General features: G+C 38.3%; 3 protein-coding genes, 1 long non-coding RNA gene and 1 pseudogene across 4 annotated transcripts; 2 read left to right on the top strand and 3 right to left on the bottom strand.

Annotated features, from left to right (window-relative positions):
* Positions 1-929: 929 nt before the first annotated feature.
* LOC112182124 (2-alkenal reductase (NADP(+)-dependent)) lies at positions 930-2,640 on the bottom strand. The gene is made up of 4 exons (XM_024320567.2): positions 2,352-2,640; positions 1,884-2,228; positions 1,680-1,762; positions 930-1,543 (listed from the first exon to the last, which is right to left on the bottom strand). The coding sequence occupies exons 1-4, from the start codon at positions 2,601-2,603 to the stop codon at positions 1,165-1,167; spliced, it is 1,059 nt and encodes a 352-aa protein (XP_024176335.1). The 5' UTR covers positions 2,604-2,640; the 3' UTR covers positions 930-1,164.
* A 9,368-nt stretch (positions 2,641-12,008) lies between these two features.
* LOC112182125 lies at positions 12,009-14,305 on the bottom strand (annotated as a pseudogene).
* Positions 14,306-18,622: 4,317 nt separating this feature from the next.
* LOC112180317 (26S proteasome regulatory subunit 6B homolog) lies at positions 18,623-22,644 on the top strand. Its single transcript, XM_024318852.2, has 6 exons — positions 18,623-19,209; positions 20,383-20,613; positions 20,811-20,969; positions 21,182-21,334; positions 21,725-21,808; positions 22,268-22,644. Exons 1-6 carry the CDS (start codon positions 18,712-18,714, stop codon positions 22,400-22,402), a joined length of 1,260 nt encoding a protein of 419 aa, XP_024174620.1. The 5' UTR covers positions 18,623-18,711; the 3' UTR covers positions 22,403-22,644.
* Positions 22,645-32,447: 9,803 nt separating this feature from the next.
* Positions 32,448-40,078, bottom strand: LOC112177319 (beta-amyrin 28-monooxygenase). Its single transcript, XM_024315618.2, has 4 exons — positions 38,987-40,078; positions 37,798-37,985; positions 37,348-37,691; positions 32,448-32,582 (listed from the first exon to the last, which is right to left on the bottom strand). Exons 1-3 carry the CDS (start codon positions 40,014-40,016, stop codon positions 37,392-37,394), a joined length of 1,518 nt encoding a protein of 505 aa, XP_024171386.1. The 5' UTR covers positions 40,017-40,078; the 3' UTR covers positions 32,448-32,582; positions 37,348-37,391.
* A 28,221-nt stretch (positions 40,079-68,299) lies between these two features.
* On the top strand, positions 68,300-69,978 carry LOC112182107. Its single transcript, XR_002929281.2, has 4 exons — positions 68,300-68,593; positions 68,730-68,815; positions 69,616-69,680; positions 69,798-69,978. It is a non-coding gene; the product is annotated as an uncharacterized LOC112182107 (long non-coding RNA).
* Positions 69,979-72,089: the final 2,111 nt, after the last annotated feature.

The following is a 72,089-nucleotide window of genomic DNA, read 5'->3' on the forward strand; positions in this document are numbered from 1 at the left end:
TAAGTGAGCAACATTTGGATAAGTGATTTGTTCTTGATTTAGTTCAGTGGATCCTCCAAATCTTAACAGCTGGTGCAGATCTTCATTCTCCTTCTTTGTCATGTTGAATTTTCTAGTAAACTTTTACATTTTCTAAACTAAAAACTATTTTTTGGGTCGAGTTCTAACCTGATAATTAGGTGTTCTCTTACCTTTATTCCACACACACGTGTGATTAGCAATTTGCTACGTTGATTGTTCTCTTAATAGTTTTAGTTTTCTAAATTATAGGCTATAGTAAAACTGTCATAGTAAAACTTTTTGTATCATACATAAAGATTGTTATGACCTTTCAGATTGCTAAGCTACTGTAACACCAGTTATCGATACTTGATCATTAATCGGGATGATCACCAGATTTCCTTCATTAAAACTGCATTTCTAAAAGAGTCACCACTTCCCCAATTGCAAGTGACAATGGAAATGCTGAGGCTAATGAGGAGTGATGTATCAATTCCCAGTTTTCTCTTGCAAACTGAGAAAGAAATGAAGCTAATGCCTAGCTATATGCATGGGATCAGATCAGAAGAGAGGAGTACAGATGGAGCCAGTTTTCATCCGTAATGCTAGAAGCTACTACCACGCGTTTCCACTTTAATTAAATACTCTCGATCAAAAGCCAAATGGACAACACCGTAGAACATGGATCAGAATCACCAAAATCATTGCATTTTCCTTTCTTATTTTAACAACAGACATCACCATTACATTTTGCTATTTATACTCTTTGGTGAAACAGATCGAACACATATTGACATGGCCTTGATAGATTCTTTTCATAGATTAGAAATCTAGTTCAGCATATTGAAAGTAATGTAAATGTTTCTGTGTTTGACATGAAGATAGTAATAGCTAATTTAGACCATAGAAACACCAGCTAGGCAGCTATATGCATCAACTTCTCTAGAATTAATAATCAGCTTCCAGGCCTTATTAATGTATTAATGAAGGGAGTATATGGTGGACAAGTATACTTTTACATCCATGTATGATAATGATAAAGCTAGCTAGCTCTTGCACCCCTTTTACAATAGATAATTTTACCATATAGTATGTGATAACTATTGATGATACACCATATTAAGCTGGTTCATGCAGGCAAAGTAAGGAAATAATGGAGTTTGATCATTCTCGGGAAACAACAACAACCTGCTTTCCAACATTGCGACCTGTAAAGAGTCCAATCAGGGCCGATGGAGCACTTTCAATGCCTTCAACTACATCTTCCACATATGTAATCTTCCGTTTTTTTATGTCAAGCAGAACCGTTTCAAGAAACTTCTCGTAAAGATGATAGTAATTCGCAACAATAAAACCTTGCATCCGTACCTCTCTAGAAAGAAGGAACATTAGATTGTGTACACCTTCAGGCTTCTCAAGGTTATATTGGGATATCATCCCACAAACTGCAATTCGCCCGCAGAACTTCATGTTTGGTAGCACTGCATCCAGCATCTTTCCCCCAACATTTTCAAAGTAAATATCAATACCTTCAGGAAAGTACCTGGCATTTGTTTTGATGAAACATCAAATTATAAGGACCAGTTCGAAACATCAAATTATAAGGACCAGTTCTAAATGAACACCAGGGGTAAGGGGAGTTCAGATAAGCACTATTTGCCAATACAAATGACACTGACCGTTTTAGAGCTGCATCCAAGTTAGGTTCTTCTTTATAATTGAAAGCCTCATCAAACCCAAACTTGTTCTTCAGCAAATCAACCTTAACTCACAGAATGAAATATACAACATTTAGAACATTAAAAGAAGTTGATTGCAATGATGAAAACCGTAAAACGACAGTGGATTGATTGATCATTGAACAGCAAAGAGTCATGAAAGACCTTTTCTTTACTTCCAGCACTTCCAACGACATAGCAACCCACGAGTTTGGCAAATTGGCCAACAAGTTGACCTACTGCTCCAGATGCTGCTGAGATGTAGACTGTCTCCCCTTTCTTAGGTGAGCAAACTTCATAAAAACCTACATAAGCAGTCAGTCCAGGCATACCAAGAATTCCAGTATAGTAAGAGAGAGGCACGTCAGTGTTGTGAATCTTGAACAGAGATTCTGTTGCATTTATGAGACTATATTCTTCCCAATCAGTGATTCCCCAAACCAAGTCGCCTCGCTTAAAGTTTGCATCCCCAGATTCCAAGACTTTAGCCACTCCAAATCCAGTCATAGGCTGCAAATATATATCACATGTAAGTAATCAATCCTACATTTAAATTTAAATATGCACTATGTTCTTTGTACATCAATATCAAATACGTGGAACAGAATAGAAGCTAGAGAGTCAGTGACTGACCGAACCAGGAGTGAAGGTTTTGGTATAAGGATCAGTATCAGAGCTAGGCTTGGTAATCTGGATTTTAGTATAAGGATCGCAGGACAAGTAGAGGTTCTTGACCAGAACACCAGTGGAACCTTGTGGGAGCTTCAGTGTGGCTGTACTAGTGGTCAATTGCATGTTAGATTCTTTGGGGAAGCCGGTGACATAGTCTTTGAATAACACCTGCTTGTTCCTCACTACTTGCTCTCTCTCTACACCGCTCGCCATTGCTATTTTCTTCTCTCTGTTTCTCAAAACCTAGTTCAATTCGTCAATTTATATACAGTAATAAGAGACACAGCTGGGATCGAATTATGGTCAACAATTAGAATGGTCAAAGCACACACTCTAATAGTCATAGAGATGAGGTAGTCGCCTATGTCATCAGCAATTACCATATTAGACTGGTCAAAGCACACACTCTAATAGAGATGAGGTAGTCGCCTATGTCATCAGCAATTACCATATTAGAATGGTCAAAGCACACACTCTAATAGAGATGAGGTAGTCGCCTATATCATCCATCCATTGCTGATGGCTAGGAAGGAGGCGCGGGAAGGGGTGAACAATGTTAACAATGCTCTTGGGAATTTTTGGAAGCCTCTCTGGAAACTTAAAGTGCCTCCGAAGATGAAACATTTTCTGTGGAGATGTGCAATGGGATTTATACCGACTATGGAAGCGTTGCATTGGAAGAGAATTACTCAGCGGCGATTTGTTTCCGGTGTCACCAAGAAATAGAAACGCCTGTACACGCAACATGGAGGTGCGGAGAGTGTGTTGCGGTGTTCGAAAGGGCGGCTTTCATCTCCAAACTGTCAACCAGTCAGTTTCCCTCTTTTATGGTGTTTTTTTATTATGCCATGAAAATCTTAAGAGGAAGAGGAGTTACAATTGCTTGTCTTCCTACTGTGGTGGAATTGGCATGAAAGAAACTCATTATATCACAATGGAACTGTGTTGTCTTCTGAGATGGTATTTGAGAATGGGGTGCGGCAGGTGTCTGAGTGGCGGGCTACTGTCGTGAGTAGGAGTGGAATTGAGGAGGGGTTTGCAAATGGTAGGTTGCATGGACGTGATGGGTTGTGTGTGCATGGGAATAATATGGATGGTTTGCATGGGAATGGGCCAATTATGCAGGATAAACATGCAAAATAGAGAGGTTGTAATTGGTTGGCAGCCTCCTGAAAGAGGAAAGCTGAAATTGAATTGTGATGGGGCAGCATCAATTAATTGTTAGTGTGAGTCTTTTTTCCTTATTAGGAATAGATTATAAGGGAATATATCGTTGTAACTACTTACCTTATATGTATTGTGTAGTACAGTTGTAGTACGATTGTAACCTGTTTATATACACCACAGAATGGGTGTAATAATATATCAGAAATTTATTCTCTCAACCTTGTTCTATTTGACTTGGTATCAGAGCAAAGATCCGAGAGGACTTTGTCTCTTTGTCTTAAATTTCAGACTATCATCATCGTTTGTCTGCACCCTAGGCGTCCGTCGAAGAACGACCAGTGTCTTCTTTTTTGACTTCGGCGACACCCTCTCATCTCTAGTTCGGGCCCCATCGTCTGCACCAGACCGTCTACACCAGACAAGACCCTGCTGGTTTCCAGATCGTTTTCGAACCAGACCTGTCGATTTTTCCAGATTCGGCGTCGCTGCATCACATCAGGTTCTTCAGTTCCGGCGTCGCTGCCCAGTTCACGGCAGCACTCAGACTGATCCAGCCGGTTCGGCCCTCCTCGATTCAGACGACTCCGATCCTCGATCGATTCCAGCCCAAACTGACGATCGATCCTCACCTTCAAATCGATTCCTCACTTCCAGATCGATCGCTCTTGATCTCTCCCCGCATCTATCTCGACCTTCAGTGAGTCAACTCGCCTCCTTCAGTGAGTCAACCCGCCTACATCAGTGAGTCCACTCGTTTGAACTCGGTCAACCGACTCGGTCCACACATCCAGCTTAGTCAACCAGGTTCCAAAAAAAAAAAATGTTGTTTCTATTGTTATTCTTATTTCCGCTGCGCACTTTGGGATTTGTGTATTTTTCTATTTTATTACTACAATGGGTGGTGATGACAGTGAAGGTCAGAGTTCTAAGACCAATGAGGTCCAGAGGGTCAAAGTCTCTGTCAAGAGCTCAGAAGGTGGTTCTTTTGGGGGTACCAAACTCAATGGTACCAATTTCCGAACATGGAAGAAGATTATGTCTGTTTATCTCCGTGGGATACACAAAATGGGGCATGTGACTGGAACAATCAAGGCTCCTAGTGAAGATGATGTGGAGGCCTATGCTAAGTGGGAAGATGATGATGGGTTTGTAATGTCAATTCTATTTCGAGCCATGATTGATGATGTACTACAGATGGTGGAGGAGTGTGAAACTGCTGAGGCGATATGGAAGACGTTGGGAGATCTCTATATAAATCAGTCTGATTTCATACAGGTTCATGAATTGATGTGCAAAGCTGCTAATATGCAACAGAATGGGCAACCAGTAGCTGTGTATTTCACTAAGCTCAAGAATGTATGGGCTGAAATTGATCAGAAGCGTCCTTGCAAGATCAAGAATCAGGAAGATCTTGTGTGGTACTAGAAGGAGAAGGAGCTAGAAAGGGTTCATGTTTTCTTGAGAGGACTTGATGAGAAGCATAGTAGTGCAAAGGGAGAATTGCTCAGAATGATAGACCCTCCTAGTTTGAACACAGCTTTTACATACATCCGCAAGGATGAGTCTCAACAGGAAAGTGTCAAACATGCACAGGTTGAAGTATCTAGCCTAGCCATTCAGGCCAAGTCGTCGGCACCTCTCCTTCAGGAGCAGAGTTCAGGCCCACTTCCTCAGCAAGGTTTCCCACACGGCTTCCCCAACCGCCCTCGTCCTCAATGTTCTTATTGTAACGACCTTGGGCATATTCGGGAGACTTGTTGGAAGTTGAACCCACACCTAAAACCTAAAAAGCAAGGTTATCGTCCTAAGGCAAAGGCAGCTGCTGTTCAATTGGTCAAAGAACCAGATTTCTATGGAGTGGCTGGCCAAGATCATCATACAGCCGGTGGAACTACTCCTATAGCCTCTATAGCTGGTCGAGGTAAAATTGGTATGGCTTTAAAGGTTTCTAATTTTGTTGGTTCTGATACATGGATTATTGATTCTGGTGCCTCCGATCATATGACTTATGACAAATCATATTTTACTAAATTGTCTTCCCCACCAGTGTCCTATGTGACCAATGCCAACGGTGAGGCTTTTCCTGTGTTAGGGTCAGGGTCAGTGCGTATTACCCCCACTTTAGAACTTCATAATGTATTATATGTGCCTGATTTATCTCATCACTTGATATCTGTCCCACAATTGAACACTGAGTCTAAATGCTCTGTAACCTTTTATCCTATGTATGTGATTTTTCAGGATCTTCTCACCAGGGAGATAGTCGGTCGGGGGTATCTGAGGGGCAGGTTGTTCCATCTGGATCAGACATACGCAGGAGAGAAACCAGGGTACCGTCCCGAGCCGCTTTGACTTCGAATTCTGATAAGCTAAGTGAAATTTGGTTGTGGCATCGCCGTTTAGGGCATCCATCTTTTAGTCTTATGAACAAAACCATGCCTACTCTATTTATTGGTGTGGATGAGTCAGTTTTACATTGTGAAACATGTGTTTTGGCCAAGAGTCATCGTGCTACTTATTCTCCTAGTATTTCTAATAAAAGTGTTATTCCTTTTGAGTTGATTCATTCTGATGTTTGGGGACCTTCTAAAGAGCCTACTGTATTGGGTATGCGATACTTTGTGTTGTTTATTGATGATTGTACGAGATTGTCATGGGTTGCTCTTCTTAAAACCAAGGATGAAGTCTTTCCTGCTTTTCAAACATTTCGTAATCTTGTTCAAACACAATATCATAGCACCATTAAAGTCCTTCGTTCTGACAATGGGGGGGGGGGGGTATGTTAACCATGTGTTCCAAGAATTCTTTAAAAACCATGGGATTGTTCACCAAACCACGTGTCCACAAACACCAGAACAGAATGGAGTGTCCGAACGAAAAAACCGACATTTACTTGATATGGCTCGTGCCCTTCTTTTTAGTGCTCATATGCCTAAGTATCTTTGGGGCGATGCTATACATGCTTCCTCTCATCTTATCAATCATCTTCCATCCAGTGTCCTTCAAGGAAAAATTCCTTTTGAGGTTCTCGCCTCTCATGTCTCCTTACCATCATTTCATAGTCTTCCTGCTCGTGTCTTTGGTTGTGTTGCTTTTATCCATGTCCCCAAAAATCAACGGTCTAAGTTGGATGCCCGGGCTCTTAAGTGTGTGTTTGTTGGCTACGACGGCTATCAGAAGGGGTACAAGTGCTATCATCCACCAACCAGAAGGTATTATGTTACTATGGATGTTACTTTCTTTGAAGACATGAGTTATTTCTCCTCTTCAGATACAGCTCTTCAGGGGGAGACTTCATATTTTGAAGAGCTATATCATGGAGAGGGGGAGGAATCAGGAGAAGGAGAAGCCACACAGCCAGGAGGTATTTTGAGTGATCCGGTTGAGACTATTAGCTCGCCAACCCCAGCAGCAGAAGCATCAGTTTCCATCCCTCATAATGAGGTTGAAGACACAACTGCCCCTCCTGTCATCGCTTCTACCCCTGACCCACAGCTTCCTGGTACTGAAGATCACCCATCTGAGGTATGTCCATCCACTGATACTAGTAGTAGTGAGTCTAATGTTGAGGAATATGTGTTACCACATAGGACCACTAGAGGTCAATCAGCCAAAAGATATGAACCTAGTCTTACTGCCAAATCAAAATACCCAGTAGCCAACTATATGTCCACTAGGAGGTTGTCTAAGTCATATGAATCATTTGTGAACCAAATATCTGCTGTATTAGTACCTAACAAAGTGCAGGATGCGTTGGGGGATCCAAAATGGAGGAAGGCTATGAATGAAGAGATGGAGATGTTGCAGAAGAACAATACTTGGCAACTTGTGCCTCCACCACAAGGCAAGAAGGCTGTAGGCTGTCGTTGGGTGTTTACCGTGAAGCATAATGCAGATGGATCAGTGAATCGATATAAAGCACGGCTTGTAGCAAAGGGATTTACTCAGACATATGGTATAGACTATGATGAAACTTTTGCTCCTGTTGCCAAGATGAATACTATTCGGGTTCTGCTCTCGTTCGCTGCTAGTTTAAATTGGCCACTCCGACAGTTTGATGTCAAGAATGCATTTCTTCATGGAGAGTTAGTCGACGAAGTGTACATGAGCCTTCCACCAGGGTATGTAGTTGCTTCCCCTGGTGAGTTTGTATGCAAATTGAGAAAATCTCTGTATAGTCTCAAACAGTCACCTCGTGCTTGGTTTGGAAGATTTTCACAATTCATGCGGAAGGTTGGTTACAGGCAGAGCAACTCCGACCATACCTTGTTTCTCAAACATCAACAAGGGAAGGTAACAGCTCTAATTATTTATGTGGATGATATGGTAATCACTGGTAATGATACTGTTGAGATGGATAGCTGCAGAGACAGCTAGTCTCTGAGTTTGAGATGAAGGACTTGGGTGAGCTAAAGTACTTCCTAGGAATTGAGGTAGCCAGGGGGAGAGAAGAAATCTATCTGTGCCAGAGGAAGTATGTGCTTGACTTGTTGACAGAGACAGGTTTGTTGGATTGCAGACCTATTGACACTCCTATTGAGCAGAACCATTGTTTAGCTGAGTATCCAGATCAGGTACCTACTGATCGAGCTCGCTATCAGAGGTTAGTTGGGCGCTTGATTTATTTGGCTCATACTAGACCAGATGTTGCATATGCAGTGAGTGTGGTGAGTCAGTTCATGCATAATCCAAGTGAGAGTCACATGGATGCTGTTATGCGAATTCTGAAGTACTTGAAGTCAGCTCCAGGAAGGAGAATATTGTTTTCTAAACACAGCAACATTCTTGAGGTTTGTGGCTTCACTAATGCAGATTTGGCTGGAAATATCACAGACAGAAGGTCGACATCAGGTTACTTCACTTTTGTGGGAGGTAACTTGGTTACATGGAAGAGTAAGAAACAGAAAGTTGTGGCACGTTCTAGTGCTGAAGCTGAGTATAGAGGTATGGCTCACGGAGTGTGTGAATTGTTGTGGCTGAAAAATCTGTTACGTGATCTGGGTTTCAAACTCAAAAATTCCATGCAGTTGTATTGTGATAACAAGGAAGCTATTGACATATCACAGAATCCCGTACAGCATGATCGTACTAAGCATGTGGAAGTTGATCGTCACTTTATAAAGGAGAAGCTAGATGCCAAAATTATTAGCTTTCCTTTTGTTCCAACTAAAGAGCAACTTGCAGATGTACTCACCAAAAGAGTTTACAGGAAGGCGTTTTATGACTCACTAAGCAAGTTGGGCTTGGTTGATATATATGCGCCAACTTGAGGGGGAGTGTTAGTGTGAGTCTTTGTTCCCTATTATGAATAGATTACAAGGGAATATATCGTTGTAACTACTTACCTTGTATGTATTGTGTAGTACAGTTGTAGTACGATTGTAACCTGTTTATATACACCACAGAATGGGTGTAATAATATATCAGAAATTTATTCTCTCAACCTTGTTCTATTTGACTTTAATGCGGGCCATTATGTGGGGTGGGAAGAAACGGGGGATATTGTCTTGGCTGCGGGTCAACGAATTATGCACCCAGTTTCAGCTTTGGTCTCAGAGTTGCTAGCTATAAAAATGGGGTTGGAGATGGTGAAGGAAAGAAGGTTAGATGTCTTGGAGGTGAAAAGTGATTGTCTTAGTGCAGTGCAGCTTATTAATCAAAGAGATAAGTGTTTTGCGGCGGAAGGAATTAGAGTGGAGGAGATACAGATGGTTCTGGATGAACTTCATATCTCTAGGATCCTGCATACACCGTGGAATAAAAATCAAGCTGCTGATGAAATTGCTAAGTTTGTAGCCCGAGGGAGTGGGCGGGAATTATGGTTAGAGGATGTGCCTTCTTGGCTCATGTCCATCACTTCTAGTGAGAGGCAAAGGCGTAGCTACACACGGGCTTCGCTGGGCTACAGCCCACCCCAAATTTGAAAAAAATATTAATTTATAGCTTAATTTTAATTAAAAAAATTATATATTAAAAAGTAGCCCACTTCAAATTTCTAAAGTTAGCCCATATGTTAATTTTTTTGGGTCATATCTATGTTATTTCTTTGCTTGAAGTATTTAGTTGTGTTTATTTTCTATTATGCTTTAAGAGACATATTCGCATAAAAAACTTGCTTTTTTTAGGTAAATTAAGTCAGAATAAGAGTTGGCTGAGAATTATGATACAAATTCAATAATTAAAGATTTTTGGTTCTATTCAAGAGCACAAGCTAAAATTTGAGTAGATATGTTCTTTTGTCTTAGACTTTTGTTATAGAATTTCTATAACGTTTAATGTTGATTTTTTTGGATCAGTTAGCTATTTGATTATTTAATATGTAATTAATATATGATGTGGTTTAATTTAAGGAAAGAATAAAACATGTTACTAGTAAAACTTAGGGGAAAAAATAATTTAAAGCATTAGTAAACTTTTATTAAAATTTTTTTTTTAGCCCACCCTATTTTAAAAAGGAGCATCTATTCATACCTCCATAATCGGCATTTGGACCTCTTCCTTTTTCTAAGTGATGGTTGACTTTTTCAACTCATGTCAAATTACCAATAAGGACATAAAAGAGGAAAAAAAAAATTATCTTCTTACCTCCACGAACAGTATGTAGTCTTCAACTTGGAGAAAACCTTCTCCTCTAACGTAAACCCTAAAATATACATTAAAATCTATGGAAGAAAGTGATGATTCAGTAATTGGGCTAAGCATCTTTTTGGAGTTTTTGCACAAAGTATGGGCTTAGAAGTTTTATGTTCTTCTTTTTTTACTATCTTAATTACAAATCTGCTCTAAGAAGATCCAAGTAAATATCTCAAAGATCAACTGAGAAAATTTAATCCCTGCAAATTTACTGAAATATTTGATGTTGAAAAGTTGAGGTATTATGTGTTGCTTTTCAGCAAGAGGGAGAGGGAAAGGAAAAAAAAATGAACTAAGGTATGCTTGCATAATAGAAAGTGAGTAACGGAGAGTGTCAGATAAGAAAACAAAACAGTAAAGATAGTAAAACCATTGGAAACATGTTTATGTTCTTAGTATAATTGGACTGATGCATTAATACTACATTCATATGTGAATTGTTTATGCTTTCTCGATTGTCATGGTTTCTACTTGAATTTTTTTATTTTTTTTATTTTATATATGAAGAGTGCTCCAACAACCATGGGGAAAAGAGCCTAGATCATAAACTCTAGTCCACAAATACTATCATAAGTTGTGAAAAGCATTTGGAATAAAAACCCTAGACATTTGATTATGAAGAATAGGGGGAGGCGGAGGAAGTGGAGGAAGTAGATGATTGATTGAAAAATTCAAAGATTAGAATGGCCTATGGGTATTGCCTAGAATTTTTCAGTTAATTTACCTTATCCATGAAAATCACTTTATTTCATTAGAAAACCTTTGAAAATTTTCTTTTTATCAAAGTTTATTTAGTTTCAATATAACAAATAGGCTTTTATTGATTTTATTGGACGAGGGGTATTATAGAAAAATTAGGAGGTGTAGATAGCAAATTGGTTATTTATAAAGATAAGTTGGAGGTCTATTAAGTGGAGAGGTCCAAATACCAATTTTAGAGGTATGAATAGAAACTCCCATTTTAAAATCCTAGTTCCGCCATTGGTGAGAGGCCTTTAACCGGTGCGGATAGGAGGGATTTGAGTAGAGGATTTATTCCCATATTGTTGGGAGATATTGAGACTACATTACTACAACGGGTCAATCCCGAGATATATAATCGTTTGGTTTGATTGAATAAAAGTTGTCTTCTCTCAAAAAAAAAAAACTAGGTACCTCCCTCCCTCCCCAGATTTCAACTTTACTTCATTTTGCATTCATGCCTTTCATAGAGATTACGTAGTCGCTTACGACACTAATAACTATTTTTTGGATGAAGTTCTAACCTGATACGAGGTGCTCTCTTTCCTTTATTCCTCTGATATTACACGTGCACGTGATCGGCAATTTGTGACATTTGATTGTTCACTTAATAGTTGTAGTTTATAAATTACAGAGTATATTAAACTGTTAAACATAGAGATTGTTATGACCATTCAGCTTGCTAAGCTACTGTGTTAAGGACACCCATCTGTTACTACACCTTTCCTTATCTTGACCCATGTATGAAGCCAAACCAGTATGCAACGGTTACTTTTGCCAGCCAGCTATAGTACTATTGGGATAAGGACTCACCAGATTTGCACATATGTCTGCAATCTATCGATTTGGATCCTTTTTCATGAACTTGAAATTGTATGCTCCTCTCCTTTTGCTGGGTATGAAATGAAAATCATGTTTTGAGTTCCTTTGTTTGTTTGTTTTACCTTGAAGTCTCTATTATTTATACTGGAACACCAGTTCATCGATAATTGATCATTAATCGGGATGATCATCAAATTTCCCCCATTAAAACTGCATTTCTAAAAGAGTCACCCCTTCCCCAATTGCAAAGGCCAGACACATTGTATCATTCAAAGGGAACATAGCTCTCACAAAACCTGTAGAAGTAACTTCCAAATATACATACGAGGTATACTTTTACATCTATAATTATGATAATGATACAGCTCTCACACTCCTTCACAATATGATAACTGCTAATAGTACAGAAAATTAATCAAGGGTCACGTACAGGTTAGGAATTGGATTTGATCATTCCCAGGAGACAACAACAACTTGCTTTCCTACATTGCGACCTGCAAAGAGTCCAACCAGAGCCGAGGGAGCGCTCTCAAGGCCTTCAACTACATCTTCCACAGTTCCACGTACATAACCTTCCCTTCTTTTACGTAAGGCAGGACCATTTCAAGAAACTTGCCACACAGATGATAGTAATTAAAAGCAACAAAACCTTGCATCCGGACCTCTTTGGAGATCAGAGACATTAAGTTATGTACACCTTCAGGCTTCTCAAGGTTGTACTGTGAGATCATCCCGCAAACTGCAACTCGGCCACGGAATCTCATGTTTAGTAGCACCGCATCAAGCATCTTTCCCCCAACATTCTCAAAGTAAGTATATATATATATATATCGATACCTTCAGGAAAGTACCTGGTTTTTAAAGCAAATGATACATATCAGACTAGGACTAGTTGTAAGAAAACACCGACAATGTGGGAAGTCCAGTATGTATATCTTTAAAGATATTAACCTTTTCAAAGCTGCATCCAAGTTAGATTCTTCTTTATAATTGAAAGCCTCGTCAAACCCAAACTTGTTCTTCAGCAAATCAACCTAATTCAGAGAAATGATATATAGTGTTAAAGCAGGAAAACAAGTTGACTGAAAAGAGTAAAACTGTAATATGAAAACTAATATTGTAGTTGGCATTGATAAACAAAAATCAATGACTGACGGATCACCTTTTCTTTACTTCCAGCACTTCTGGCAACATAGCAACCCATGAGTTTGGCAAACTGGCCAACTAGTTGACCTACTGCTCCAGATGCTGCTGAAACATAGACCGTCTCTCCTTTCTTAGGCAAGCAAAGCTCATAAAGACCAGCATAAGCAGTAATTCCAGGCATACCTACATAACAGAAGGAATACAACAGATGATCCTTAAGCCTCAAGCCTGAAGCAGGCAGATACCATGTTGAATACACTTTTCACTATATTTAGTTGGATGCATTACAGCAACCAGTGCACTCAAGCAGAGAAGAATATATGATATACATCCAGGTGAGTAAATTGCAGCATGACCAATAGGATCAAAATTAATTCTTTGATGCTGAAGCAAGTTACTTTAATTACCTAACTTGAATATAAACAGGAATGAGGTCACTGAAAGATGTGTGAGGATTCACATCTACTTAAGCATCACACTAGTTGTTACTTGTCGGCATCTGGAAATTAAAATGAGCAGAATTCGTTTTAGAGGGAATATCATTGATCAGAAAAAGGAAAGAAGAAGATTTTGACTCATGCATTCTGACCATTATTAAACTTGACTCTCAAAACTAAACATACTACAATTATCCAATACATGCAATCAGTGACACAATCACACAATTATGTAAAAAGATCTATTTTTGAATGATACAACTGAATTGAAAATTTGAAATAGGTACAATAATAATAGGGGAAGGGAGGGCATATACCGAGAATTCCGGTATGATAAGAGAGAGGAATATTGGGGTCGTGGTGAATCTTAAATAGAGAGTGTGTTGCAGTGATGAGACTGTACTCTTCCCGGCCAGTAATCCTCCAAATCAAGTCGCCCTGCTCAAACTTTGCATCCCCAGACTCCAAAACTTTAGCCACTCCAAATTCGGTTACAGGCTGCACATGCATATAAATAAATATAAATAAAATTTGAATATCAAAATGCCGGATACGATCGGTTCTGAAATGAAAATTAAGAGAGAGAGAGGGAGAGCTAGAGAGTACTGTCGACGGAACCGGGGTGGAAAGTTTCGACATAAGAGGCAGTTTCACGTTTGGTCATGCGGTCTCTCATGTAAGGATCGCAGGACAAGTACTAGAGATTTTGACGAGAACCCCGGTGGAACCTTGTGGCAGCTTCAGTGTGGTTGTGGCCGTGCGCAATTCCATGTCGGATTCTTTGGGGAAGCCGGTGACATAGTCTTTGAGTATCACCTGCTTGTTGCTGATCATTTCAGAGGGAATCGCCATTAAGGTAGTTGCTCTTGAGTTCGAGATGGTACAAAGTACAAACTACATAGGTGGTGATCAAATTGCAAGCTTTTGTTGTTGCTGTTTCTTCTGATAAGCTTTGGCTGTGGTGCCGTTGGTACGTGTGCGTAGTCAACTGTATTTATACGGAAAGAAATGGATAAAAGACAGAATGGTTACACACAGGCCGGTCCTGAGATTGTAGAGGCTTGAGGCAAAAAAAAAAAAATGTGGGCTCATCTGAATTTCACATTTTAGCAATTAAACAAATTTTTATTCCTTTTAGTTCTCAATTTGAGTGCTTTTGGGCATATTTTGTTTAGTGCTTTATTATTCTTGTATATGTTTATGTTTAAATATAAAACCTGGTATATATAAGTGGAAACAAAGAAGCACTTTAGTGGGGAGAACGAGAGCAAAACCCTAGTCTTGCGGCGGATTCACGCCGGGTCCAGCGTCGCCACACAGTGGTTGACGAGTTGCGGCGGCTCTGGTTTCAGGACTGTCAGTGGTTGCAAGGTGGGTTTTGCGAAGGGAGGTGCAAGATTCTCCAGAGTATCAGCGCCGGCAAAGCAGCGACATCGGAGCGTCAATCGGTTGGGGTTGACATCGAGCTGTTGCGGAGGTCGATTCCAAGCAGGCGACGGCGTAGCAATTCCGATCGGTGGGGTCTGCGCGTGATTGAACTCTAGCCGCTTTTGGGCTTGGATTGCGTTGTTGATCTGTGTTTGCAAAGACAGCAGAGTTACTTTTTGGTGCTTGATGGGCTACTGGCAAGGCCGGCGGCCGGACAGAATGGTGACGGCGGCGGTGCTAGAGCGACCTTGGGCTTCTGCTCTGTTTTCTCGGATTTGGGCTGGGGTCTTTGGGCCTTGGCTCAGACCCGGGTTGTTGGGCCTTAATTCGTGGGTTTGTAAGGAGGGTGCCTTGCCACCCTCACTTGTCACTTAGTGATAAGGGTGGGCCTGGCCTAAGAGCTAGACCTTCTTGGGCATCTGGGTTAGTATATGGTCCAGAATCAATCGTTTTCGGATCATAACTTCTGCTGAAGTTGGTAATTATCTGGAATAAGATTGGCTTTCGAGTGGCTTATGGATAAGGAGTTTGCTCCTATTTGTTGGCTAGGAAGTGGTTTTCTATTGGTACCACAATTGCGTGATTGGCTAATGGGAGGCTAGGACGTGGTTTTCTATTGGTTCGATTCATAAAAGAGGAATCGTGATGAGTTCACGCTAAACTACGAACTAAGAGCGTTCGTGAGCATAAAAAATTGACCATTCAAATATCATTGTTTCAGTCTAATCCAAACTTCTTGAAAATCTATTTCTTGGTAGCAAAGAGGCTCAGAAATCCTTAATTAGTTGTTGTGGAAGTATTATACTCCGAAACTAATTTATTCTCCTTCTTTTTTGAATGTCAAATGCAAACCTGCAAAAACTCGACTTCACTAAACTAGATTCGAATGACATTGGTTATCACCGATGGGTGAATAACGTCAAGAATCACCTCACTACTAATGGGATTCTATGGAGTAGAGCTCACGGAATAGGAATTAATTGAGAAAAACCTCTCAACCTTCCCCATTTTAGCATTAATGGTTGCAAAGCAATATAGGCTTGAGTGCAATGCTAGATGAATTACCAGGTTTCATCAGCTTATCATTGCTATGTCAGTTGCTGAGAAAACATGACAATATACTCGTGAAAAACTATAATTCAAGGCCCGTTGAAACTAAGAGCATACATGAGGTTAATTATAATAGCGCACCTAAAGGAGGGCGCAAGGAACGAAACCCTAAAGTTAAGGGACCACAAAATGGACATGTGGGTCCTACAACTTCGCTACAAAGGAAGAAAACCCCCAGATTGATGTGCGGACACGTGGCAACATTGGCCAGCGTGGGAGAGGTAGAGCCAGCACCACCGGTCGTGGGGGGTGGACGCCACCAACGTCCCTAGAGAGGACGTCTAAATGCACAAGATGCATCTCAATTAAAGGGTGAGGATGCTATAAATGTAGATCTTCAGAGCATTGGTTTAAGTGCTCTAATGCGAGTGAAAAACAAACTGTACAATACAAGATATATTAAGATATGAGAGAGCATGAGGCTTATCTTACAGCTGAAGAAGAAGATGGAGATGAGAATGAGCTCAATCTCACTATTGCAGACTCTAAATCTAGCGAGGGAAACAATGTTGATGTCGCAAATTTTAATTAATAGTCTTTATTTTACAAGAATAAATGTAATGGCATTTTGCCTTGAACATTATCAATAAATGACAATAGTCATAACTCTTTCACAACTAGGCTTATCCAATTGAATGCGATGTCTAGGAAAGGTTTAAAGAATGATTTACAAGTGAGCATTGCTTCACCAAAATCTCCCCTTACCTTACCTAGTCACTATTAGATTGGAGTTACCTAAAGGATTGAGTAACAACTATTTGTCTAGATTTAGTTATAGTTATTTTGGATTAGATTTTGGTCAGAAATTTTGATGTAATTGTTAGCTATCATTAATAAAGTGTCGATTCTTTTATTTCATGTCTTGGACATATCTTAATTCCAACTTTATTATTTAAAAGATATTAGAGCCAACAGTTTCCATGTGGAAACACCTAGTGAGAATGGACATAAGTTCCTTTGCATTACCTTTAATGACTACGAACGAAAACGAGCATTAGAGAAGCTTATGTGTCACTCAAGTGGGTTATATGTAACCACTATTTGAGTAATTAATACAACAACATCATAAGAGATGACCTTTTAGGGTTCCGACATATATAGGCTTTGGAATGACCTTTTGGTATACCCAGACTCGTGACATGATGATTGGTATATTAAAGACTTCACATGGATATCCTTTCTTCAGAACGAAGAGAAGTACGAATCAAAGATCAGTTCAAAGATGGAAATGGACCATCGCCGAGCCTCACGGCGCCGCCGCCACCCACCACCGACCGACTAACACCGGCGTTGTCATCCCCCCTACTGCGTAGAAATGGCATTGATTCCATACATGGTGATTTGTCTCCTCCTCCACTTTTCAGGTCAATTGTGGCTTTGTGGTTCAACCAAAATCCTCATTAGTTACTTCTAAAGCCCATCTTTAGTTCTGCAAAGCTTGCTCTTTAGCTAAATAAGGATCGAGACCATCCTATGCAAATGACACATGTATTCTCATAGAATCCAAGGGGATTCTGTGGACCTTTTTAACCAAGTTGCAGACTGTTTAGATGTTTTATGGTGTTGTTTGACACGCAGACATGTTAATCACATGTCGCGCTATCGTCCACTCATAATGCTGCTTATGATAAACTCCTAGCTCAGATTATATGGCTACGGGACCACTACCCGAATTATCTCATTCAGTTAATTTGACTTGATAATACTAGAGAGTTTTCATCGAAGACTTTCGATGACTATTGCATATCATTGGGGATTAATGTTGGGCATCATATCCCCATGTACACACCCAAATAGTCTCGCGGATAGCCACCATTAAATGACTATGATGGTGGCCCGGACATTGGTAATGCGCACCAATATTTTCCGCTTGGGGTTATGCAATATCACATGCAGCTATACTAATTCTTCTACGACCCACTACCATTCACCTTTCTTTGCATTACAGCTCGTGACTGGGTGCGAGTCTGATATCTCGTACTTACACATATTTCAGTGTGCGGTTTCTGTGCCAATCACGCCGCCACAACGTATCAAAATGGGTCATTAGCAACGAATGCATCCATATTTGTGTTGGATATAAATCTCTAACTGTAAGTCTGCTATGTAGAACCCTTGACAGACGATCTCTTTACCGCTAGATTTGCGGATTGTCACTTTGATAAGACAATCTTCCTGTCGTTAATGGGAGATTAGAACGTCAATGTTCAACAGGAAAGACATGGATTGTTGTGGTATGTCCCCACTATGTCTCATCTCGATCCCATAAAAGTGACGAGATCACATATACTTTCTGCAAACATGCCTGCAAGGATTGATGTCCCATCAAGAGGACATGGCGCCACCCAGAGGAGCTGAGCACGGAGTTGCCGCCATGGATGGTGATGCCACATGGTGACATAATGGCCTCACAGGCTGTGGGTTCCGCTAGAGAGCGTAGGAGACCCATACGTTCGATGGATTCTCGCTCTAGGTTGGGAGCGAGTTTGACACAACTTGATCCACTAATCATTAATAATCAAAATCCGTCTCATGAGAATATTCTCGATTGTGATATTTTAATATGCGTTTCAACTACCTATGTTAACTAATAATAAGTACATCTTATATAGTCTTTCTAGAAAAAAAAAAAAAAAAAAAAAAACTTTAACTTTCTAATTACTTCTTGTTAATGGTAATTTTTTTTTTTCTGAAAATTTGACTAACTAACTGCTCTATATATATATATATATATATATATATATATATAGATGAGATAGATAGGCCAGGAGCTCCAGTTTTCTCTCCCCTTTTCTTTTCTCGAACAATCGAATCGGAAGCAAAGAGTGCCAGTGTTAATGGCAGCGTCCGCGATGGTGTTGGACCCAAAACCCGCGGCGGAGCCACCCGCTTCGTTCCCATCCACAAGATCCGACCTAAAGCTCAGCGACCAGCACCAATCCTCCGACGAGGACGACCTCTACAGCCGCCTCAAGTCCCTGCAGCGCCAGCTGGAGTTCATCGACATCCAAGAGGAGTACGTCAAAGACGAGCAGAAGAATTTAAAGCGCGAGCTCCTCCGCGCCCAGGAGGAGGTGAAGAGGATCCAATCGGTGCCTCTGGTGATCGGACAGTTCATGGAGATGGTGGATCAGAACAACGGCATCGTCGGGTCCACCACCGGCTCGAATTACTATGTCAGGATTCTCAGCACTATTAATCGAGAGCATCTGAAGCCGTCCGCCTCCGTTGCGTTGCACCGCCACTCCAACGCCCTTGTCGACGTTCTGCCGCCGGAGGCCGACTCCAGTATTTCGCTGCTCAGCCAGAGCGAGAAGCCCGACGTCACCTATAACGTAAGCCACGCTCGGTTTTGTTGCTTTCTTTTTCTTTTCTTTTTTTGGTTGAAAGAATTGATTGAATTTAATTAAGGCTGTGAATGAAATTTAGGGTTTCTGCTGTAAAATTTTGTGCGCTTTGAATTGAAAGGGATACTTGGAATGAATAGAACGTTGCTGGGGGTTTGGGGTTGGGGAAATTAGCGATCATTGAGCTTTTCTGAAGAGTTTTGCTTATTGACACATGAAAGAATAACTCTAAAAGTTGATTGATTTTTGCCCAAAACTGTACCAAAGGTTGCATAGTTCAGTTTAGTGAGTGATGGAAAGGTTCAATTTAGGGTATATAATGTAAATTTGTGCACTTGGAAGGAAAGGGTTAATTGAATTGAATAGAATGTTGTTGGGGCTTTGGATTTGTGGAAGTTAGCTATAACTGAGCTCTTCTTAAAAGCACTTCGAGGAGAGTTTATTGTTCATTGAGTTTTTTTTTCTGAAGTCTACCTGTTTGTCAACCTTCTGTACAGGCTTAATTATGCCTGACTCCACATGTTTAGGTTTAGATATTGGGGTGTTCAAACAAATTTTGATTGTGGGTGTTTTTACCTTTGGTGAGTTTTCTAGTTTTGTGGCTGGAATGGCTATCATATGATGGAACCTATCTGATTGCTATCAAGCCTTTTAACTAGGACTCTTTTCCTTTTCTTTTAGAACTTTTGCACTACTGGAAACATGTTCACTGTTGTTGTCTGGACTGGTCATGGCTACAGCATGGTCTAAGAATTTCATACAGTTCTTGCATTAGGACTCGGCTACGAATCCAACCCAACTGGGATGCCATACAATATGCATATACTTTTTTCAATATATTATTAGATAAGAATTCTACAAAATAAATGAAGATATAAACAGACAACTGCCACATAACTAAAGAGTCTGTTTGGTTGAGTTCAGATAATAAATAGTAGTAACCAAACCAACCCAAGCTCATCACTATATTAGAGGCAATTGTCATTAGTTTCGTTAAAACAATTGCAGTATCAATGTTGGTTGTATGGCAAGATGTTATTTTGTGTGGTTCATCTTTTTGTCCTTTCCCTCCTTTGACCAAATGCCCATACGGAAGACTCTGTTATCATCATGTGATACAATCATACTGATAGTAGTTTATTTGTTTCAACTGTTATTTAGGATATCGGGGGATGCGACATTCAAAAGCAAGAAATCCGTGAAGCAGTGGAACTTCCACTTACACACCATGATTTATACAAACAGATTGGAATAGATCCTCCACGTGGTGTATTGCTGTATGGCCCACCTGGAACTGGTAAAACCATGCTAGCTAAGGCTGTTGCCAATCATACAACTGCTGCCTTCATTAGAGTTGTTGGTTCAGAATTTGTTCAGAAGTATTTGGGTGAGGTAAGAACTTCTAAAAATATTGTCGTAGGCTATCTTTTTTTATGTTTTATTTACAGTCCACATGTCCTTTTCACTATTTTGTTACAACAAATGCTCTTTAGCAAGTGCTGCAAGGAGATTGTAATTTTGCATTCGCCTCAGTTTGACTGATACTAGAAGCAATGCAATTTGTTTTGATGATTTGGTTTCTTTGTCAGGGTCCACGAATGGTCCGTGATGTTTTCCGTCTCGCCAAGGAGAATGCACCTGCCATCATCTTTATTGATGAGGTGGATGCTATTGCTACTGCGAGGTTTGATGCTCAAACTGGAGCTGATAGAGAAGTTCAGCGAATTCTTATGGAGCTCCTCAATCAGGTAGTTCCAGGAAGATTTTATCTTGAAGAACAGAAATATTTCTGCTAAAGAAAGAATAAACATTTTGATTGTCTAAAATATTTGAACTGGGACATGCAAATGCATCGTTTGGAGTATATATATATATATTTTCTAAATGACAAATGAAAATTTGACCCTACACTATTTCTTGCCAGTTTTCTAAATCGATTTGGAATTTATATCTTTTGCAGATGGATGGGTTTGACCAGACTGTGAATGTTAAGGTCATAATGGCGACTAATCGTGCTGACACTTTGGATCCTGCACTTCTGCGTCCTGGAAGGCTTGATCGGAAAATTGAATTCCCTTTGCCTGATAGGCGGCAAAAAAGACTTGTTTTCCAGGTAAGTAATATCCATATATGTATCAGTGTATCTTTCCACGAGTATTTTGTTTTGTGAGGTGGCTCTTCTTTCCCATCAGTATAGGATTCATAACTTTGTCCTTTCTTTCTCATCCATGTTGATAGACATGCTACTCCCCCCAATGCCCCCATTATTTTCAAAACTTGACATCATCCCCTCATATTTAGTTGCAAAGAAATTGCACACCTCAAAGTAGAGCTGCACCCAATGTCCATATGTTTATCCCATGTAGCCACATTCTTGCCCATAGAGTCTCTGGTTATTGTGACTTATGTTTCGTAGATGCACATTTTCCTTTTATCTTTCCTCTTTATCAAAGGTTTGTATCTCGTAGGCAATATGATGCCAAGTTGCTTATTTGTTGTGCAGGTTTGCACTGCTAAAATGAACTTGAGTGATGAGGTAGACTTGGAAGATTATGTCTCACGGCCAGATAAAATCAGCGCTGCTGAGGTGAGACATGGATTTCTGTTAAAAAGTATTGTGTTGTCATTTTTCCCCTTTATTGTAAGTGTGATGTTGGGGTGGGGAACTCAGCTGTATGAGTTGAGTTTTGATATAACATATGCACACACATATAACACAACTGTTCTGAGGCAGATTTGTGGATTTCGCAAAAATTGCCACATGTGAATGGTATAACAACATCGTTTGAACAAAATCCTGGGATTGACCTGTAGATAGTGCTGCCTTGAATACTACAACATTGTTTAAGAACTTGGGAACCCATAGTAGATCACCTTAAATTTTACGGTGATGCATTTGAGCTTTGTGTCGTTTGGCTTCACCACTAGGAACTCTAAACATGCTGAAGGCTTTTATGGTGGTCTCATATCTTTATTATCCTAATTAATTTTGATCATGTGGTAACTATCATAATTCATAACTGGTTGGGTACCTATTTTTTTACAGATTACAGCTATATGTCAAGAAGCAGGAATGCATGCAGTTCGAAAGAACCGATATGTCATACTGCCGAAGGACTTTGAGAAGGGTTACCAAACCAACGTGAAGAAGCCTGATACTGACTTTGAATTCTACAAATGATTAATGCTGCAAGCTCGTACCAGCATTCCGGTGCTCAAGTTCAGTAGGCTTTGATGTATTCAATCTGGTTATCATTATCGTGTATTCCAATGCTCATACCAGCATGTTGAGTTATGGTTTCTGCTTGCAATTACAGCTCAGCGGAAGGGTTGCTCTTTGAAGATTTATGATTTAATGTCTTGATGTATGACTTTGAGCAATCAAATGTTTTACCATTTTCTCTATATACTTTCCTTCTCCGTCGTCTCTTTTCTACTTTCTCAGCTTTATCCCAAGTTTTCTTTGAACGCTTGTATGTCATCTGAAAAAAAACACCGAACAACAACTCTCAACAAATCTACTGACAAGTCTAATGTTGTACCTTTTTACATTGTCTTTTTTGCGGGCTATCCATACTTTTTACACTTTATTTTTTTGCAACGGCTAAAATATCAAGCTGCTAAAAATGACATGAGGATGACGCCCTTCGTGGACTGGTGTATGTTTGAGCAAGATAAGTCGATCAATGGTCCTAAAACTAGAGGATCTTGCGATGTAAGGATGACGCCCTTTTGGCGGTCATGGAGGATGAAGCCGTGCCGTGGATTCGGATATTCCGAGTACGGGGTCGTGCTAAGCATTGTGGCTGACAAGCTTCTCAAGATGATTGCAACAATAGTCAATATGACAACTAAAAATGAACAGAAATGCATCACTACTAATCTCATATTACTAAAGTTAATTTTAAACTCTAACAAATCTCACACAACACAATATACATCTAACATTTTAATACTTTCATTTCGTCTTAATATATATACTAGCGTTTCTGCATGTGCTTTGTGCGTGCAAAACGCAGTGTTCGCACGTGTGAAATTTTAGTGTTATGTGTTAAATTTTAATATAATTAAAAGAAGAAAAAAAAAGAAAAAAAAGAAATGGTCAAGTGGGCAAATAAATGCGAACTTTTACAGTTTTACTGGTAAAACCCAAAACCCCAACAGTTCTACATTTCTCTCGACCGCCGTGGAAGAAAAAGACCGAACAACCCAGATAGCGGTTCTGCATATCAGTGCCACAACCATGTTCAGATTGGTTTCTTTCACTACGTTTGCTTCCAAAACCAAAAGGTATGTCGTTGGAGATCTAAAACCCTCACTGTTTTCTCTTCAAACTCATCACTTCCTCTGCACACACACCATTCTCTCCAAAACGAGAGCACAGTTTCACAGTGAATTACTTGATAAACTCATGTGGGTTGTCAGCGGAAGGAGCAGTTTTAGAATCCAAGCGCGTCAAGTTGGGTTCCGTAGCAAGAGCAGACTCCGTTCTGGCCCATTTCAGAAACCATGGCTTCTCTGGAACCCAGATCGCACAGGTTATTAGGTCATGCCCAAAATTCCTTGCTGCCGATTTCGAGAAAACCCTTTTGCCAAAGCTCGAGTATTTCAGCTCTGTTGGACTTTCAAGGCAGGACCTTGCTAGAGGTCTTTGAATCCAAATATTTTGGGACACACCTTGGAGAGACAGATTATACCGGTACATAAATTTATTAGAAGTTTGCTTTCTGAGCAAGATGTTATTGCAGTTTTGAAGCGTGGCTCTCGGATTTTTTCGGCTAACCAGTGTAATATTCTGGTGCCAAATATTAAGCTTTTGATAGAATTGGGTATGCTGCAATCATGCATTTCTCGGTTGCTTACTCATTGTACTAATAATGTGATTGTAAACCATGAAAAGTTTGCGAAAGCTGTGTTTGAGGTCAAGGAAATGGGATTTGATATGGAGAACTAGAGATCGTTGTGGGCAATACGGGCATTGTGTAGAAAGAATAAGCTGGATCATTGTCGCCAAGTTTATATGATGAGGTGGGGTTGGTCTGAGGATGATGTTTTCTCTGCCTTCAAGATGCACCCTCCCTGTATGATTATGTCAGTGAAAAAGTTAATGCAAGTAATGGATTTTTTGGTGAACAAGATGGGATGGTCTTCGCGAATGATTGCCAAACACCCTCTTGTTTTGTCATTCAGTTTTGAGAAGAGGATAATCCCAAGGTGTTCTGTTGTTAAGGTTTTGATGCTGCGAGGGTTGAAAAACAAAAATTTGAATTTGAATTATGTTTTACAGCCTGCGCAGAAAGAATTCTTGGAGAAATTCGTGACTAAGTTCCTTGACCGAGTACCTCAATTGCTGATTGTGTACCAAGGGAATGTGGATATCCAAGATGCAAAAGTTTTAGTAACCTGATGATGCTGCACTACTTATGGTTTTGGTAATTCCCAAATTTTCCGTGGTCTTCATTTATAACTTGTTGGAGACAATGCTAGATGGTCTTGTTTCTTTTTCAGTTAATGGTAAAAATTATAGTTTGATTAATATTCAATATCAGAAGGGACTACAAGGCCTGGCTAATGTATGTGCATCCATATTCCAACTGCAATGCCTTTGTTGGACTGTCACTGTATTCAGGTTATGCATAGCCTACTTTACTTCATCATGGGTCCTTCCGTAGCCTAAAGTTCTTCTTATGGGAGCGCAAGGAGCATCTGTGGTGTATCTTCCACCAATCTGTAGGCCTGTGTTGGACTATTGTTCATTTATTCAAAATTTGCTGTAGAAGGGACTGACTTCTACGTAGAAACCTCACATCTCTTTTGCCGATGATTGGATCGCCAAGTATGTCAACTTCTCAAGTAAGCATTGAATTCAGTTATTGATTGTTTATTGAGGGAAACTGGTATTCTGGGTGTAGTATGTGTGTTTAGTCATTTAAATCGTAAGATTGTGCAGTTATGATTAGATTATGACAGTTTCTAGGCCCTTTGTAAATTGTGACTGCTGCACCGACTCCTAGCAGGAGATAGCTTATGGCACCACTTGATTAATTGAGGATTACCATTATTTATGTTGAGTTGTGGCTTACTTCTATATTTTACTTGCCATAATTTCATACTCAGTTGTAGCTTTCTATAGTTGTCTTGCATCTTCAGATGTCATGTAGATGTGGTTCAGTCCAGTTTATGTGGTCTATATATATATATATATATATATATATATATATATAGAATCATTCTCAGGTGCGGATATCCACACCTAAGAAAAAAGGTGCGGATTTCCATTTTTTCCCCACTTTCCGATCACATTTTCACATCTTAGCCGTTCAGTTTTTAGGTCCTAATGTATAGATCATCTCTACAAAATTTCAGCCAAATTGGTGATTATTAAGGCATCCAAAACTGTAATTTATACGAACAGACCGAATCTGCCGAACCGGAACCGTTCGTGTACATTGTTGTAAATTGCAGTTTTGGATGCCTTAATGATCACCAATTTGGCTGAAATTTTGCAGAGGTGATCTATACATTAGGACCTAAAAACTGAACGGTTAAGATGTGAAAATATGATCGGAAAGTGGGTCAAAATTGGAAAGACGCACCAATGAAAAACTGCGGACGTCCGCAGTGGAGAAGGCCTGATATATATATATATATATATATATATATATATGCCGATTCAATTTGTGAGTAGCACGCAACACATAAGACACAAGATATAGAAGAGATGCACTCTTGGGTAGAGCTGTATGGTAAAAGTTTAATGGCATAAGCTGAAATGATTGAACACCACAATGCTAGTCCCTGGAATAAACTGATTCAATGAATTGCAATATTGTGCAAGTATTCTGGTATCGACAACAGACTCGACCTAGCATTTGTGGAAACAGAGGGCGCTCCCATCAGGTAGCTTATGAAGGTTGTTTCCCAGGCCAAACCACCCATATTGCTCATGAAACAAGCAAGATAATTTTGTCGAATTAACTCAATTAAGAGTAATGCTCATATATTTCATGAAATTATTCGGTTTTTAGCATTAACTTGACAACCATTCGGAATATGTTAATTTGTGCTGGTATGAGGATGTGAAGTAAAGCTTGTTGTCAGTAGGCCTCATCTATTAGTGATGACTGGGACCTGACACAAAATGATTAATGAGTACTACCATTCTCCCAATGTCCTTTGTTCTTTTTGCCATTTTGCCGTAGTGACTGAAATTTTGGAATGTGTTTAACTCTTGAATAATCCACACCAGACTTTCATAAACATCCAGTTTCTTCAGTGCTGTCATTACCCCTCTTATGGTGATCTCATTCTCAGTGACTCAGTGAGCTGTGTCATGCTTTAGAACAACTAGTTTAGGGGTCGTCAACAGGCCAAGCCTGGCCCATCTGTAGCAGGCTTGGACCAGGTCGGGTCGAGCCTTAGAACATGTCATATAGTGATGGGTCGGGCCAGACTTCATTGTAAAGATAAAATTTAAGTTACCAAAAAAGAAAACATGATGTATGAATTGTAAAATGGGGAGTAGATTTTTTGGAGTGAGAAAAAAAAAAATGTATTGATGTGAACACAAATATTTGTGAGGCTTATCAAAACAAGAGATATGTATTTATATATGAGCCGCTATGCAATACGTGTATGGTCATAGTTCAAATGCTCCAGGTATGTCCAGACTTTTCTACACTTATCTTTTGGACCTTGAATTTGGGCTCATAATTACTTATGAATTCGGCTCGCAGTTCTGATTGGTTGCTCATCTATCATATGAATGACCAGATTAAAACGTACATTGAAGCCCAAAGTTAAAGACTAGGAATTTTCCTACCACCCCCAAATTGAGGTAGCTACTAGCTACATGACAAGAATATCAATTCAGAAAAGGGTGGTTCTAGTTGGATATCCAAATTTGATATTTTTTAGACTTCTATCTTTTTTCAATTGTTAATAAACTTTGCCAACTCATCATATGAAATGACAAATAAGGATAAAGAGAGAAAAAGAAAAAGAAATATAAGAGTATTACCTCCCGCATTAATGTAACATTCAATTAATTTTTTTTTCCCGTAATTTCCTTCTATTATTTATATAATTTTAATTCACCTAAAGCAATTATGTAAAAATAATTAAATTATATACATGGCCCCATCATTTATACAATAGTAAATTAAACATAATTTGATTGAAATTTCCTTAAACTAAATTCATTGAAAAGTTTTTCTCTCACCTCAGGAAACCCTAAGGCTTACTTCGGTTGCAATTTTGTTCTCGTCCGGCTGTGCCCGGACGTCGGGGCTGGCCTCTGGCCTCACCGCCTTCATGGGGTTGATGTTGGACGGAGATCTACTGCCATGGGATTGTCAGAGGGATTTGCTCGGGTTTTGTCAGAATGTTCGGCTGGGATGGTGGTGAAGGCGGTGATTGTGCTTTACGATTCGGTAGTCGATCCCGCTGCTGGGTTCTTGGATCGAAGGTGCCATGGATCTCGATCGATTGCGGTGTGGGGTTGCAAGGCCTGGATCAGGGATGGGTTTTTTGTGCTGATGCAAGTTGCGGTAGTGTGGCTTGGGATGGCTTGGATCGCCGGGATGAGATGAGACGCAGGTAGGGTGACGTGGGTATGACGGAACTCGGTCGGACGATGATGTACGACAGGGTGATGAGAGGAGAAGGTGGACTGGCCCGAACCAGAGTGAAGGGCCTGGAGCAATTTTCATTGGTGAGCTACCTATTGGGCTGCGAACTGTTGGACTGGGGTTCTACCCTAGTCCATTGCTATTTTGGGCTTGGGTTTAGGCCCTTGGCCCAACCCTATGTTTTTAGATTTTGTCTAATTACAATAATATTTCCTTGTATTACGAACCTAGATCTCTAGCGTCTCCGGCGTAGTACTAATGGAGGATCAGTGCTACCTCTCCGTATTTGATTGTATAATGAGTAGGTCTATTTTTATGTACCACTGTGGGTACTACCACTATCTTCTTGTCTTCTTATGTCCTTAAATGGCAGCGGAAGGTTATGTAACGGCCTATTCTGGCTAGGGCTGGGCATTGGCCGGGTTCAACAAAAAATTTGTTGGGCCCGGGCCTGGCCCGTTTTTTACCGTTCGGGCCCAAAACCCGTTTTGCACTCAACAGGGACCGGCCCGTTTCATTTCGGGTCGGGCTTCCGGGTTTACGGGCCCTATTGAAACTGAAACTGAAGACTGAAAGCATCGAATTCTGGTGTTGGATTAGAGGTCGCAGATGTGGTGGAAGGTGTAGCGGTGCTAGTCTAGGGACAAGGAGTGAGGATTTGGGTGATGAACCCAGAAAGATAAAGAATTGAAGATCTGAAGAAGATCTGGGTGATGGAGAGAGAGTGAGGACTTCGGTGATGAAGAAGACGAACTCAAGAAGATCTGGGTGAGGGAGAGAGAACGAGGATTTGGTTGATGATAAAGAAGAACTGAAGAAGATCCGGAAGAGAGAGTGAGGATTTTGGTGATGAAGAAGAAGATCTCGCGATCTCATTTGCAAGAAGAAGAATTGAAGAAGATCTCACAATAGAAGTGAGAGGAACAGAAGTGTAAACTAATATGCCCAACAATAATCAATTCAATTTTGCATGAATTGATTATGCCCAGCAGCTCAGACATGAATTGGCATAATTGATTATGCCCAGAAGCTCAGACCAAAAAAAAAGATTATGCCTAGAAGCTTAGAATGTCAGGTTGAACGCGAGAGAGAGAGAGGGATGAAATTTGTGGAGTTAATCGAGTCACCCTTGAGGAGCTGAAGATTTGGATCGAGTGAGGTGGAGTGTAGGAAAAAGGTTTTAAGCCCTTCCATTATGACCAATCAGATAGAGACACATGTCTCTTACTAACTAATACGGGTCTAGCGGGCTTTTTAATTTCTGAAAGTTTAGGCCTGGGCCCGAACCGTATTTTGAAAGTTAAGACCCGGCCCGAACCGTTTTGATTAAAAAAAAAAAAGGGCCCGGACCGTACGGGTCGGGCCTTGACAGGCCGGTCCGGGTTTACGGGTTTTCGAGCTTAAATGCCCAGCCCTAATTCTGGCTTGTGATGAATATATTATTTCGCCCCCGGGGCTTGACTCAAAAAAAGAAAAAAAGAAAAAGCTAAATTCATTGAATATTTTGGTTTAGTTAGTTATAACTAAGATCCAAAGTCAAACTTCTTTTAATTTGATGTAATTGATATATATTATTTATTTGATAACCAAAAGTATTTTCTAGAACCATCCATATTGCAAAAAAAAAAAAAAAAAAAAAAAACTATGATCTGGATTAACAAAACAATATTTATAATTGTTTAGTACTTGTTTGGCCCTCCAAGAATCCCTTTTTGGTTCCGTAACTAAAAGTACACTAAAAATGTAAAGCAACTCCCTAATAAAATTTTTCGGGGTTGAATTGATAGTGATAAAAAAAAAAAAAAACAATTTGTTAAAGACACAGATTTAATTATTCAAGGTTATTTTGGTAAACTTAAGGAGATGTACTTAGATTTTTAAGTATTAAAAATAAGAAATTACCAAAAACTATAATATCAGCAAAGTTTTTCCCATGAGCAGAGCTCATTTCGCAACTTTCCATGCGGTAAGCCCTAAAGGCCCATGCGGACCATAAAAACCCATTCGGCCGATTATATTTTAATTTTTTAGTTTTAACGTTAAGGTGAATTGACATAAATACCCATCATTATACATGAATATTTCATAGGGCTCTAAGATAAGAGAGCATTGATCACTCTTCCACCTAGGGATTTGTGAAAGAAGCAGAGAGGTCAAGCTATGGCAATGGACTAGGCGATGAAAAAGAAAGAAAATAGCACAGCTTTTTTGAAGATGAATTGAGAGATCATATCTAGAAAATAAGCTTTGTGATTCTTCGAATTTGAGGTATGTGATTTTGTATTTTGAATCTATTGATTGAAATTATTTCTATGCTAGTAGTTATCTCAAATCTAAGGAGAATCGTGTTGAGAGCTTCTTAAGCACACATAAACTTCTAATGAATTTGGCCTATGTTAGAAGACAAGTATTTATGTTTTATGCAGATTCATTGTTCATATGCATAAGTGGGATGACCAAGTTCATTCAAAAGGGAATGAATTAGATCAATTAGATTTCATATTATGTTCGTTATAGGGTCTTATTCATTTTAGTTTTCTCAGTTCTTCTTCAAAATCTGAAGACATGATATTTTCTACATTAGAATGAAAAAGATTAGGATTTGTGTGTTTATGTCTGTTGGAATATCTGCTCTTAAAATAAATAATAATCTTGTGCACATGAGAAAACAGAAAGTAAGATTCATTTTATTCGGTATTTAATAACCTAACTATTGAATTTTATGTTTTTGATAGATTCTATATTGGGTTGGTTGTGATTTTTGATGATAATTTCAGATAGTAGCCGGTAGCTTGGTGTAGAGTGCAGAGCAAGAAAACATTTTGTGAAGGGAGAACTTCACATTGGAAACTATTTAGGATAACATTGACTATTTGTGTTTCAGTTCCACGAATGTATTATGGCTTTTTCAATCATTAGTCATGTCCCTTCTAATGAAAAAAAAGAAGAAAAAAAAGTTATCTCTTATAATCCAACAAGGTTTTCTTGCTTTAAAGATCAATTTATGAATTAATCAACCCACTAAGAATTGCCATAGGACTTGGCGGTGTTAAGTAATTGAAAGCTTCAATATACCCCTGTATTGGATTTTGATATTTGGCTACACTTAATTACATATATTTTATGATTTAGTTGATTGTGGTACACAATTTACTTTTTACGATGAAATATTGATGCGGTCAATATTATAGAGGCTTTAGTTTGGTAATAATTGGAGTTTTCTTTGCTCCTCTGTAAATCTTATTATTTCTTAGTATTTCTTATTGTTGGTTAGTACGTATCATTATTTACTGTTAAGGATCAATGAGTTTATTTATTGTTAGCATGTGTCTCAATCCATCAAGATCTCGCTAAGAGATACAACAACCCTAAAGGTCAATGATCTATTTGCTTTTGCTTTGACATCACTTTCAATTGTGTTAAGGTGACACGCTACACCCTTATAGTTCATTTTGGAGTCAATAGCATTCTCAACTATTGAGGTTCAGTAACATTATTTGGTATTGAGGGTCAGTAGTATCGTTGCTACGGAAGGTCTTATAGACTTTTCTATTTCATTATACAAATAAGGCTTTTCTTATTCATTTCTTTCAATATTTGTTATTGAACTAGAATTATTTGTTAGTGAGGGTCAATGACTTTATTGCTAAGGCATATAGTCAATAGCATTTTAAATTATTGAGGTTTAGTAACATTATTTGGTATTGAGGGTCAGTAGCATTGTTGCTACTAAGGTTCAGTAGCATTGAAGCTATTGCAGGTCAATAGCCTTATTTACGTACAGTTGATGATCTTACATGCTTCTATAGTTCTTTATGATCTATGTCTTTCAGTATTTGTTATTGAACTAGTTAGTGAGAGTCAATGACTTTATTATTGAAGGCATATAGTCACTTACTATTTGGGATAAGTAACAAATAACTATTGAGGGTTAGTAGATTTATTTGCTCTAAACTTCTAGTTCATAGTCTATTTTATACCGTTTCTCTCTTTTTTTTTTTTATTTCTTTCAGGGTCAGAATAATAATTTGGAGTTTTATATTACTTTTTATTTATAGAATGGGTTGATACTGTACTATATATTTTTTTTGAAACGACACTGTACTATATATATTATTTGTTAGAGTAGAATAATTTAAGTGACAGATGATAAACAGTGAAAACTGGGGTCTATGCTCCTAAATGATAAGAGTGAGAAATTAATATAATCAGTTATATTCAAAAGATGGAGAAAAGATACAAATTATCTGGCATATGAATTTGATTTAAGTGGTGGCAATTATATAATTTTTATTGTTTATTTTTAGTCAAAGTTTGCTTGCGTTAGCAACTTAGCATTAATGTGTCCGCATGGTACTTGGACTAAGCCATGCCAATTTATCTTATTGGTAATTATCTCTATTAAAAAAGGTGCATCGGAGGTTTAATAAGTAAGTTAAGTCCAAATAGAATCACCCTTCAAAATATATGGAAGGAACACTTGAACATTCAGCGAGTCAAAACTCTAATCTATGGGTTTGAGTCTAAGGATACAATTATTCTCATCGTTTTGTCAAAGAAACTAAATAATATGAAAGCAAGAGAAATATTGGAACTGAATGATTTTCATTGATTGAAAACAAGCTCTGTACAAAACAAACTAAGCAGAAAATTGGGAACAACTACCCAATGACTAACAACTCTCAAGTTGATGACTTGATAAACACTAACAAAGTCCTAGTAGAGTAGGACTTTTTGTTGGATATCAAGACTCTCAAGAAAACACAGTTTGGGAGAATACTACTCTACATCTTCCTTATTGATAAACATAGGCAGATATAGCCTTTACAACGAGACTGAAACCAAAGTAATGGAACCACGTTTGCACAAACCTAAAACGTGGAGGACTAAGCAGGAATGTTTCAAACCCTAACTAATCAACCCTAATAACTAGGGCCTTATTAACAGCATTTAATACAACTAACTTAAATGACAAGCAAACAAATCCTAACATTATCCTCCCCTAAACTGATATGCAGTGCAATCAGTTTACGTTTGGAACTTTGCATAACCCGAGCAACTCTCTTAGCTTCACAAATGCTTCAAGCTTGAGTTTTTGTCATCCACTTGATCAAGAGAACCACAATGAACCAGTCTCACTTTGCCATCGTTGGTAAGATCACGCAAGAAATGGAATCGGACATCGATGTGCTTACTCCGTCCATGTAGAACTGGATTTCTTGATAATTTGATGGTAGAGCTGTTGTCACAAAGAATGGTGAAGCGCTTACCCTGACCCTGCCTGAGCTTGTCTAGAATTCTCCTTAACCAAATACCTTGAGTAGCACAGAAAGTTGCAGCAACATATTCTGCCTCTGTGGTTGACAACGTAACAATTGGTTGTTTCTTGGAGCTCCAAGAAATAGCTCCTCCACTCAAAGAAAACACATACCCAGATGTGCTTTTGCTGTCCTCTACATCTCTAGCATAATCGCTGTCAGTATAGGCTAACAATTCTTCATCACCTCCTCGTTTGTAGAAGATTCCTAAGTCTATTGTCCCCTTTACATAGCGGAGTGCTCTCTTCACAATCTGTAGGTGAAGCTCAGTGGGATTTCACATAAATCTGCTTGCAAGGCACACCACATACATCAAGTCCGGCCTTGTCACCGTCAAATACATCAAACATCCAACCATTTGTTTGTACTTAGTGACATCAACTCTAACTCCTTCTTCATCTATAGTAGGCTTCACTCCGGGAACAATGGGATTGTTCACAGAGTTGCTTTTCTCCAAACCAAACCTCACAAGTATCTCTCTAGCAAACTTCTTTAGAGAGATATAAATTCCCTCAGAACATTGCAAAACCTCCACTCCCAAAAAGTATCTCATTTTTCCTAGATCATTCATGTCAAACTCTCGTTTCATAGAGTCTTTAAACTGAACAAACATCTTCTCACAGTTTCTAGTAAATATCAAGTCATCCACATATAAACTAATAATCAGAAGCGTACCTCCTTCTCCAGCTTTGAGAAACAAAGTGTATTCAAAGTCACACTTTTTAAACCCTTCCTTGAGGAAATAGGTCTCTATCCTGCTGTACCATGCACGAGGGGCTTGTTTGAGCCCATACAAGGCCTTCTTGAGCTTATAAACCTTCTCCTCTTCTCCCTGTTTCACAAAGCCTTGTGGCTGCTCTATGTACACTACCTCATTTAGCTCTCCGTGCAAGAAAGCACTCTTAACATAGAGCTGGTAAATGCTCCAATTCTTTTGAGCTGCCAATGCTACAATCATACGAATGGTGTCCCATCTTGCTACAGGTGCATAAAATTCAGTGTAATCAACACCAAACTGTTGTGCATATCCTTTGGCCACCAACCGAGCCTTGCACTTATCAACTGCACCCTTCTCATTGAGCTTCATTTTGAAAACCCATTTTACTCCAATCTTCTTCATTCCTGCAGGCAATGTTGTGAGTTCCCACGTTTGATTCCTCTCAATAGCTTCAATCTCATTCTTCATTACAACTCTCCATTTTGAGTACTTCACAGCTTCATCGAAAGTGACCGGATCATCACTTACTGTAAACACAGCTAGGTTATGCAAATCTTCTTCTTCACCTTCAGATAATCCCAAGCCACTTCCACTAACATAATCTTGCATCCACACAGGTTGCCTTCTGTCTCTCTCTTCTTGTAACACTTGAGGACTTTCTTGCAACGAGTTGCTCGATGAGCTAGAGGATGAACCAGATAGCCCTTGAGTTTGAGAAGCAGGTTCAGCGACATCTTCACCATCTTCAATTTCTCCTTCTGCCTCTCCTTGCTCATTTTGATGTTCTTTTTCTTCTTCCCATGTCAACACATCCGACTTTACTTCCTTAGCACTCCTCCCCCAATTCCAACATGCATCTTCTTCAAACACAACATCTTTACTGACAATAATTTTCTTAGTGATGGGATTGTACAGACGATAGGCTTTAGACTCCTTACTAACCCCCAAGAGCACACATTTGCAGCTCTTATCATCGAGCTTGGTTCTCTTAGCATCAGGGATGTGTACATGGCCTATACATCCAAACACTCTGAAATGATCAACTCTCGACTTCACTCCACTCCACATTTCTTCAGGTGCAGTATCTTCTACAGCCACAGTAGGACTTTGATTCAACACATAGGCTATCTAGTTGACTGCCTCAGGCCAAAAACTTTTCGGAACTCCCTTCTCTGAAAGCATGCTTCTCACAAGATTCATTATAGTTCTATTCCTCCATTCTGCAACCCCATTTTGTTGGGGAGTATATGCAGCAGTGAGTTGCCTCTTGATGCCACTGGATTTGCAAAAGGCATTAAACTCTTGTGATGTGAACTCCCCTCCTCGATCGGTTCTCAAACAACACACAAAAGAGCCGGTTTCTTTTTCTACAAGCTTCTTGAAGCATTTGAACATGACAAAGGTCTCTGACTTCTCAGTTAGGAAATAAATCCACACTTTTCGACTAAAATCATCAATGAAACTGAGGAGGTACCTTTTGTTACTACTTGATGTAGGTGATATAGGTCCACACAAGTTAGCATGCACCAGCTATAAGGGTTGTGACGCTCTCCACATACTCCTTTTCAACATAGGCTCCCTGCTTTGCTTTCCTACCATATAATCAGCACATACTCTTGCAGAAGCTTGAAATTGGGGTAACCCTTTCACCATCTTCCCATACTGTAAAGTCCTCAACCCTTTGTAACTTAAGTGTCCATATCTCCGATACCATAAATGTGCAAGATCCTGTGAGGTTGCTTGTAGATAGTTTAGGAAGTTTGGAACACAGATGCAGCAAGAATGATGAATATTCTATTTGCAGTCATCGGAGTTTGCATTATTAACCCCTTCACTAGATGGTAAACCCTACATTCCCCATTTTGAATCAAAATAGACACAGCCCTTTCTTGCAATTGGCCAATACTGAACAAGTTATTCTGTAATTCAGGAACGTAGAACACATCACTTATTACCTGTGTTCTTCCTTGAACCTCAAGCTTGATACTTCCCTTTCCTTGCACAACCATCCTCATATCATTGCCAAGCTTTACTGAGTGCTGAAATCCCTCATCAAGTTTGAAGAACCATTCTTGTTGCCTGTCATGTGATTGCTGCATCCACTGTCTAGGAACCATACATCCTCACGCTTTGAGTTATTCTCTTCCACATAAGCCATCAACAATAGCTCTTCTTCCTCGTCAAGTTCTGCATAGTTCACACCCTTCTCCCAACTAGGGCACTCATATTGAAAATGCCCTAGTTTATGGCACTTATAGCACTCAATTAAAGCCTTGTTGAACCTTAGCCTTCCTCTGCCTCTACCACGTCCACGGATACCTCCACGACCTCTACCTCTGACAACAAAACTATTGTTGTTTCTCTCTAAAACTTGATCTTCAAGAGCCACCTTGAACACCTGTTCTTCTCCACTGCCACTGCTATGTGCAAGCATGTGTTGCTCATGCACCAAAAGACTACTTTGTAGCTCGTCTATTGTCATGGTTGTGAGGTTGTTAGAATCCTCAATAGAGCACATGACATAATCATACTTGGAAGTCATCGACCTCAATAATAATCGTACTTGTAAGTCATCGACCTCAATATCTTCTCAACGATCACCAATTGCTCCATTCTCTCACCATGTGCCTTCATTTTGTTGGCAATGGTGAGTGTACGAGAAAAGTACTCATTCACCTTTTCACCCTCCTTCATTCCCAAAATCTCAAACTCTCTTCTGAGTGCTTGTAATTGCGCCCTTTTGACCTTCGTTGATCCCTGGTATTTCTGTTTCATGGAGTCCCAGATCCCTTTTGCAGTCTTCTTATCCAAGATGGTCTCCATAATAGTGCGGTCAATAGCCTGAAATAGGTAATTTTTGACCTTCAAATCCTTCATCTTTGCATCTTCTCTACCCTTTCGTTGAGCCTCAGTCTCAATGACTCCAGTTGCTGCCTCTGCAGGGATTCCATCTTCCACCAGAGACCAGTAATCCTTTGAATGAAGAAGTTCTCCATTAACATAGCCCAATGATCATAAAAACCATCAAACTTAGGTATGGCTGGTTGAACAAATACACTGTTCTCTATCGCCATGCCCTAACCTCTCTTCTCTCTCCTTTTCTTCACTCAATCTGTATCTCTTTCTCACTCTATCTTTCTCCTTTCAACTGTATCTCTCTCACACACACAATCAGGCCCCGATAGGAGCTCTGATACCAGTTTTGTTGGATATCAAGACTCTCAAGAAAACACAGTTTGGGAGAATACTACTCTACATCTTCCTTATTGATAAACATAGGCATATATAGCCTTTACAACGAGACTGAAACCAAAGTAATGGAACCACGTTTGCACAAAATAAAACGTGGAGGACTAAGCAAGAATGTTTCAAACCCTAACTAATCAACCCTAATAACTAGGGCCTTATTAACATCATTTTATACAACTAACTTAAATGACAAGCAAACAAATCCTAACACTTTTACTTATTCAAAACAAATAACAATTACAATACTTATCACGTTTATGATTTATGAGAAAACAGATGAATAGGAAGTCCTTGGGTAGGAAAAGGAACAGGGTCCACGACCATCTTCTCGTCAGGAAAAACCATCTCCCACTTGAATCTGGTGACCAGGTTATACATGAAAACCAATATCTGGAATCGAGCATTTTCTTTTCCGGGACACATTCGAGGTCCTCCTCCAAAAGGAACATACGAGAAAGGAGGTGGTCCTTGTCCTTCAAACCTTGACGGCTCAAACTTGTGTGGATCTGGAAAGTATTCCGGGTTCTTATGTGTGGCAAAAGCATTCCAATGTAACTGCACGCAGGAGGTATGAAAATGAGAAATGAAGACAATATAGATGTTCACAAAGCTAGATCTATTGAAATAAAATTAGCTAGTATATGTAATGTAATGTACGTGCCTTCATTCCTTTTGGAATTAGATATCCCTCATAGACGAAGTCGGTGATGGCCTCCCTAAAAGTTCCACTAGCTGGGGGCTGCAATCGCAATACTTCACATACCACGTTCCATGTATATTTCATCTTTTGTATGTCCCCCCAGTTGAGCAACTCTCCTTCATCTTTCGATTCTGCAATCTCCATTTGCTCTGCAAGACATAGTTGTACATGGATCCATTTCACTACTTGCTACTTAATTAATAAGTCCCCAGCCACAGTTTTCATAAATTTTCTCTATATATAGGAGAACTTGGCCAGGAGGTACTACAAAATATTGCTGTATATATTACATATATAGTTAAACCTCTATAAATTAATAGCCTTGGAATCAAGGAAATCCTATTAATTTATCGAAGTGTTCTTTATTTTCTTAAATATTGTTGTATTCTGTTGAATGTGCTATGTTAAGTGACGAACAGATAATAGAGAGCGTCATGAGAAATGATCAAGATGATGAAGTTGAAGATGATAGTTCTACTTCTACTATGGAGCCCGTTTCGTGAAAAGAAGCTCTCAGAGCAGTGATGACATAGAATAATTTTTTGTTGCAGCATGAGAAAACCATATCAGAACTTCTTACCATGTTAAGAAAAGTTAGAGTTGAGATCAAAGGTGACATCAATTTCAAGAAGAAACAAACAACGATTGAGTCATTCTTTATGAAGGCCTTATGCATATATAATTGAATCATAAACACTATGTATCAAGGAATTATTAATTTATATATTACATGCATGGGTCTATATGAATATTTAAAAATGTATTATCCTATAAATTTAGCGAATTATTTATTAATTTAGCACGTTGTGCCGAAGTCAGAACCAGCTAAAATATTATTTAATAGAGATTATTAAATTTAGCACATTTTACTGTGAATGACCACTTGATATGGAATTCATATATTGATTATATATATGTCCTCTAGCTATGTGAGAACATGCTAAGCCTACAAACACGGAGGCGTAGAGATGTGATCCAGAGAAATCATGAAATATTAATAGAACATGGAAGCATAGTTGAAATCAGATATGTAACTGATTCAATTCTTGTTTGATAGTAATGATCATTGGTATGAGCATATATTAGTAGATTAGTAGCTAGTTAATGCAGCTAGTGAGCTAGGTAGAATTTGCTTATGTATATAATGTACCTTTAAGGACGGCATCATAAACTGGAGGAAGCTGTGACAGAAAGATGACAGTGGAACACAGTGTGTTAATTATAGAGTCATAACCGGCAAGTATTATACCCCACAACTTTTCGGCAATGTCCGCTTCCGTCATCTCTTCTCCATCGCTATATGTCTCCATGAGCCAGCTAGACATTAGATCTTCTGGTGCATTCGCTAATTGTTCACGATCAATCAAAGTCAGATTCATGAGATCTATCTTCCTCTGCACAACCATACTCTCAATTTCCTCCCTCATTTTCTTGGATGCTCTGATGGCTCTGTTGAAGTTGGTGCCCGGCAGATCTACTGGCAATGAAACGAGCCCCGCATTTATATGCCGAATGGGTTTCTCTAGCTTGGCAATCACTTGTGGATCCTCGATGTTTAAGAAGAGTCTGCAAGATAATGCTAAGGTATACTTCTTTGCTAGTGAGTGAAACATGATCACTTGTTTTTGATCCAGCGAGGACCAATGCTTATCGAAATGGTGTTTGGTGACCTGATCCATGACGCCTATATGCTTTCGGACAGCGTCAGGCTTGAGAAATGTAGACATGACTGCGCGCATTCGGATGGTCTCTTTGGAGAAGTCTGCTTTGTCGGTGTTTGGAAACATCTTTTTGAAGTTAGCAGGCCACCAGGACTTGACCAGTTTGTTCTCGTTTGAAAACAGGAATTTGTTTCCAGCAGCGGTGCACAACATGGCCATAGATTCGCCAAGCAACGATGTCTTGAACACCTTGCACGAGCCTGCTGTTGCTGCAGCCGATGATAATGAGACATTGGAGTACTTTTTCCTTCGGTCTGCTACAAACTTTTCAGGGACACCGTTTCTGGCTGTGCGTAGATACTCGAAGGTTTCACCAATGATGGGCCAACCTGTGCTTCCTGGTGGCAGTTGATAAACTGTTACTTGTTGCCTAGGGCTTGGAATAATTTTATAGAAGATATAGTAGAGAGAAGCAAAAAAGAGAACTAGTAGGGAAATGAAGAACGTAGTAGTTTCCATGGCCTATAGCTCTAATCGAGTAGGATAGAGGAGTTTTTCAGGTCAAGGCAAGCATGCAAGCTGATCCATTCAGGTTTCATATTATCTTTTATATATATATATAGACTTGTAATGAACCGGATTTTGATCCATATCCAATCCGGATCGGATCCATATTCAATCTAAACCCGTTGATCTATTAATGGTACAAATCCATTCATCCGTTTATTTAACGGATCAAATATGGATTTAGGTCTGATTTGTTAATAATCCGGTCAATTAATATTATTTTTGTATCAATAAAATATTATTTTTCAAAATACTATATATAAAATATTATGAATACTTATTAGTTTTATATATAAAATAAATATACATATTTATGGCAAAATTTTTGCAAAAATCTAAAGGACGTAGTATTCTTAATTAAGTTTCCAATATGGGAATATAGGATAATTAAGGATATTGTCAATATTGAGAACATGGGAATATGAAGTTGAGGCTTCTTTTTTTTTCCTTCTCTTATTTAAAAACATCAATGAAGTATTGCTTTGAAAATGTTTGGTTACTTTAGTTTATCATTTAAGGAGTTTCTTCATTTTGTTTTAATATTTTATTAATATTTTTAAAGTATCATAATAACAATTTAATATTATTATTTAAAATCTAAAAATATTCGTTATTATAAATGAATCAGATTAGCGGATTGAGTATCTGTTAATCAATGGATTTGAATGAACTATCAACAGTCTGTCAAGTTAATAGTTCAAGTCAGGTTGCAATTTTTTATTATTAAACAAATTCATATTTAAATCAATCCACTCCAAATCCGATCCATTAACAGATCTAATCTTATAGACTATACCTAGCTCCCTCTATCTAGTACTCCCTAGCTAGCTGGTCTGAGTTAACTTTAATAATTATCAAGTACTGATCCCACATGAAATTTGGCCACTCCAATACTTAATTAATCACACTTAACACACTGCACATATTATACACTCACAATATATAATCTTACTGCTTATAATTAGTGCAGTCAACCAAACCAAACAAACTGTGCAACTGAATACAAATTACAGATACGTGTTCAGTCTGCTACGCACGTTACTCATATAGAAGATATCGAGTGGCTAGGGGAGCTAACAGTACTGGCTCAACAACTCCAATAAACTGAAGACTGAACTAACCTATTAATTACTACGAGGGAGAGGGACCGAGGGTGATGATTGATGAGGCAATCAGGACGGTGATAGATCAATCATGACGGTGATGATTGATGAGGCAAAAGGCGAATTAGAAGTCCTTTTGGTAGGAACAACAACTGGGTTCGATCATAATCATTTTCACGTCTGGATAAATTAACCATTTCCCGCTTGAACCAGCTATATAATCATTCTTCATGGCATGGATTCATGCAAGTTTTATATTATATCCTAAATTTCTCTCTCTCTCTCTCTCTCTGAACCGTACTAACTTTAAGACAGTTTTCAATGCCTTAACGATCATCATTTTCGCTGAAAATTTGCAGAGACGATCTATACACTAATACCTAAAAACTGAACGGTCGAGATGTGGATATGCGACTGAAAAGTGACCCAAAACTTGAACTTCACACGTTAATTTTCAAAGCGGAACTCCGCTATGGATAGGATATATATATATATATATATATATATATATATATATATATATATATATATATATATATATATATACCCTTGAGCTGAACTGCCAATCATTAGTTAAAGTTTCCGTTCTGCTGCGTTGTCCAGGCAAGCTGCTAGAATGATTGACATTAATTTTCTAATGACAATTATACAGAAATTTCAAGCCGACTTTGTTTACGGTTAAAATAATATAATTAAGCAATGCTGACATTGCTTGACCAAAAGAAAAATTAATCAAGTAAAAAATGATGCAGTGGGTTGTGGACAAAGACACCACATATTTAAAATGGTTAATTCCTGTTTACCCAGAAATCACATGTATTGTGCCCAGTTGCACCAATAAGTTTGTATTGTGCCAATTTACAGAAATCTTAGGGGAAAAGACTTATAGGGGTTGTCTTTCCTAAACTAGTGCCTCATATGTCCTATGCTGACTTTTGGGTTTAACTTTTGCTTTTTCCTTGAAAAACTGTTCACACTTAATTATGAAAAAAACAAAACTAGCCTTCAACATACCCAATTTTCACCTAACGGCTCTCTGCCTAATGGTTACTTTAACAGGCGGAATCACTGCTGCTTGTTTTGATCTTAAGCTGAGTTCATTTTTTCTTTGGGAAAAGAAAGTCTAATCCTAAAAATAGTACAGGGATAAGGCAGAAACTTTTATAAACATTTTTAAAATATCAAACTAAAATTTAAAACATAATTGACAAGGTGGATGAGCAATCTGAAATCATTTATTCAAACATAATTTACAGACTAAAATTCAGAGCCTCATTCTCAGGTAAACAGCTGTTTAGCTATCCATAAGAATGATTACAGATACTTACTTGTAATGAAAGCACACTACTTCACACTAGACAGGAAGGAAAGAGCACACTACTACTATGGCTTTCTTACTTCTTGAGAGAGTCTCATTCTTCTCAATTTTTTGATCTAGAACTGATATCGAAATTTTCGAATTAAGAACTAGTCTGGAAGTTTTCGAATGCCTTCCTAAATAAGCTAAGGCTCCTTATATAGGGAGTGGAACTCAAATTACAATTCAAAAAAATAAAATGTACAAAACGACTCCATGATTTCCTGCTTTCCTGAGTGCTCCTGCTGGTGGAGGTCGGACTGGGGAAAAGCAGATTCCTTTAGGTGAAATGTTTTTCACCTTTCTTTTTGAAAAGCAAAAACAACTTTTGGGAAAAGTCCAAAAGTACTTTCGGTGCTTTCTACACCTGCTACTTCACATATTCTCATCTGTTTCTGAATTGTGACCAAGGACAAACGAGTCATTGTCTGCCTGGGCCATTTGAGCAGTTGTTGCATTGTCTTCGACATATGTATCAACATACATTTTATAGTGGTTGTCAGTTTCAAGCCGTTCCACCCACTGTAAGCATGCTAGTATCGAGTCTATCTCTTTTTTGGTGAGAGATAAGAATAGGTCACTGCTGACTACGTCAGGATGATCGTAAGCAGTGATAATAGTTTTTTCTCCTGCTGCCAGGAAGGTATTGTTGATATCTTCAGAGATGATCTTTTTGATATATTCTAGAGCCATGGCTTTCATCCATGGGATGCTTGAGTTTGGCTGCCATTGTATCCTACACGGGCAGGCTGAAGATATTGCCTTTGAATAATTCTCACATAATGATATGGAGAGATATACTCAACCTCACCGTTTTCCCTCTGGATCCATTCTGGAGGAGTGGATTTGAACTTCAGACGAAGCGTAAGTCATTTTTTCTAATGTTTTTGACTGTGTTGACAATGATAGGGGGCAAGCCTTTAAGATCATCATTTGTTTTAGTCCACAGATTATAGACAAAACCATTTTCAAGAAGCCAAAGCTTGTGTTCTTGAGGATGTTCACTCTGAACATTGACTAAGTATCTTCTAACATATGGTCCTGCAATAATAAAGAGAGTTGGAGGAATACGGTCCTCAAAATTATGACTTCCTATCAGACTATGGAATTCATGCCAATCTGATTCTTTAAGTGATATGATAGGGACCCTAGCACTTTCTGGATCTTCGCGGAAGTGGATTTTTTCCTTTCTAACAGCACTCTGCTGTGTATGAAGTTCTTCAAGCTGTGGCCTAGCATTTTCATAGAGTTCTTCAGCTAGTGCAAAGAGAGCTGGGAACATCAGACCACTGCTTCTTTCTTGAAAGGTAAATAAAAGGTTATCCAAAATTGCCTTATGGTGATAAGCTAGTCTCCTACCAGTTCTGAACACAGGAGCATCAAAGGTTCTTAATTCATAATTAAAAACATTTATAATTCCAGTTGGAGTAGGTCTGCTTTTTGGCAAAGCAGCAGCCATCAACAGTCTTGATGAGCCTTTACCGTCTGCTGTTTGAGACGGGCTAGTCAATCCTTTACCCTGGGATTGATTAGTTGAAGCTAGGCCTTTTGGACCTAGCAAGAATCTTTTGAGGATTTTTTCTTTAGGATCCTCAGCAGGTTCATGTTCTTTCCCAGGTCTTTTGCTTCTGGGATTACGATCTTCGTCGTCATCTCTTTGGCTGAACATCGCCACTTCCCTGGTTAGGGCGTCTGGAAGATAGTTTTTGTTTCCTACAATTAATTCAACAATATAATCATATTGGTTAAGAAGCAATTGCCAGTTAGCTAATCTTCCTCTATCAGCAGCTTTATCAAGTTTGAAATTTTTGAAATTCTTTACTCTAGCACAATCGGTGCGGACAGTAAAGAGTTTTCCAAGAAAAGCTGGAGAATTTAAAATCGTTTTCTTAACAGCCAAAATTTCTTTTTCCCCTGTGGGATAATTCAATTCTGTATGGCTGAACTTGCCACTACAAAATTTACAGATCTTTTCAATGTTAGTTCCAGACGTTTTTGCCAGAACCACACCGGACCAGTAATTGTCACTCACATCAGTTTGGAGAATGATCTCATCATTTTCCTCTGGTTGTTGTAGAGGAGGGAGGTTTTTGTAGAGATTTTTTATCTGCTTCACAATTTTTTCATCATCAGTGGTGAAGTTCCATTTTCTTTTGGAACTTGTTTTTGGAGATAACATTGCTGTTAGTCCTGAGATTTTGGGAATGAAATCTCTCCCATAATTTATGACTCCTAAGAATCTCTCTAGACTCTTGGCATCAGAAATTCTATCTGGGAACTTCCAGATCTTCTCAAGGATGTGAGGTTGGAGTTTTATTACTCCATTCTTGATGTTTATTCCTAGGAAATCAACTTCATCGAGGATAAAGAAGATTTTCTTTTCTCCTAGGATAATTCCATGCTGAACTATCAGCTTTACAACCTCATGGAGATGTTTCATGTGTTCTTCTCTGTTTTTGGAGAAGACAAGGATGTCATCTATATAGACGACGCAGAACTCCGCAACATGTTTGAAGATGTTATCCATCTTTCTTTGGAAGATTGAGGGAGCTTGCTTTAGACCAAACGGCATTACTAACCATTCGTAATGGCCTTGTGGTGTTCCGAATGTAGTGAGAGGAACACTCTCAAGATGCATCTTGACTTGCCAGAAACCCGACTTTGCATCGAATTTCGAAAAGACTTTAGCTCCTCTGAGCTGGTTGATCAATACTCTTACTTGAGCAATTTGATAACCATCTTTGACAGTATTCTTATTGACATCTCTGTAGTCAATTACCATTCTAGCTTTTCCTCTGAGGTTTTCTGCGTGGTTTCTCACGTAGAATGCTGGAGCATGATGAGGGCTAGTGGAAGGTTGAATTAATCTCTTGTTCAGGAGATCTTCAATATCTTTTCTGAATTCTTTTTGGTCTTCCTCTTTGTACTGAGGAATGGCCTTGACATGGCAGATATCATTCATGTCATGTAATTTTAATTCACAGACCACTGAGTTGTTTTCCCAAAACTTATGAGGATCTACATCGATATTCTGTTCGAGTAGTTTCTTGATTTTGTCAAGAGTGGGAATTTTCTGAGACTCAAGCTTGTTCTGAAAGTGCTTGAGGTTATGCTCATGGATGAATTCTTCATCTGCGCTAGATGTTTCTTCTTCTTCTTCTTCTTCAGAAGATGATTCTTCAACAAGTAGTTCTTCTTATTGTTTGATTTGGAGGATAGTTTCAAATTTGGGTTTGTAAGAGGTAAGATCACCACTATTCTGTTGCGATCCCTGATATTGTGTAGTAAGGTTTGGTCCTACTATACTTTTGGCTTGAGTAAGCCTATCTGCCCAGAACACCCATTCTCATTTTCTGAAGCCTATCGCTTTTTCATCCTGGATGAATCTCTGTTGGAGAATAAAATCATTTCCCAACAAGAAATCTGATCCTTGGCCTTCAGATTGCCAAACATTATGGATGATAAATGTTCCTCCACCAATGGTGATGTGAACATTTTTTGCTACTTTATTCATGGTGAGATGGCTTCCATCAAATGTAACACCAGTAGCTGTTCTTTTCTTATCTTCTTTCCAGAGTTCTTCTGGAATTGCAAATCTCTTTGCAACCGTAAATCCCGATCCATTATCTACAAATGCATGTAGATGATATTTTTTATGATCAGGGAATTTGAGTCCAATCTCTATGTAGTTGCTGTATCTACTAGTAGAGACGACTTTCGATGGTTGTAGCTCATTTTCTTGAGCTTGTTCCTGAGGTATGAATGGTTTACATTATTTTGGAACATTTTCTGGTATTTCAACCAGTTCTATAGTTGCATTGAGTTTTTCTTCCTCGATTTGTTCAACAATTGTATCGAGTTTTTCTTCCTCGATTTTTTCTTCCTTTTTTGAAGAAGAGGGTTCCATAGTTTTTTGGAACATAGTTTCTAATTCTTTCTCTTTTTTCTCAGAGAAATATTCTTCGTATTCTTATTCTACCAATTGGCTGACAAGGTCATTCTTGGTCTTTCTTCTTGCTTCAGCTATGAAGCATTCTTTATGATAAGTCTTTTTTGACTTTTCACAGAACATAGGAACTCCATTCTTTTCGTGACATAAGCAGTAGTCACAAACAAATGTACCACGGTTCACCTGATAAGAAGACGTTATTGCTTTCATCTTACTTTCTTCCCAGTTTTTGACATGTAGAACATTCATCTGTCTAGATTCTAAGTACTCTACTTCAGAATCAGATGAGTCTTCTGTTTCAGACCAGGCAGAGTATACTGACCTGTCGTCATCTTCATCATCAGAATAGGGTATTTCGTAGCCTTTCATGTTTGCTGTTTTTACTATAGGCTCATATTCTTCAAATAGAGCTTTAGTAGATCTTTTACCCTTTTCTGGGCATTCATTGGCATAGTGCCCTTCAGCTTTACATAACCAGCATCTGCAAGCTTTCTTGTCTGGTTGAGTATTCTGAGGATTGACTCGGTGATTCTTCTTTTTCTTGAAGAATTTCTTTTTAGGATCTTCATCCTGTTGTTTCTTTTTTCTTATTACTCTTGAATTTTTTCGAGTAATATTTTTCTTTTCTTTTTCTATGGAACTTGGATTCATGACATCCCTAGTTGGTTGGCATATCCAATATTCCATAACAGAAATTTTCAACTCCTTTGAGTTGTTTCTTGTCCATCTTAGCTCTAAGATTGGCTTTGCATTGCTCTTTTAGTAATTGCCGGATTCTGTCGGCAATTCCTCCGACTGAAAATTTTTCAATTGGTTTTTCAGCTATGCTTTCTCTCACAGCTGTTCTCCATGGTTCAGGGAGTTTCCTGTGTAATAAGTTGACTATATCAGTATTTTCTAGTTCACCAATTGTACAGTAATATTCTTGAAATTCATTCAAGTATTCTTCAAAATATCTCATGTCACAGATTTTGAGAGCATAGATATTTGATTTGGCCGTTTCTTTAGCCTTCTCACTCAGATTTGAGAGATCTCCACAGAACTGATCGTACAGGGGTACTGCAAAATCATAAGGAGATTTTGAATTTTTTATCTCTTCAAGCCAGTCTTTTCCTCTGGAAGTCTCTTTGAAAGAGAAATAATATTTCTTTGCTACTCCAGTGAGAGTAGTTTCATAGTACACCTGAAGATCTGGTGCTTCAAATTTTCCGAGGGTTAGAGCAGAAGCCATCATCAGGCTATCAACCCATTGGTCAAGAGTTTTTCTCTTGTCTAGAGCTTTGTCTAGATTTAGCCAAATTCCATGGGTGGAAATTGGTATTCTGGGTATATTGTCTTCTGGGACAAATCTTTGAGAATTTCTTTCTCCATTTTTGCCTGTAGGGGCCTTCTGTAAAGGAAGTTTTGCTTTTCCTTTTTCTCTTGTGATGAAAGTTTTGGAGCTATCTCCTTCTTCCATTTCAATATCCTGATAGGAAGGAGTTTTCTTTCTTTTCCTGGTTTGAAAATTTTCATTTTTTCGATTAGTTTTTGTAATCGTTTAGGATTTTCGCATGATTATGCTTCTTCATAAAGATCATAGAGCTTTTGTGCTCCAAGCATATTGACTGGTCTGTTCAGATCAGCTTCTAATTCTTCTTCAGTGATGGACTCTGTTGGTTCTTCAAAGTAAGTTGTACCACTAATACTAGCTTCTCTAGTACTGTAGTTTCTTCTGAGAAGATTTTTGTTTACACTGATATTCTCAGGACAGACGTCACTTTTTCGGTGATCGTCGAATTTTAGACTGATATCTCCAGTCTTTCTGCTTTCATAAATTGCCGCTCTGGCATTTTCTGCTGGTTTTTTCGGACCAGACAAGTAACCTTGTGGATCTGTTGTGAATGATTTTTCTGGCTGGTGAGGAAACCAATAGTGAGACCTGGGATATTTGATATCCTAGTTTTAGGCTCCACTGTGGTACTCATCAACTTATAGTATATTCTGTATACTATAGCCAGTTCTTGCATATCTTTTTTCATTGATATGCCATCTGTCTTGACTCTCAGTCTTAGACAGTGAGCTGCATCTTTCAAGCTAGTTGAGAAATTTGGGAAGCAGTTGAAATGAGCCACTTGATTGCATAAAAATGCCTCAAGGGTTCCCAACAGACTAGCTTGAAAATCTGTTAGTCTATTGTCTTGTAGGACACATAGAACTGAACAGTTTATGCCTTCTCGAGCAAGAAGTTTTATGCCCACTTGGACTGCTCCAATATGCATAAATTGATAATTTTTTGCTTTTGCTCGGACAACTTCTTCAGGAGTGATCATCAGAAGATCTGTCTCTCCTGTTGTTGAGGGGGTTGTGAATTCCAATAATTTGAAGTGGTAGCTATCCAACACATCAAACTTTCCCCTTTTATAGATTTGTTTGAAATCTAACTTTGGAATTGAGGCGTTTTTTTACCTCTTGTTCGATTTCGTTGAATTCGAATTCTTCAGCAATGAGGAGTTGTACTCCTTTCTTTTTCCCGAAGATGCTCATCATTTTGACATCTCTTTTTTCTTTCGGGTCTTCATACCGTATACTAGTTTGACTAGTAGATGGTCCAAGAAAAATCATGTTTGGAATAGGATTCTTCTCAGATTTTTCTAATGGTTTAAATCCATTAGCTTTCTTTGGTTTTACTATAGACACTTTCTTGTCCTTCAGTATATTCTTCATAGAATCTAGCGTTTTTTGCTGTTCATTGATTTTTCTACTAACATTTGTTAGCTTTTCTTCTTCCATTTTTGGAAGTTCCTTGATATAATCTATTTTGTTTTCCAATTTTTCTAATTGGTAGATTATAACAGGTAATTTTTCTAGATGGTCATGACATCTAGATAATTCTTTCAGGAGGATCTGATGTTTCTCATCAGAGGATTTCAATAGAGAATTCAACTTCTCTAATATTAAATCAGACATTATCCCTATTAGGGGGGATTCCCCTTTGAGCTATTTTACAAGCTCTGATACCATTGAGGTGCGGATCTAACCAATGCTCAAATAATCAAGAGGTTTTTGTTCCTCTTGGAGAGTATATAAGAGATCTTCTATATCTTGTTCAACTTTATAGATTATTGTTTGAAGTCTATAAATGATATCCCAGTAATTGGGAGTTTCTCTGATAAGATTATCACTAAAGTTTTTCAACTTTCTCAACTTTTTTTTTTTTTTTTCTCAATTCTTTGCTAGTACTATTACAAATAGCAATTAACTCAAGTCTGTCAGCGATCGGAATTATGAATAGTGAAATTTTAACTGCTTACCTGTGAATGTAGAGGATGAAATATAGCTGCAAATATAGTTTAGACAAATAACTTCAAGATGGGCCCACCACGCTTTAAAAAAAAAGGTGATAATAAAGAAAAAGATGATGGAGAGGGGTAATAGTGGGATGAATAGTAAGTGATTTTGAAAAGTAGGGAGAAAAAGTGGAAAGTTTTGTGTGAGTGGAAATAAAAATAAGTTGTTGGGGTGTATGGGGAGTATATTGCTAGATTTGGGGTGTATGAGAATTTTCCCTATTTAAAACGAACCGGTGACTAAATTATTAGATAACTATTTGCTACCTAGTTATGCAATGTAAAGATTGTAATATCTGTGATATTTTTGACATATTATCAAATATCTATTATTTTTGGAGACCGATATATTATAGGAAAAAAAAATCTTATCTTTAATCATTTTTATGAAAATTTTCCGATATCTTCAAATATTCTCGAAATTTCTATTTGGGATATATCCCCAATAAAATTAAAAAAATACATATAAAATCTAATGAAAAAAAAAATAGAAAAGAAACTCAATTATTCACACAGAAACATATATTATGAATATGGAGGTTATGTCAGAGTGTAAAATTTTAACAACGATTTCTAGTCAGGATATGGCCTAATAATGAGAAAAATTAACACGTTTGGGAAAAATATCTCAAAGTGAAACCTCTGAAGACAAATTTGGGTGTAGTGAAATTCTTTCAAGGTGAATCTGAGTGAGGAAAAATCCCTTCAAGGCTATTCTTGGTGAGAAGTAATTCATTAAATGCAAATTTGTGTGAGTAGAGATCTCCTCATTGCGAATCTAGCTGAGGAGAAATCCCCTTAAGGCCAATATGGGTGAAGAGAAATACTCTCAAGGCGATTCTGGGTGAGAAGTAATTCTCTAAATTCAAACATATGTGAGGAGAGATCTCCTCAAGCTAATTATATATCGGTGGGGAGAAATCTTCTCAAAGAGAATCTGGGTTGATGTAGGACGAGAATGGGCTCGGTTTAGCTAGAAAACCATAAAAGTAAAGAAGCGGCGGAAAATCAAGAAGAGTGATTGGAAAATAGGTAACTCAAGCGTAATGAGGTTACTAGCCGCTGGAATATTGAAGAAGATTTGGTTTTGGATTTTTTGGGCGTCTTACATCATGGGTAAGGAGTATTCCCTTCGAGAGAAATCAGAGTAAGGAGAGAAATTTAGGTGAAAGTTTCCTAAAGATGAATATGGGCGAGGAGAATTCATGATGAAGCAATTTCAGCAAAAGAAAACAAACTTGATGCAGCCATGTAATTTTTATTTTTTTAATTTTTTTTAAGAGAAAAGGAAATTACAACACAAAACTCCTTGGACAACCAGGGTTTGTAAGGCAGATGAGGCCGCAGTCGAAATAGAATTGAACCAAATTTTAAGATTGGAGAGAGAGTGTGTCACGCCCCGATTTTCAAGTACAATAATAAACAATTAGCAAAACACAAATACACTGGGTGTGATGGTTCATACATCAACAGTAAATACCTGTGAAAGTTTTTTTTTTTTTAAACAAGTACGCAAGATGCCCTGAACCCCAAATGTCAATATAGACTCATTCTTTAGAGTCACATATTAAATTACAATGAGTTTACAAATTAAACTGAACAACAATTCAATATGTAAACACACCCACCAAACTCACTACACAGCAGAAGACTAAAACCATAAGTACACTTCAATGTCCAAGCTACAACAGCAACAAAGCCTCGGCTTCGACAATGGTTACACAGACCTGCACAATAACCCCTACACCATGGAATAGTGCACTGGATTGAAATAATAAACCCGGTAAACTTTTGCAAGCTCGTGTGAGTAAACTCAAACAACGACAAAATGACATTTTCGACTCACAAATCAACACAATGATTATTTTCCAAATCAAAATCCTTTTCTCTTTAAGGAAAACACAAATCAGCACCGTGACAAACAACAAATCCAAGAAATCACTTTTTTTCTTTCTTTTCCTTTCGACATGAAGCATTTATCACGACAATAACATGATAAAACATTTCTCAACTCACTACGAGTCTCAACCATAAATGCACTCACAATTTAAACTAAATAAAACCAGTAATCCCTGCATAGAAAATTAGTCTAGGAGATCACCAAAAAGCACACAATCTAAAATTATAGTAATCCCTGCATATAGTTTAGTTCAGGAGACTATATTAAAATCAATAAATATAAATCACAGTAATCCCTGCATATAGTTTAGTTCAAGAGACTACATTAAAATCAATAAATAAAAATCACAATAATCCCTGCGTATGGTTCAGTTTAGGAGATTACATTAAAATCAAACAATTCAATAAAACAAGAATCAAATAAGACAACCAAACAACTAACGCTAAAGCCAATAAATCACCCTTTCAACTCCAGTGAACACACACTTTTTAAATACAAAATCCATGTCCCTTTTGGACAATAAAAGAAAGAATACACACCCGAAACTCTCTTTTAAAAATGTATATGTTGCCCACAATTCAAAGTACTCTTTACAATAATAATCGGTCTCTCAATTTAAAACCAAATCAAAACAATATAATTGACTGCAACAAAATATTGTTTTCATAACTGTTGAGACTAATTTCGATATATTTTTAATACATTTTTCTCTACATTTTTCTTAGTTATGTCCTTAACAATATCATTTCTAACTTCTTTTGTGTTTTTAGGTAGTTTTGAGTCTGGAAATGGAAGGCAAGGAGTTATATGCGCAGAAATGAGAAAAAATGGAGAAATAAAGTTTCCCAGTTCTACCAGGAAAAGGAATCCCAGTCGAAGTAGGAATCCTAACTCAAAGGAAAGAGCTCAGAAAAATGATGTTCGGAAATGAAGAAATGACAGAGTCCCAATTAGACTAGGAAACCTGATCACACTAGGAGTCCTGATGCTGCTAGGAGACCTGGTGAGACTAGGAGATGCTGTGTCTTGAAGATGACTCAAGATTGTTCAAGAATATTCTAGAATAAATGAAGATTTTTCAGCAACATTTGAAGTGGGATTTCGAAGTTTGAAGCATGTGACTTGCACATGAGTCTCTAGAATCATCTATGACGTCTTGATGAGTCCATGGTCCATTTATATTGATTCTTGCCCTAACATATAGATGAGATATTCAAGGAATTTCGGCAAAGACCAAATTGGGATTGTTTTAGATTTTTATGGAATTTGGAGAAGAAAATAAAGGAATAAATATTGAATTTGGATTCCTGATTCCATTCTACATACTTGGAGGCCGAAATAAGGTCTAGGTTCAAGGAAGATTTCGGCAAAATAAAGGTGACTTGCTCTCCAATTCTCAAGGATTATTTTCATTGACCGGATGATGTCACAAGTAGATTTCAACCTTGATACCTTAGCCCTTGCCGTTCACTATATATAGGAGGTTTGTGAAGCCATTCTACACACCACAAAATTCATAATCAAAAGCCACAAACACTTCCCCTTCTCTTCCAAGTTTCGGTAATTCATCCAAGAATTCCAAGTTCAAGGCCCTGAGCAATCCTCCTCTCCATTTAAGCATCCTTGCCGTGATCCTAATCCATTCCACCACCTTTTGAAGCTTCTTGCGTCCTTGAAGATAAAAAAGTGTAACCATGAACACCTTTTCATGTTTTCAGTTTTGGTTTCTTTGTAAAACAATTTTCGATTTTAATATGATTTCAGATTTTGTTTTATTGTTCTATGATGATTTGCGATTTCTATGATTGATGAAGTGTTGATTTTAGATATGTAATTTTCGAATACTATGAAGCATGTTTTAGGTTTTAGGTTTTTAAATTGAAAATTGCAATTTCATATATGTTGAGCATGATTGTTAATTTTGAACTTCAATTCCATCTATTATGTGTTAATTGATCTTTGGATGCATATTTAGGTTGATGAACATGTAATTGAATCCATATTAAGGTGCTAGCGTTCTATGCTTTGATAATTAAAGTGGAAAACCTATAATTACTTAGGTAAATTAACAATGAGTCTTGCATGCTTGATTATTAGCGTTCTAACTTGTGTTCTTGGCTTAAATTGATCAAACTTCCATTGTTCTTAATGCGTTAAAAGTGTTATTGTTAGTGATTAGCTACCACTAGTAATTGCATGATTAATAGGGTTAACTATAGTGTGTTCATCTAGTTAATTTAATTAAGGAAAGTAAAAAGAACTTTGTATGCGTTCATCTTTGTTCTTGATTGATTCTATGCTATAACATATTTTGATTCGTGATTTGATGTTTAAAACCTGGCCATCGTGCGTGCATCTAGTTAATTTAATTAAGGAAAGTAAAAAGAACTTTGTATGCGTTCATCTTTGTTCTTCATTGATTCTATGCTATAACATATTTTGATTCGTGATTTGATGTTTAAAACCTGACCAACGTGTTAATAGTAGTTAATTCTATCTAATTTCATTCCATTCATTAATTCTACTTGATTCTGTGTTTTGATGTGTTACATGTATATATTTACGTAGTTGTTAAATTAGAAAATAAAATCCTAAATCCCCTTTTACTTGTAAATCATAAATATTATTTATAATATATAGTTTTGTTTTTCTAACGTTTTATTTTTCAGGAATTAATAAGTCCCTAATCCCCGGTTGAGAACGATACCCTACTTACTCTTAATACATTGATAGAGTTTTAAATTGAGCACTAATTTTGTGTAGGTCAATAACTCAAATCCAATCTCAAAAACAATATAGAAATCAATTTCATAATATTGTTTTCACACCTTAATACCCAGCACAAAATGACACATACATTTCTCAAATAAGAAAAGTCAATAATAAAATTATTTCCATTCAAGACTCATTCATTTTCTTAAAAAATCAAATCACAACAATAGCATGATCGAAATCACAAAACATACTAATTCTACCTCATTACACTACTGTACCAATAAATATATTTCACGGAAACACACACACACACACACACAACCACACGTAGCCATCCGCTCAGGAATGCTATTAATACAAACTATAGTTCACAAAGATAAAACCCGTGAAAAATCATTTTTATAATAAAACTTTATTTTTAACTTACCTATGAACCGTAGACGATCAAGTTCATATAATTTAAAACAAATACTTATTTCTAAAATACATTTCACAATTTAACAAATAATTCTAAATAATAAAGTAACTCCATTCATTAATGAACCTCGTGAGATTTACTCACCTCTAAATCCCATTATGCCTTCACACACCACACAAGATAACACAATCACAACAATCCGTTCAAAACTAGCTACTTCGTCACATACCTAGTCACATCATGGTCACATTTTGATACCACTTGAGATACGAAAGCATCTAAGTTCGAAACATGTGAACTAAATCCCGAATACTACATTAATCAAGATGAAGCATTATTCGAGACTGCCCAAAGTCTCTGGAACACTCCTAGGGTCAGATTGTCCAAACAGAAGGACGATCCAACGGTCGGATTCTCACGGATTGAAAACCAAGATAATCGAAACAACTAAAAACCCTAACATGCTCATACGATCTCCAAATACTATAACTCATATATCAAAACGCTCGTATCGACGAGTGGATGATAACAGAGGAAACATAAGCAGAAAGAGTGGCTGGACGCACTGCCATCAATAGTTGTGCATGGGCTCCACCCACCGCCGGGTTAACCTTAAAATTAGGTTGATCCAACCGTCCAGAATGTAGATATTGATGAGAGGAATAACTTTCATACCTAGAGCTAAGGCCAATTTTGCTTAGATTAGTCGGGATGATGTTGGAAGCTCAAACCTTCAAATCGGGATTTCGTTCACGACATTTTAAATCGAGCTTCAAGACGACCATGGATTGAACGAAGACGTAGAGAGCTTCAAAAAACATGTAGTTTCATGCCCAGTTGTGGCTAAAGGAGGAAGGACGAAACAGGTCAGCGCCGCCACCACTTCGTGCCTTTGATCCGCCGCATATGGTGCTTTCTGGAGGAAGTCGCTGCCATGGTAGGAAGAGGATGACTAGACGAATCGATCTCGGCAGGGTCCGCCGCCATACGACCCTGGAAAAGCTAAATGGATCTGGGTCGAATCAGTGATCCTCGGCCAGGTCTGGGTTTGGGGGAGAGAGAGACAATGTGAGAGGGAGAGATCTTTTGGAAAATCTCAAAAAATGGAAAGTGAACCCAATTTTTCCAAAAATTTCAATTTATACTAAAATTTCTAAAAATGGAAATAACTTCGGATGACAATAACATTTTCATGCGATCTCTGATTTTTGAGTGTCGCATGTCCATGAACTCGTATTGACACGCTTTACTATTTTCATGAAGGAAGTTTTAGGAGAAACCTAATCAATAAAAAGTCAACTCTTGACTCCTCAAAAATAAAATATTTTAAGTAATTATTCATCTGAAATACTTTCATTACACACACGAAAAAACTAATCGCACAACAACCAACAATATAAATTCCAAAAATCACACGAAAATTAATAACTAATTTTCAAGGTATTACAGAGTCACCCGTTGAATTGATGGCGTTCGCAAAAAATTAGCCTCGTGAAAGACATGAGAGAAGAAATGGCTTCCAAACTCGCGTCAGGATAGATTATGTCACAGATCAAGGATTTGATCTTCTAGGAAGGGCATTAAGAATTTTTTTATGCAGTTGATAATGAGAAGTGAGTCTCCCTCAACTTGAATTCTTGAGATGTAATGACGAAGCACCTAGATTAGGCCATATTTGAGAGCACTACCTTTGGCAACAGGAACAGAAGAAATACCAAGCTTACAGTCACTAACAAGGAACAAACTACCATTATAATCCTTGATGATGAAACCAGTAGCAGCTTTGTTGCGATCATTAACTAAACCCTCAAAGTTGTGTTTAAAGAAACCAACCGGAGGAGGTCTCCATAGAATAAAGACATCCAAGGAAGTGCTTAACTTTACAATAGGTTGATTAGTTCTTATATAGTTGGAACCAACTGAGGCAGTAGCAAGAGTGATATTATTTGGGGAAGCAAGGAAGTTGTTGAAGATTAGGTTGTTTCTAGCCCCCCAAATTTGCAAGCAGATTAAAATACAATCTTCAATAGTTAAAGCCGTCTCCTTATCAAAAAGATAGAAGATCCATTCAAAGAGGTTGGAGAATCTTGTTGGAGCAGGAAGTTTGGGTGTAGAGTTCCAGACTCTATTAGCAAAGGAACAGGAATGGAACAAATAATTACAGTCTTCCAGACTTGATCTACAAAAGGCACTAGTAGCATCAATAGAATGATTATAACGAGCAATATATGCATTGGTTTTTAGTCTTCCCCTGAAAAAAAGCCAAGCAAAATTTTTGACTTTTGGGGGAAGAATAAGCTTCCACATTTTATTCAAAATAGGAGTCTAACTATGATAATTAGAATTGCATTGGAGCCACATAGCAGATTTCATGGAGAAAATTTCATCTGCTAAAAGACCCCAAACAAATTCATCTTTAAACTTGGAGACCGGGATAAGAATGTTGATAATATGATCAATTATATTCTAATCCAGAAAAGGGCTATCTTTTCCAAGTTCCAGTTTCCATAAGTGATATAATCACTTACAAATTCATTCAAATCAACAATAGCCTTGGCATTATCATCTAAAAGATGGTATAAAGGAAAATCAAAAATCCAGTTGAAAGTCCATAATTTAAAATCTTTTCTGGATCCAATTATACAGCGCATACCTTGAATAATATGCTCACGAGAATCAAGAATATCTTTCCATGTCGTTTAAGCCATGTTTCAAAAAGTAACGTATTCACTTGATCTTTCTCAAGTATATGAGATTGGCCTCAATTATATTAAAGCTTCAAACAAAGAGAACATGCTATTGGGTTATAATGAAGATGGTGGAAGCAAAACAAGTGGTCACTATGCCAAAAAGGCCTTCAAACGACACACTTCAGACGACAAAAGTATTGTTTTATGTCGTTTGAGTTTTTCAGACGACATAATTTTTAAATGTGTTGTCTGAATACACAGAAAAACCATACTTCGAATTTTTTGAAAAGATGGTTTGATTCAGACAACAGTTATATGTTATTGTAAAATACAGAGATTTTCTCCATTGAATCCTAGCAAAAATTTTAAAATTCCCCCCAAGAAATTTAAGACATTCCCTCTCAAGTGCTTAAACTATGTAGCTGACTAGTTAATGGGTGATATTCAGACGACACAATTGTGACAATTGTGTTGTTTGATATGATGAGTTTGACTTTAATTGTTTCAAGTCTAGACATAACACAGGACACCCAATATAACCGTCTCAAACTCAAACCCTTGAAAAAACAATCTAGAAATCTATCTTCTCTCTCAGCAACCAAAGACTCAACCGAATAGCAATCTCAATCTTAGCCATCTCAATCTCTCACACTTGATAATACTTACTCAAACCTAGTCTTTCCTTCAACCCCAAGAATCCTTTGCATTGGATTCAAATGATTTGATTCAGTCTTCAATTTTAGGGTTTCAATTGGATTCAGTCTTCGATTTTATGGTTTTGATAGGCATCACGTCTTGCTGTTCCCGTAAGTAGATTTAGTACCCGCTTAGGGATATCTTTTGGGGGTATCCTTCATATCTAGATCCCTCACCTACAAAAGCTAAAGGAAGCTCAGTAAGAATTTGTAAAATAGTCAATTGGGGTGCATATCCTAAACGACATCGGCAAGTCTGATACCGGGGAGCTCTAGCTGGCCGGAGATCGGAGCTAAAATGGGTTTTATTTTCGGATTCTTGGTTGGCATCGATCTTTGGAGTTCTAATTCTCTCTCATGCCGCTTTCTCCAGATAACCGAAGAGGAAAAAAGCTTCATTTTTTCGACGAGGAAGAATCACTCATCATTTCAATGGCTTCTGGTAACTTGGTAATCTCTTAAAGCATTGATCTTTGATTTTGAATTGGGCTCCTAGGCGAAGTTTTTGGAGTGGAAGAGCTTTGTGGAATTGTGCTAAACTTATGAGTTTTTGAATTTTGTTGACACCCTTTTGTTAGTTTAATGAAAAGTTTAAGAATTTGGAGGTTTTGCGTTCTGGGTAGTGATTAATTGTCAGATATAGATTGATATGTATCATTGTTTTGGACCGAATTTGAGCTAGAACTCGTGTGGTGCTGATTTGGTTATGGTGGGAATGAATACAAGTTTTTGGAGTTTGACTTTGAAGAGTTTGATTCCTCCAAAAGAAGTGAAAGTTCGATTTGACCAAGTAATGGTGTTTGTTGCAGATTTTGCTTTCAAAGTTCGAGCTAAACTTGAAGCGGCTTTGAGGTTGAACTCAGTTCATCACTATGTGACGAAAAGGCCGTAGCTTGGTAAGTTCTTGTGTTTGCTATTGTGATGTCAACATTCGTCCTTCAGTATAATAGTTTTGTGTAGAATGTTTATGTTTTCTTGTTGTTCAAATCTTTATGGAGTGAATGTAGTGATATTACAGCATCATTTGAAAGTATGAGTAGAAAAGCATTTGTTGATCCAGCACTGTTACACTGGTACTTGCCGAATTAGTTGCTCTTTGAGGTATTAATTAGCTGCTCTTTAACAGGCATTTGTGGCTATAGTGAACTTGCAATGCTCATTTGCATTCTTAATACTTTATCTCATGTGTGGTTGCTATTAAAATGTTAGAAAAAGGAATGAACAAAAGACATGAAAATTTTAATAATCTCTTAGAAGGAACTAAAGGAAGTGTTCAATTTATCTTGATCATTCTTACAGGTCTAAATTTCACAAAAGATTTCCCCCCAAGCCATGGGTGTCATATTTCCTTTTTTATATTTTTGCAAGTATGTATTCCTGATTTTGGAGCATTAGGAGAGTGCTCTTGTGATAACCAGGAAGAGCTTAATTCTCTTTATATATAAAAAGAGCTCAATTCTCTGTAAACATATTTCTACTTGCAGTTTTGTTCTCATAATTATTTTATTCTCTGTTTTATTGTTTGCTTTTATGCATTACCACAAAATAGAGACCGGTTATTGTTGGAACTACAGCTATTCAGTATCTAGGTGGGTTTTGACCCTAGATCTAACCGGATTGTGGTCAACCTTGAAACATCGATCTAAGAAATAACAGACAAATTTGTTTTAACTAATTTCATTTAAGCATACTTATAAATAGGTTACCATATATCTTGCCTAGCCCTGTAGAAGTCCTTGGTTTGTTTTCAAATTTATTGCCTCTTTCTTTCTTACATAAAATATTGAACTTTCTTTTACATATAATATAGAATTTTCTGGTGGAGGCTAGTTAGAAAGTTGCCACATTCTTGCCAAGGCTTCTAGAAAGTGGAAGCAGGAACTGTATTAGTTCCTACGTGCTTGTAAATGTTAGTTTTAGTTGCCTTTTTTGCATCTTAATTAGTCAGCTCTTATCTTTCTATCGATATGTATGTGTAATTATATGTATTGGGCCAAGGGAAGTCTAGAAAGCATGCAATAATCTATAGATTCAAGTATATATATTGGAAATTACTCCTTTCGATTAATTATTTAGCTTCAAGTAATAAGTGTTATGCAGTTACATGTGTGTCCTTATTCAGGTCTAAAATCTTTATGTATGACTTGGCCTTGTTAAATAAGTTATTATATACAAGGGTCAATCAATTGCAATCCAGACATAGTCTAAAGTCTAAACTAGTAACTCCCCACCGCGCGATGTTGCGGATTTGTTATTTTTTTTCCCCCACGACGATGATGTTGTTTTGCCCATTCTTCCGAGGAAGAAGAGAAAAGAGACCAGCCCATTCTCCTTGACCCAACTCCCGCCACTTCAGCATCTTCAACTATTCGTCGCTGGCTAGCAAATAATTCCCCCTTAAGCCATGGGTGTCATATTTCCTTTTTTTATATTTTTGCAAGTATGTATTCCTGATTTTGGAGCATTAGGAGAGTGCTTGAGAATTAATATTATGTCGATTTTGGATCATTGGCATTGGGAATTGGAATATGAGAATCACCATGTCTTTCATAGCAAAGATAACAAGTGCATATATTCACCTTCATAGAGTTAGCATATAAGAATATATAAATGGCTATGATAGAGAGGTGATATTAATTGTCATGCCGCGAATGACTCCATATGACATGGGAAGGGCATCTTTTGTTTGCTTCAGTTAAATGTTGTTGCATGTAACATTGGATATTGATATTAAGTTCCCATTTCTTAAGCTTTCTGGAGTGGTTGAAAACTATTAAGATTTTACAAGCAAAACATGAGAGTTCATGAGAAAAATGTGGCTTCTAAGACCAAGGTCCGCACTGATGGTAAACTTAATTTTTTGCCTAGTTTTTTCTTTCTGCTTATTTTGATTTTCATCTGTGTCTGGACCTGGTATGCTTGATACTTCTCTCAGTATATGAACCCCCTTCTATAAATTTTTTAATTCTTTTCTATTTTTCAGATCTTAGGTCTGTATGTGAGTAGGAATACTTATATTCGCACTGGAGTTGCATAATGGAAGGTCTCTAACCCAGTTCACTTGGTAAGAACATAGTATTTACAAGTACTCTAGGATTCTCATTTCCTTTTACTGGAGGACGAGGATGTTTATATTTTTATTCAAGCAGACTCATATGAGTCATATCTCATAACATCATTAGCAAGGCAGAATGATGTTGTTGTAAGTTAGAAACGAAGAAGAGTGAGAATGCTTACAGAAAAATGCGGTTGAGAGCATAACATCATTAGCAACTCATATCTTAAGCTTTCTGCTCTTTAACAGACCTTTGTAGCTATAATGAACTTGCAAAATTCACTTACATTCTTAACAACTCTATGGATTGTTAATAGATTGGCTATTTTTGCTTTTGTTCTTTCATTTCTGCTAATTTTATTTAATTGGGTTATACATAACAGTGAGATGTACTATCTGGTTACTCTCCACCCCCACCCATGAAGAGGTATAGTTATTGATTCTTCTTTCTTTAACTGCCTGCAGTCATGTGTTTTGTGATGTCTGTATTGATGGTTGTTATTTGTAGGACAGAAAAAGAGGGTTTCTCTACTAATGGCGGCTGCAACCTTTCAAGTGGCTACAGTTGGTTCTCTCTCTCATCTAGCCATTACCCAAGGTATCTATCTGTAATTAGGTTTTTTCTGTGCATTTCTCTGTTTCACAGTAATTGCAAGTTACTTTAGATTGAACTGTATTGCTATCTTTGAGTAACAAATCATGCAATTATGGGAAGTAAGTTCTCAATCTTGCTACTTTTCAATTCAATTTTCAGATCACTGCTCTAATTCCTCAAATTTTTTTGCTTTATTTTGCTTGCTTCCTAGGTTCATAAAGTAATTGCTCTTGTTTTTGGTTTTGGTTTGTGGGATCTGTGATGTTTTGCTATTGTGTACAACTCATGAATGAATCAAAAGTTAAAGGTAGAAAGAAAAGAGAGATGGAATCAGTTTAGGTGCTGCATTATAGGGTGGCTTATATTCTATCTTTTTCTTGCTCTATTTCTCAATTGCATGAACATGTTTTTTTTTTTTAATAAATGGCTGGTGCGGCTGCCCTCAAGCCTTGATTAATGAAACCGTCGAATACAAGGAGGGGACATGGAGCCTAAACCCCTGATTACAATAGGCACCTAGAGTACATCCTGAAATAATATCATGAGTCTCTACTAAACAATTGTATTCAAATATGCACCAACTAGCAAAGAACATGCTCCAGACGGTTCTATTTTCTTTCCAGCGGTGACACAATGGAAAGATAACTCGATCTGCAACTCGAATACAACATAGCATAATATCCATTCTCACAGCTTTCCCATCATGTTTGTCACGCCCCTGATTTTTAATACAAATAAAAATCGAAATATAATCCAATAATTATACATGCGTGATCGTTTAGCCATCAATACAAAATACCTGGAAACTTTTCCCCATTAAACCAAGTACATACTGATGCCCTGAACCCTCAAAGTTAATATACACTCGCTCCACAGAGTTATATATTACACAAGCTTATGAATTAAATTGTCAACAACAAAATAAAATGTAAATGCCTCTTAGAGCTCACTACAGGCGGAAGTCTTTATAACGGTAAAGTCACAAAATTGGCTTCCTACAGTTATGCTGCCAGCACGCCACCTCAGGTTCAGCCACGATTACCCTGACCTGCAGGATTAACACCTACACCGTTTGAATGGTGCACCGGGTTGCCATACAACAAACTCGGTAAGCTTTTGCAAGCCCGTATGAGTAAACTCAAAACCACAAAGCAAAACACATTTCTTAAGTCACTTCAACCTAAACAATGATAAGCATACATCTCATACCTACAACCATCTGTTTCATAATCTTCCATCTCATGCTTACGTAGGTCAACTCGTGACTAAACTACATGCTCAGATTCTCAACCTAGCATCCCGTTACATAAATTTCTAGTCAAACAAAATCTCCTCAGATAATGTTTGAAAATCCCTTGACACACAACTGCGAGTCACTAGGATCACACTAGTTTCCTTCCCACTGGAAACCTTTGTCATCAACATGACATGAAGGTGAAAACAATGAATCACTTTCCTATCCTCACACAGAGCACAATCGTCACCATTATGGTCTTCAAGATAAATCAAACCATCAATCAATAGAATCAAGAAGAAAACAAGGCAATCACAATTCAAAACAAGCAAAACAAGTCATAGTAATCATAATAACCCCACACTCTGACATCCATAGGTAGCTCTGACTATCATAGCAGTCCTCTCGATCTTTGTTAACTTAATAACAATTCAACTCCCCTACCGAGCTGTCATCACACTGATCATCACACAGATAGTGATCATCCAACTAATCATCACACAGATATCGCCGGTCATCACACATATAACAATCATCACACAGACTTCACCAATTTTTCACACAGATATCCCTACACCAGCTTTACATGATAATCATCACAAAGATTCATCACACTGATGTCATCGATTCATCACACAGATATTCCTACACAAGCTTTACAATATCTTAAATCTAACTTCAGACGGTCATATTAGACCCATGGTATCTCAACACATAATATTCTACAATCACAACTCAATACACAATTTCACCAATCATCACACAGATTCCACCAATACACACACACACACACACACACACACACGGTCATCCACTCAGGAATGCCACTAATACCACTATAGTCATAGTTAATCCCATAACTCCAAGACAATATGGTAATTAGGCTCATAACGAATATCGTGAGATTTACTCACCTCGAAACTTCCGCTGCGTCTTCAATACAGAACAAAGCAGCTCAACCACAATTTAACCCTCCAAGGATACTTCATCAAGTACCTAAACACATACGGTTTCAACTTAGTAACGATTTACAAACGATTTAAGTTCGAAACCCCTGTTTTGAACTAAAATCCCCAAAATGGCGCCAATCGAGGCGAAACCACATCTGAGACTTCCCAAAGTCTCCGGAATACTTCCACGATCGATATGTCCAAACCACAAGTCGATTGGATGCTCAGATCCTCACGGATCGAATAAATCGACCGGTATGAAACCGTAAAAATCATAACAAATCCATACGAACTCCAAAATTTGCATATTATATATCGAAATGCTCGTATCAACGAGTAGAACAAATATAATACCAAAAAAGTTCCTTACACTGCCAGCCAAAACTCAATATTTTACCAAACTCCCAACATCAAAGATGTTCATCTCAGCATGCTTGTGAATTTTCATAACTAACTCGAAGTCAGAAAACAAGCATAAAGGGTCGAAAACTACCTCACAAGCCGTGGATTACTATTCAATCCGAGTTGAACCAAGTTTCACGTGAATTGATCCAAACAACCACCAAGGACCGATCAAGGAGGTTGCTGCGAGCTCCCTAAGCTAAGTTTGAAGCCCCGCCAACGTTAGAGATCGGAGAACCGATCGGGTTCTATTTCTCCAAAAAGTCGCTGCCTTGCTACACTTCCTCCGCAGAGAATCACCGCTAGAGGTTGCCACAGAGACGACAGCACAAGGGAGGCGAATCGTTCTGTGCAGATTTCAAGGTCAGGTCAGAATATCGGGTTCGGGTCGGGTCAGACGCGGGTGAGGAGAGAGAACGGAGCGTTTCTGATTTTGGAAAAAGGAAAATGGAAAAATGGAAATAGTAAGTTTCCAAAAATGGAAACTACTACTTATAGTAACTTTCCAAATTTTCAAACGCTCATAACTTTCTGATACGAATTTCGATTTCCACATTCCACATATCTACGAACTCGTATCGACGCGCTCTACAACTTTCATGAAGGAAGTTTTAGGAGAAACCCAACGAATAAAAAGTCAACCCTTGTGTCCCCCCCTAAAATGACGCTTCCTGAATAATTATTCGCCCGAAACACTTTCACTCCATCTACAAGCCACGAAACCGGCCAATAACCACAAAAATTAAATTCCGGAAAATCCTTGGAAAATAAATACGAATTTCCGAGGCATCACATTCCACCCCCCTTAAAGAAATTTCGTCCTGAAATTTAAACGTACCACGCCTACAAGTATGGATAAAACTCATCCCCACATCCAATTCTCATTCCTCAACAATCTGTTCTTGTCTCACTATGAAACATACCTAGATCAACAATAGATACATGTACCCTACCTATTATCACAACTTCTAGGAATCCTTACCACACCACTTAGTGGTAACCTAATCATTTCATGGATCTCATCCTCGTACACTACCCAACAAAGACTCACTACTATAAAAAGTTAATCACATAACAGAACAGAAATCGTCTATTGTGTGTTTAAGTAGACTCTATTGTACAACAGTATTAGTGATGTTCTGTTGTGTGAATGTCAACAAAATGATAATTTTTTTCTCAGAACTACATTGCACAACACAATTATGTATTGTCCGTTGCCTGAGTCTTAAAAATTTAGTGCCAGATTTCCCTCCACTCTCGAGTCTTGGTTGCCTCTTGAAATCTGAAACTTGGGCTTCTTTGTACAACGGTGCTTGAGATTTCCGTTGTGTGATTGAAAACTGGATGCCAAATTTTGAGGAAGCTTGCTTAAATGTCTTCCACAAGGTAAACCTAGTGCAAGCTATAGAAATTAGACAACAGAAGTTATACTTTTCTGTTGTGTAAAGTGGGAACATAAGCGGCAACATTTTGAGCCAAATTGCTGTGGGCGGCAAATTTCCCTCCATATTTTGACATTTTGATTTTATGTAGTGCACTCTTACAACAATTTGTTAGGTTTATGTTGTGTGAGCGACTTTACAATTTATTGAAGTTTAATTGTGCCTCCCACCCAGTCCTAGCCACATCGTGTCTGTATATACTGGGGAGTCAACTAAGTTTGGCACTATTGGCTGGGCCCCATCGGTGCTCCCAGGTACTATGCCATGGGCCGAGTTCACGACCCACCATGGAGGGCCTCACATGGGATGCCACCCCGGACACCCAGGGTCCGGACCAGACTAGTACAGTCTATCTAAACATACACCAGAAAGACTGATATAGCTATAAAAGGACAACATGCGTCCCACATCGAGGATAGGGGAAACCCCTTTCCCCTGCTCTAGTATTAGAGTATCAGCACAACCACCTTTGACAGGTAATAACTCCTTTATCCACAATTTAACCTCTACACATCTATTAGTTTCTCACCCAGGCATCGGAGAGGTATAAACCGTCCGATACGGTTTATCCCTCTAACGTTGTATTCTTAATACAGGATTTAGGAGTTGGATCGGTACCCCAGACGGTATAGCATTCTGTGTGAGGTACCCGGAGAAAGCCACTAGAAACAGTGTCCGAATGAAAGATGAAACCTAACCTCTCTCGAGCTCTCTCGGTCGTGAAACCCCTCCCCCCCCTCCATGAAACCCCTCTCTCTTAGTCTCTCAATCTCCTTGCTTCTATTCTTTATCTCCTGAAATCCAAGTCCTCTTCAGCGATGGAGTAGATAGAGTGCCCTAGATCCGCTTTCTCTCTCCTCCTCTCCTCCAAATCCAAAGAGATGCAGAAGACTCTTCAGTTTCTCCAATTCTATAGAAAGCAAGAAAACAAAACCTCTCTCGACCCTCTCAGTCATCTCCTTCACCACTTTCTCTTCTCCTTCTTATACAAAATGAAATTCCTGTGCCCTCCTCACTTCTAATCCAAACCACTAATTCAATCCCTCAATTTTCCCCATTTTCCTCTCAATTTTTCAAAATCCGCACCAAATTTTTCCCCAATTGAAAAAATTGGATTGTAAATTGAACGCTCTAGGGTTTCAAGTAATCGAGCAGCAGTGAGATAAGCAACAACCCGGAGAGTTTAAATTTTCGATTCTTATGGCGTTGAGATGGGCTGAGTCTAGCCATCTGCCACTCGACTAGTTTGGGGAATCTCGAGCCTCTCGTCGTCTCCGTCTGTTGGGTTAAAAATTGCACAAAGTGTAAAATGTCACCCAACGTAATTTCACTCGTATTCATTAACAGAACAGAGTTTTAATTATTTCGGTTCGACCCATTCAAGACAGAATGTGTCTCTTAATTACAACCCCTTATTACAAGGGAACACTTTTGATTCCATTTATAAAGAAACCAATGTGTGGTTGTTTATTTTTGCGGCTGCACCCGAATTTTGGAATGGGTTGCCTACGTACCCGGGAAGGGATCAAGCCACTCGTAGTTCAAGAGTTCCAGTAGGTGAACGACCCATTGGAAGGCTTGGATTTTGGAATAGGAAAAGTGTTTAGGATGCGGTTGCATCTAGATTATTTGATTCCAGATTGCCTACATACCCTTGCGGGATCAAACCACATGTAGTTCTGGCATTTGGGATTTAAATGGGTAGATGACCCATTTATTTTTGGATTTGTGTTTGAGATATTTGTGAGGTTTAGAGCCCTTGAATTTGCTTTTGGGCAATTTGGGAATGATTTGATTTTTTTGGTGTTTGGGTGAATTTGACTGGTAGAGTCAGAGATTCGGATTGGTTGAATTTGACTGGTGGAGTCAGGGATTCGATTTGAATTTGTGGTTGTATCTAGTGGCTCGCTAGATTGCCTACATACCCTGTGAAGGGATCAAACCATTGTAGTTCATAACTGTGGCTTTGAGCTTTCTTGGTTTTGTACCAAAAGGATATTTTTTTAGGTTCCGAGGTATTTTTAACGAAACCAAAGCTCGGATATTTTGAAATGGAAACCCGTAGCGTCATGTTTTGCCGAATTCTTCCAACGGGCCCAAATTTTTGAAATGGGCTTCTTTTGTATCCTTGCGAATCATGTTCCTCGCTCCATGAAGCTTTCTCGGCTCCAAATTTAATACGGGGAGTGGACTCCGAGCCTCAATTTTTCTTGTATATAATTCAGAGGCATGCTTCAAGCTTTTGTTTCGGGCATCAGAAAGACTCTTCAAAGGCCCAGACACCCATCAAACTTTTCAAAGGCCCAAAGGCTCTTACAGACCCACCTGCTATTTTTCTTTACTTATTTTTTTACTTTTTATTTTCTCACAACTGCTCTGCTTCAATTTCCACCGTCCCCTAATACGAGCTTGGAATGCCATTCTTGCCGAGTCGAATCAAAGATGGATTTAAAGACCGAAATCAATTTGGAGATGGGATTGAAGATAGAGTCGCAACTATATTCTTGCCCAAGGAGGATTTCAGAGCCTGCAATTGAGATTTCTACACAAACTGGGTGAGGATTTCATCCTTTGTTTCACTCCTTTGTGTTGATTTGTGTACAACAAAACTGAAATTTTCTTCTTGGTCCTTCTCATCGGCGACTCGGGGAATTGAATATTGTTTTCTGGTGTTGTGAGGCCGAACAAGGCAAAGGTACACTTTGGATTGCGAAAGCAATACTCCCGCCTTTGACTTTTTAGATGCGTTTGTGAGCATAATTTTGAAGAGGGAGTCCTTTGCTCCCACTGATGAGTCCATGCGATTGACTTCTTTTTTCTTGGTGTTATAGGGGGAACTTTGCATCTCATCGTGGTCTGGCAATCCAAGCCTCTGGACTCCCAACATTGCTTTCGTTTTGGTGCCTTTGGTCTGAAAGTAAAGACTAGCCTTTTTTGTTGACTTTGCTTCTTCTTGTCTTTTCTTCCTTGTGGTGTTATTGCACACAGCACACTTTGCACAGAGGGAAGACATGATTAATTAAACATTCATACTTGGTTGAGGTCACAAACCAAGATATTTTTTTTTACTTTCTCATGTCGGCACCTCTTCAATATTTCTTGCAACAATATTGGTTCAGAACACGTTGCAACCTCTTTGAATAAATTTAATTTGGCTTAGTAATATGCCTTGGATCATAGTGCACTTTCAACACATTTTTGATGAACAGTGTACCAATTTGTCTCCATTCAAAGCTTCAAGTTGTTTTTTTTTTTGTCATTCCACCGCCAGACTTTCTTTAGGCTTGATTATAAAATCAATGCTAGACTTTTCTTCATTTGTTCCTATGGTAACACCTCATCAAGCTTGTAACTCGTGCAATTGTTAACTAAGCCTTCTATTTTGTGCTCAGCTTAATTAAACCTTCCCACATGCCCTGCAACATTGCCAGAACTTTCATTTTTTTTTTTTATATTGCTTTGTGCATTTTTGAGTGTCTGGAATTGCTTTGTTGACATTGACCAAGACTTGGGTTAAAGCCACCGCCAGAGACTTTTGTCATTTAGTTTGTACTTGTGCAATTTGATGGAACCTTCTCCTCTGCAAATGCCACCAGAACATCATTCTTGCTTCCTCTTCTTTTGTATCTTTTTCTTTGTACTTTGGTAACTTCAACTGCTGCAAGTTCAAGGCTTTCGTTAATTTGATGAAACCTTGATATTATTATCTTTACGCAGGTACAAAACAAGTACAGGAGCTGTGGTGTCAAAAATTTTAGAGTTCCAGACTTTTGACTTTGACGGTGAGTCTTCTGTCCTTTTCTTTTAGTTCCTTTGCACCAAAAAAGATTTCTTTGTGCTTTGTCAACTCCTATTGCTGCAACTTTAAGGATTTTAAATTTGATAAACCCTTTGTGCAGGTATAAGGCGAGGATAGCAGCTGCAGTTGAGATCCCAGAGTTTCAATTTCAGGGTGAGGCTTTCTTTTTGTTTACCCACTGGTGTGTTTAGAATAGGTGCTCTGAAATGGAGGTTGGGACTGGCTCTTTTTGGCTATGGAGTTTGGAAAAGAAGCAGGGAGGAATTATATGTGGTGTTTAAGTGGAATTGACAGAGTTCCTGTGATTATAAAGGGCCCTTTGACAGTTCGGTGTATTAAACAGCCAAAACTTGAGGATACTATCGGCACCCTAAGGCACGCCGTATCAAAGTTCTGAAACAGTATTGACACCATAAGGCACCACCACCGGAGCTTTGAAAGCAGTTTCGGCACCCTAAGGCACGCCGAATGAAGCTCTGAAACAGTATTGGCACCTAAAGGTACCGCCACTGGAGCTTTGAAAGTGGTAAAACCATAAAGAGATGCAGACGGATCCTCCACCTTTGATTCCTATGGAGCACGTTGCGGCTTCTTCTGTCTCCTTTGCTTTCCTTCTGCTTCTGCTTCTGTTTTTTCCCCCGTTTTTTTTCTTTATGCAGTGCTTTTTATATTGCCACGATCATGAGTTTGGTTTGTATAAAACATAGAGTTTTAGAGTTCAACTTGGAGTGAACTACTTGGGGAACTTGTATTCCGTGAAGACTACAACTCTTATTTTGTAGTTGCTTTGTAATCTATATTTTGACAAAACAAGAAGTCTGACGTCTTGTAAAAATCCAATAGACCAGCTTAATGACTCTTGTGCTTTTTCCTTTTGCTTAGAGTTTTAAAAGCTATCAACTTTGTCCATCCTTGTTTTCATGAGAGGCTTTTAATTTTATTTAAATAAAGCACTCATATTTTCCTGATATGGACGGGCCTCGTTGTAATTGGATGTGCGAATTTTTTCGTTTCAACACCGTCGAAGACCTCGATATGTAGCAACAGATTCATTCCGTGCCGGTCGTCATCCAGGCTCCACCAGTTTGGGCTGAACGACAAGGCGTCGCCAGTGAAGGACGACGGGAACGAGGCCTACGAGAGCATTTTGATGCCAAATTTGGATCAGCAAGGCCACCTCCGGAAGGTATGTACTAGCTTATCTCTTCCTTCTTTTTCGAAGTATGGTGCTTTTTTGGTCAAGTTTTAATTGATGTGTTCGTTCTGAAGTTTGTGTTGTGATTAATGGAATTGAGAGGTAATGATACTGAAGATGTGTTTTAGTTAATCTAGAATTTACCTTAAGTCTCGCGCTTCCCTCATCAAGCTTCGTCACTCTTCCTCTTCTGGGCACTCACTCTTTTTCTTTAATGTCGTGTTTAATTGCCAATAATTGCAGGAAAAGAAAAAAGTCCAGACTTCAAATTTTAATTTGATTTCAGTGTTGCTACAGAGAAGCAGAGCTTGATGCCTGGAAAGTATTCAATAGATGGTATTGTTGTTGAAATTGTATTTCATTGATTTGTGCATTTACAATGTTTACAATATTTAGGAGAAGCAGCATCAGTTTTGCAATGTTGTAATAACTAAATTTATGACAATGTCAAAACTGATCCTAGATTGATGCACAGCAATATATGCTACAGCTATCTATGTTTATAACAATATCAAAACTGATCCTAGATTAATGCACAGCATTATAGCCATATCAATGGCTAGCGATTGAGGAAGATTGAGTATCTTTAACATCCCCCCTCAAACTTGACAGGCCTGGACGGACAAGTTTGCTGGTGAAAAGAAGATGTCGAGACTTGTGAAGTGGCTTTGTGAGTAAGTCAGCTGGCTGATCTCTGGAAGGAATGAAGCAAACTCTGTGACTTCCACAAGCAACTTTTTCACGCACATAGTGGTAGTCAAGCTCAATGTGCTTGGTGGGGCATGGAACACCGGATTGGAAGCCATATATGTGGTGTTGAGATTATCACAATGAAGTAAAACTGGAAAATGGATCGTGGCACCAAGCTCATACAATAAATAACCCAACCATGTCGTTTCAACACTAGCATGAGCAAGAGCTCTATATTTGGACTCAGCACTAGAACGTGCTACCGTAGGTTGCTTTTTAGAACACCAAGAGATGAGATCAGAACCGAGATACACAAGGTAGCCAGATGTAGATCGACAAGACACTGGACAACCAGCCCAATCTGCATCAGAGTAAGTTGAAAGATGAACTGGTTGACGTTGAGGAGTGAACAGCAACCCATGACCAAGGGAGCCCTTGACGTAACGAAGGATACGTTTGACAACAATGAGATGGGGAACACGAGGCTGATTCATAAATTGAGAGACC

Source organism: Rosa chinensis, chromosome 1, assembly GCF_002994745.2.
Source record: "Rosa chinensis cultivar Old Blush chromosome 1, RchiOBHm-V2, whole genome shotgun sequence".
Lineage (NCBI taxonomy): Eukaryota > Viridiplantae > Streptophyta > Magnoliopsida > Rosales > Rosaceae > Rosa > Rosa chinensis.

Bases quoted from the DNA above. Each gene is read 5' to 3' on its own strand.
- LOC112182124 (XM_024320567.2), bottom strand. From the start codon at position 2,603: ATGGCGAGCGGTGTAGAGAGAGAGCAAGTAGTGAGGAACAAGCAGGTG. The intron at 1,763-1,883 runs GTCTTTCATGAC...CTGTGAGTTAAG, and splicing joins GTGCTGGAAGTAAAGAAAAG to GTTGATTTGCTGAAGAACAA. The intron at 1,544-1,679 runs GTCAGTGTCATT...AACAAATGCCAG, and splicing joins TTGGATGCAGCTCTAAAACG to GTACTTTCCTGAAGGTATTG.
- LOC112180317 (XM_024318852.2), top strand. From the start codon at position 18,712: ATGGCAGCGTCCGCGATGGTGTTGGACCCAAAACCCGCGGCGGAGCCA. The intron at 20,614-20,810 runs GTAAGAACTTCT...TTTCTTTGTCAG, and splicing joins TTCAGAAGTATTTGGGTGAG to GGTCCACGAATGGTCCGTGA. The intron at 20,970-21,181 runs GTAGTTCCAGGA...TATCTTTTGCAG, and splicing joins TTATGGAGCTCCTCAATCAG to ATGGATGGGTTTGACCAGAC.
- LOC112177319 (XM_024315618.2), bottom strand. From the start codon at position 40,016: ATGGAAACTACTACGTTCTTCATTTCCCTACTAGTTCTCTTTTTTGCT. The intron at 37,986-38,986 runs GTACATTATATA...TATGTCTTGCAG, and splicing joins TTATGATGCCGTCCTTAAAG to AGCAAATGGAGATTGCAGAA. The intron at 37,692-37,797 runs GCACGTACATTA...TCCTGCGTGCAG, and splicing joins TAATTCCAAAAGGAATGAAG to TTACATTGGAATGCTTTTGC.